Genomic DNA, 72089 nt, shown 5'->3' with positions numbered 1-72089 from the left:
TCTTGTAATTTTTAGAAATAGTTTTCTTCTCAATTTTTTTTTTGGATGGTTGATTAGAGCCATTAGTTGAGTTTATTGGGATTTATATCTCAAAAGGTTCAATTGGACACTTATTCATCTATCCATCATATCCATCAATTTACTCGTTTCATCTTCCACTTTGGTTTAATCTATTTTTTTATTTAGATATTATTTTATATTTTTTCTTTATTTTAAAATTTCTTATTTTTGTTATTTCTTACTTTTTTTCTAAATCTATTTAGTTTCTTCCTTTTAGGTCACATCCAAATATTTGTTTATCGAGTCAAACAACTTGAATATAATCCGGATCCACTTCCTTCGCCTCTTCTTTATCACAATGATTCACTCTATTGGATGGAGAGTTGTGAAGATAAAAGAAAGTCGTTGAGCTATTGTAGTTTTGGGTCATAGGGAGAGAATGTTGATTTAGAAAGAAATTGAAGAAGAAGAAGACCATCCTCTCCGCAAGAGCTAGGAGAGGCATATATAAGTTTGATCTATCCATGTCATGTAACCTTCTTTGATAGGCAAGTCTGTCATTTTCTTGGTTCCATATTAGGCTAGCAATATGATCTTATATGACTTGATTGCAGGGTATGCGGTTGATGATAGTTGTCTAGTCAGAATGGTAAGGTTGTCAAGGGAAATTGACTGGCCTACCCTCGACCCCAAGTAGAGTGTGCCACGGCCCTATAGTCAGGGGTGTCGGAAAGTGTATTTCTAGAACTCTGTTCCTGTAAATTGGACTCCTAAATATTTTTAATAAATATTTACGAAGTTAGTTATGTAGTTAATTAGATTTCGTTTAAGTGAATTTGCTTGAAATTAAAAGTTATTAAGTATAAGGACTAAATTGCGTATAAGGTAGAAGCTAAATTTTGATTTAAAAACAATTAAAGGGACTAAAGAAGCAATTCTACCTTTGTTTCTTTAAGTGGACGGTAAATGGGTTAAAACAATATAATATATTATATATATTATAATAGTTAACAAATTTAAAAGTATGAAAACATATATTATATAATATATGATATATGATAAAAACATAATAAATGAAATAATAAAAGTGATAAAAAGAAAGTAAGTGGAAAAAGGTGGAGAGAAAGACATGCAAAATAAAAGAAAAAAGAAAATAAGGAAGGACGCACGATATTAAGGGTTTTTAAGGTTAAAATTTAAATTAGTTAATCAATTTAGTCTATTTTCTTGTAATTTTTATTTTTTTGAAATTTCGGTATTTAGTACTACCAGACCTATGCTAAAATTTTAGCAATTATTAAGATTTTAAATGTTGTTAATGTTGTATAGTTTTAGTATTAGGGATTAAATTGATAGATTTTTAAGCTAGAAATGGGAAATGATTAAATTATAGAACAAATTGTAAATTTTGTGTAATACGGACTAACTTGTGAAAAATTCAAATTTTAGGGGTTTAATTGGAAATAGAGAGTTAAATTTAGCTTAAAGTGAAATTAGTATAACAATATAAGATTAAATGTGAAGAATAAAAATTAGTCTTGATCTAGGGACTAAATTAGAATTTCAGCAAATATTAAGAAAAAATTTAAGTAGTCAATGTGAAATTGAATTGTTTCAATTAATGTATTTTAATTGTTTTAATTTCGTAGCTAACGTCGTACCGAAATCCTTAATTAAAAAAGAGAAGGAAAAAATCGACGTCGAATAGTTTGGAATCTACTGTTTGTATTTCTATAATGTGATAATGTGCAATTGTGATAATTGGATATTGGTTGTCTTTGGAAAGTGAATTGGAATCCTATTAACTGTATCAGGCTGAGTTGCATGCCATAGGATAGAAAGAGTTCAAGGATTTCTTCGACTTCGAGTCGATGAGGCACTGGGTGCCAATTTATTTCAGTTTAACCGATGAGACATTATATGTCAATTAATATAACGCCGGGAGCAATTATTACTTCAGATTTATCCGATGAGGCACTGGGTGCCAAACTGATGTGTTGGTTGGATCTGTGTATCCGTCCGAGTCCAAGTCATGTTAATAGGGGTAATCAAATAATAAGTTTTGTAATTCATATTGAATGATATTGTATATGAATTGAAAATAAGATAGTGATTTGGAACATGAAAAAAAAATGAGATATGTTGTAATTAAATGAGATGCATAAATTGAATATTGAATTGATAATGTTATTGTATAAACAAATGTGGTTTGATATGTGAAAAGCTTTTTGTAAAGCGTGTGAATTGGGACATTTGTTAAACAAATGAAATATGACAGCATGTGTAAATTGAATATAGTATGAAATGATATGCTATTATGTATGAATTAAAAAATGTGGCATATGGTAGTTGTGATCTTAGACATTAATATGTTTTTATAATTCAATTCTGCATTTTGTATTCTCTTGTCTTTAAATGTTTGGATTATAGAAATATCATTGAGTTTTACTCAGAGTATGGTTTTGTTTTTCCCGTCCGCAGGTTAGGTACATCTCTTTTGATCACTGATTCAGTATCTAGCAAACGATCTCGATCTCAAATGTGGTGACGTTTATCTTTTTGTGTTGGCATGTACTTAGGATGTCTAGTTGATAGTTATTTTGTAGATGGATTGTAAATGAAGTTATAAGTGTAATGTTAGTTTAAGTATATAAATGTATGTTTGTGTTTGAAGCCATAATTTGGCATGTTGGTTTGAACCAATGCTTGTTATGTGTATGTGAATATAAGTTGATGTTTTAGGTAGATATGAGCTAGGCCAAATTGATAGATTTTGGTATGTTTAAAATTTTGATTTGAATGATGCATTGATGATATATTTGGATTATATAAATGTTGTACCAATGAGGGTATATTGGTTAGGCACCTAAGATGATGGTTTTGGCATGTTTTGAGTGTGTTTGATTGTGATTTGAATGGATTAAATGAATGGTTTTTGAGTTGCTTAATGCCCAAGCAATTAGGAAATGGTAAACTTGTAGTTTAAGGCACATTTTAAGTCCACACGACTAGACACACAGGCGTGTAACTTGGCTGTGTGAGACACACGACTAGCACACAGACGTGCTCGAGGGTTACACATCCTGGCACACAGGCGTATGGCTTGGCCATGTGACCTAAGTCAGTGAGTTACATAGGCACAAACACGAGCTAGGACACGGTCATATGTCCCTACTTCGAATGCCCACACGGTCGTGTGTCCCCTACAGTTAAAATTTTTCTAACTTTTTCCTAAATTTTTCAAATGTTTCTGATTTAGTCCTAAATAGTTTCTAAAGTGATTTTTAGGCCTCGAAGGCTTGAATAAGGGATGTTATGCATGTTAATGATAAATTATATTATGATTTTTGAAATATTTTAAAATGAATGATTTAGATTATGGTTACTCGGCAATGCTCCGAAACCCTCCAGCAACATATACGAGTTAAGGGTGTTACATTTAGTGGTATCAAAACATACAGGTTTAGTCGATTATTGGACTAAATCGAACTCAAAATTGAGTCTAGAGGTACATGCCGTAGCTGAGTCGAATTGAGTCAGGATTTGGATGCTGATATATTTGTTTTTGTTTTATAGTTGAAAATGTCGGATGATTATAATAACGATGTTGATCAAAAGATGTATACCGGAGATGATGTCTCCAATGAGTTAGATGGAACCGAATTGGTAACACCAAATATTAATCCAGTTACTACTCAACAACTTAACATTAAGCGACGTAATACTGAGGGAAGAGATAATTTGCAGCTACTTTGAGCTATTGCTGATGCTCTTCAGCGTGTTGCGGGAATCATATCCGCTAAGGCATCTGCACCTCCTATTCATCGAGCTCCGATAAAAGAGTTACGTAGATATGGTGCGATCGAATTCTTAGGGTTGAAAGAAGTTGATCTTTCCGCAAGTGAAATTTGAATTGAATCCACTAAACATGTTTTGCAACAACTTGAATGCAACCCGCGTGAAAGCGTAATTTGTGTTGTTTCTTTAGTGCAAGGAGAAGCATGTACTTGGTGATAGTCAGTGACACGCCACGTATCTGCAGATCAGGCTAATTGGGAATTTTTTCAAAAAGAATTTCAAAAGAAATATGTGGGTGAACTGTATATCGAAGATAGAAGACGAGTTTTTAATGCTAAAACAATGTGGAATGTCTGTGGTTGATTATGAACGAGAGTTTTCGTGACTTAGTAGGTACACCATTGAATTTGTACCGACTGAAATTGAAAGCGGCAAGCGATTTTTGCGTAGTTTACACGATGAGCTACAGGTACAGTTAGTATTGCATAGAATTACGAAGTTTGTGGATTTAGTTGAACGGGCGAGAATGGTAGAAAAAGCTATGGGTTTTGATAAGAAGAACGAGATTACTCGTACTATTTGAAAGCATCTTGGAGCTGCTAGTTCAAATCCACAACCAAAGAGATCAAAAGAATTTCGTGGTAGCTGGAGGTCGACTTATAAGTCAGATAAAGCTGATAGAAACCATGATTGACAATCGACTGTGCCCACGAGTAAAGTACAAGGTCCAATCTGGGATATTGATATTCTAATTTGTGTGCATTGTGAAAAAAAGCACCGTGGTGAATGCTAGAAGTTAACTCGATGTTGATTTCGCTATGCCTGCACCTAGGGGTTGCGGGTCGAGTTGAGGTGGTTTATTTTCGAGAGGTGATGTCAAAAACAGAAATGATGCTGTTACTCATCAATTGGAGGCCAGAACGCCAGCTCGAGCTTATGTTGTACGGACATGTGAGGATGGCGATGCTAATGACGTTGTGACAGGTATCTTTTTATTACATCCAGAACCTGTTTATGCTTTGATAGATCTAGGATCTTCGCATTCATATGTTAATACTGAATTGGTAAAGTCGAGAAGTTTAAAATCTAAGACGTCTAGTGCATCGATATTGATGTTTAGTCCGTTAAGACAATCTCTGTTAGTGGATCAGGTGTGTAGGAGATGCCCGTTAGTGATACAGAATATAATATTCCCTGTTTCTTTGTTGATAATTCCATTTGGCGATTTTGATATGATTTTGGGCAGGGATTGGCTTACAGATTACGGGGTGATTCTTGATTATCGTAAAAAAAAGTTAATTGTTTAGAGCAAAGACGATGGTATGATTGAAGTGAATGGTGTTCGAACGAGTGGTTCAACCTGTATCATTTCAGCAATTCGAGCTGATAAACTTCTCAATCAAGGTTGTGGTGCTTTTCTAGCCTATGTTATCAATTTGAATTCTGGTGATAGTTAGAGCAGTAAAATTTAAACTGTTTGCAAATTTCCAGATATGTTTCCCAAGGAATTATCAGGATTACCACTCGATCGAAAGGTTGAGTTCAAAATTGAAGTGTTTCCTGGTACAACTCTGGTGTCAATGTCCCCCTATCGTATGGCACCCACAAAGTTAAAAGAATACAATTGCAAGACTTACTAGATCGCGGCTTTCTAAGCCCTAGTATATCGCCTTAGGGAGCTCTAGTGCTTTTTATCAAAAAGAAATAGGCTCAATGCGGCTTTGCATTGTCTATCGGTAATTGAATAAGTTGACGATTAAGAATCGATATCCTCTACCCCATATTAATGACTTATTCAATCAACTAAAAGGAGCTTCTGTCTTTTCAAAGATAGATTTGAGATCGGATTACTATCAATTGAAAGTGAAAGATAGTGGCATATCGAAGACAACATTTCATACGCGTTATGGTCACTATAAATTCTTAGTGATGACTTTTGGATTGACGAATACTCCAGCAGCATTCATGGATATCATAAACTGTATTTTTCAACTGAATTTGGATCAATTTGTGGTAGTTTTTATTGACGATATTTTGATCTATTTGAAATCTGAATCCGAGCATGAGCAACACCTCAAAATTGTTTTACAAGTGTTATGAGAGAAACGGTTATATAGAAAGCTTAGTAAGTGTGGATTCTGGTTATCAGAGGTTGTATTTTTTTGTCATGTTATCTTAGCAGACGAGATTAGAGTTGATTCAAAAAAGATCGAGGCAATTGTTCAGTGAAAAGTACTGAGAAATTTGTTAGAGGTAAGTAGTTTTCTTGGACTAGTTGGTTATTACCAAAGATTTGTAAATGGATTTTCGAATATAGCTTTACCGATGACAAAGTATTTGCATAAGAATGTTCAATTCATCTGGGATGATCAGTATCAAGAAAGTTTTAAGAAATTGAAGCAAATGTTGACTGAAGCGTCGGTTTTAACTTTACCAGAATCAGGAAAGGATTTTATGGTCTATAGTGATGGTTCTTTCAGTGATCTCGGCTGTGTCTTGATACAAGATGGGAAAGTGATCACTTATGCGCCTTATCAGATAAAGATGCATGAATGCAATTATTCGACATACGATTTAGAGCTAGCTGATGTGGTTTTTGCTCTAAAGATCTGTAGGTGCTACTTGTATGGCAAAAAGTGTCATATCTATACCGGTCATAAGAGTCTCAAATACCTCCTATCTCAAAAGGAGTTAAATTTGAGACAACGTCATTGGTTCGAGCTTCTAAAAGATTTTGATTGCGTTATTGATTACCGCCCGAGTAAAGCTAATGCCGTAGCTAATACGTTGAGTAGAAAAGCAGCGGTTGATTTAAATAGTCAATGTAAAATTGAATTGTGTTGAATTAATGTATTTTAATTGTTTTAATTCCTTAGCTAACGTCGTATCGAAATCCTCGACTAAAAAAGAGAAGGATAAAATCGACGTCGAATATCTCGAAATCCACGATTTGTATTTCTATAATATAAATCTAGTTACTAATTTTTATATATAGATTTAATGCATATGGTAAGTGGTTGAGGTGAATGTTTTGGCACTTTGATATTGAATTGAAATTATAATTGATTGAATTGGATAGAACTGATATATAAATTATGAATGTATTGAGTATTTGAATTGAAATAAATATATGTGTATATGTGATAATGTGCAATTATGATAATTGGATATTAGTTGTATTTGGAAAGTGAATTGGAACCCTATTAATTGTATCGGGCTGAGTCAGATATAGATTGCATGCCATAGGATGGGAAGAATTCAGGGATTTCTTCGACTTTGAGTTGAGGAGGCATTAGGTGCCAATTTACTTTGGTTTAATCGATGAGACACTGTGTGTCAATTTATATAGCGTTGGCACAGTTATTGCTTCGGATTTATCCGATGAGGCACTGGGTGCGAAACTGGTGTGTTGATTGGATCCGTGTATCCGTTTGAGTCCAAATCGTGTTAATCGGGGTAATCAAATAATAAGTTTTGTAATCGATATTGAATGATATTGTATGTGAATTGAAAATGAGATAGTCATTTGAAACATGAAAAAAAAAAGAGATATGTTGTGATTAAATGAGATGCATGAGTTATGTACTCACGAATTGAATATTGAATGGATAATGCCATTGTATAAACAAATGTGGTTTGATATGTGAAAAGCTTTTTGTAAAGCAAGTGTGTGAATTGGGACATTTGTTAAACAAATGAAATATTACAGCATGTATAAATTGAATATAGTATGAAATGATATGCTATTAAGTATGAATTCTAAAAGGTGACATATGGTAGTTGTGATCTTAGACATTAATATGTGTTTATAATTCAATTGTGCATTTTGTATTCTCTTGTCTTTAAATGTTCGGATTATAGAAATATCACTGAGTTTTACTCAGCGTACGATTTTGTTTTTCCTGTGCACAGGTTAAGTACTTCTCTTTTGATCATCGATTCAGTATCCAGCAATGATCTCAATATCAAATATGGTGATGTTTATCCTTTTCTGTTGGCATGTATCTAGGATGTCTAGTTGATAGTTATTTTGTAGATGGATTGTAAATGAAATTATAAGTATAATGTTGGTTTAAGTATATAAATGTATGTTTTTGTTTGAAGCCATATTTTGGCATGTTGGTTTGAACCAATGCTTGCTATGTGTATGTGAATATAAGTTGATGTTTTAGGTAGATATGAGCTAGGTCAAATTGATGGATTTTGGCATGTTTAAATTTTTTATTTGAATGATGCATTGATGATATGTTTGGATTATATAAGTGTGGTACCAATGACAGTACATTGGTTAGGCACCTAGGATAATTGTTTTGGCATTTTTTGAATGTGTTTGATCGTGATTTGAATGGATTAAACAAATGGTTTTTGAGTTGCTTAATTCTCAAGCAAGTAGGAAATAGTAAACTTGTGGTTTAAGGCACATTTTAGGCCCACACGGTCAGACACATGATCGTGTGACTTGGCCGTATGAGACACACGACTAGCTCACGGGCGTGCGAAGTTACACGGCTGGTACACTGGTATGTGACTTGGTCGTGTAACACAAGTCAGTGAATTACATGAGTTGGGACACGACCGTGTGTCCCTACTTCGAATACCCACACGGCCGTGTGACCCCTGCAGTTAAAATTTTTCTAACTTTTTCCTAAATTTTTCAAATGTTTCTGATTTAGTCCCAAATCATTTCTAAAATGATTTTTAGGCCTCAAAGGCTTGAAAAATGGACGTTATGCATGTTAATGATGAATTATATTATGATTTTTGAAATGTTTTGAAATGACTGATTTAGATTATGGTTACTCGGTAATGCTTCGAAACCCTATTCTGACGATAGATACGGGTTAGAGGTGTTATAGAATGTGCATAAAATTAAGTAGCTTTTGTGGTAAAGAAGGCCACTAGCAAAGGTACTTTAAGTAAAGTATGTCTAGCAAAGTAAGGTGGTGAATGTACCTTTAGTTGAGTATGTCTAACTCAAACACCAATAGATCTAATTAGTAGTTTAAATAAATTATAGTACAATGAAACATAAAGAAGAATTTTTGGATTTTTATAATTGACGAAATAAAATATGCATAAATAAAGTAGACTTCGGAAAACTTAATCTATAAACTTAATCAAATCTACACATCGATGATTAGCTCGCTTTAGTGATTATAATTAATTCCTATTTTAGGTTTCTATTTAATCAACTAGTCATTACCCTAACAGGATCTCTCGATCTTCCACTAAACTAATGAGTCGGCAAGAACTAATTATCTTTTGACCTGACAGTCTAGACCAGTTCAGGGCTAAGGTGTTCATAGATAGACCATACCAATTTTTGGTTAATTCTCACCTAAATAACTTCTTAGGGTTTAAGTTCTTCCTTTTCCCAAACAGTTGATCCGCTAAGAAAACCCTACATAACAATTAGTTAATCACACCTCCACTTGCTAATCCCCCATAAAAGGATTAGTCCCTCATGGAATCAATAAACATAGTAAACTTGATGATAAATATATGCATGAAAAATAAATCAAGAATAAGTTTAGAGAATCTTGATTGTATTCGATTAATGAAGCGTAGAAATCCTCAAACATTTGATTGCGTCTACAAATCAAGTTATCTGAAGAACACGAATGAAAAGAACTGAAAAGAAATCTAAACCCTAAGAGAAAGTGATAAACACACTAATTTACATGATTCTTGTGTTTAATTTGGTTTATTTCTGAATTAATCCCTACTTAATTGGTGTTTTTTATGATTTAATCTTGTCAGGGATGCAATTGCTCAAAAACGAGCAAAAAGAGACCAAATTGAAAGACAAATCATTGAGTTGGGGCCAAATCATAAAGATGGGAAGGCCAAGGATTTAACATCAATTTTGACTTTGTAAAAATCTAAAAATAGAAGATATTATTTTGTTTTATTTAGCTTTGTTATTTATTATTTTTTACTTTTTATTTTTATTTTTATTTTTATTTTTAATTTAGAATAGGCTATTTTTAGTAACCCTATGTATATAAATAGGGGCTTTTAGTTTCCTAGAAAAATCATCCTTTAATTTGTATTCCTTCTTCTACTTCGAATAGAATTACTCTCTCTCTCTTGTATTTCCTTTTTCAATTTGGAGTTGGAATATCATTTCTTTTCTCTTCAATTTGACGTTGCATTTTGTAGCTTTGTCTCCAATTTTCGTTTCTTCTCCACAACTGGGTCAGTTGCTTCCAAGTCCCCTTTCCTTTCCAAAATTCCATCATCCTTCACACCAAGCCAAAACACAATCCACAACCTTCAAGCATGATTAAATTCATGCCACACTAAACCCCTTTCAGCTTTAAGTCGTTGTTAACCCCGTCAAAAACCCGTGAGTTACGAACCCGAGCTGTTTAACTCCCAATTTTTTATATTTATTATTTCTCCGGATTAAGAGTATGACTTCGTCAACTCACAAAGTCAAGTCAATACTAAGTCAAAAAGGACGTCGTTTGAGTTAGTGTGGCTAGACGTACAGTTGGAATTCCGAAAGGATCGATTGTCTAATTGGTTTTCCGTGAACACATTGGCGTGCCAAGTGGGGATTGTTGTTTAGTTCCGTCAAGGGAAATAGTAACCGGATTTAAATGTCCCGAACGTTTAAGGGCATTGGTTCGAGCTAGGCTCTTCTAGAACGCAAAGCTACCAGAGTTTTAAATCACGAACGTTTCGTAGGTTGTTCAATCGATAAGGGTTAGTTATAGGACGTTCCATAACTAATTTACACAATGAAGAGTTGGTGTCCAAGACGTCCTTGGAAGCTATAACTAGCTTATTGGAAAAGAGGAGTTCACCTAATTTCGAGGATCAGGTCAAAGACGGAAGAACCCGTGCTTAAGGCTGAGCTAAGTTTAATTGATTTTTCTTCAGATTACTTCGTTTTTATTTTATTTTATTTCATCTTTTACTTTTTGCGTTTTTTGTGTTTATTTCAGGTTTCATATTTTATTCCCCCCCAAACATCGCGGGCACGACGACTGCCCAGACATAAATCTGGTCGAGAGATAAACAATTTTCAGTAAACCCAGTCTCTGTGGGATCGACCCTACTCCCTATACTACTTTAATTTGCAAATTAGGTGTAGGTTTATATTGGTGGAATCGACAACCATGAGAAAGAAAAAAACTAAAAACTAAATTACAAAGAAAAACTTAGAATATCAAAAGTTGTCCATAACAATTGTTAAATGAGCCTATTTATAGATTTATAGTAGCTGTCGTCCTTAACCCTTGGTTAGCTAACATTCTCATGTTAAACATTTAATTCTGTAGACTAAAACACCCTTAGCTCGTAAGTGCTTCCCGTACAAGACCGATGTCACGACTTTAACTTGAATTTTGACATTGAGGGTAGTACGGTCATATTCAGGGTATCTTCAGAGGTGTCGCGACATCCTTAGGTAGTGTCGTGACACTGAAGGAAGTCTTGGAATTCTTCTATTCTGCTCCTTATGTTGCAACATCAAACTCTCTGTAACACCCCTATCCCGTATCCATCGCTGAAATAGGGTTACAAAGCATTACCGGAGTTTACAGATCAAATAAACAGACATTTCAAGCATTTCATATCATATAATATTCAGGTCAAAAAACAATCGAAATCAAACATATTGTCCCATATACAAGCCCTCGAGGCCCAAAATACGCGTTAGGAACAAGTCAGGACTAAATTGGATACTCAAAGAACTTTTCAGAAAACATTGAAATTTTTCAAAGCTGCAGAGGTCACATGGGCGGTGTGGCCAGGCCATGTGACTCACATGGCCAAAAGACACGCCCGTGTCTTAGACCGTGTGGACATTCAAAATAAGAAACACATAGCTGTGTCCCAGCCCATGTAACTCACTCACTTGGGTCACACAGCCATGCCACACACCTGTGTGCTAGGCCGTGTGGGCATACTAACTTGTGCTCTTAAAAAGGTATAGGGGACACATGACCGTGTCACTGTGTCACACACGGCTAAGACACATGCCCAAGTCTCTGCCCATGTGGAAAAAAAATAGACCATTTTATAAGCCACATTTCTCCCCCAATTGCCATCCACCTTTACTCAACATTTTGCATATATACAAGTCATAATTAGGTATTCAAAACAAGCCAAAATTAAGCTTTAAACATGTAAAATCATCACATACAACCAATATGCCTTTAGGCACTTCAAATGACAATATGCAAATATGTCAACCATGTATCCAAATTTACCTAAGCGACCCAATACATATATGCATAATTATTGTACCAAAACCTATCATGTAGGTCATTTATCAAGCTCACCCATTTGGTACCAAATATACCATTCTAAACCAATCATCAATATACCTATATGTTTTCCATAACAAATCACTAAATCACTCCAAGGTATATAACATATCTTATATACATATCCAAACCACATTTTAATTTCCATCATTCAACCATATCAAACACACATTAAATATGATAAGGCCACATATATATACATCAAAACATACCAAACACAAGTCAAATAAGTGACTAATCTCAACAAAACACCTTTATGCCAACATTGGCCAAATTAACCTATACATGCCATTATAACCAGAATTAATTAACTGAAAGTACCAAAAGAGCCTATGGATAGTGTGATATGGCTCTGACAGGCTTTCAACCCGAACGAGCTTCCGAATTACTATAAAACACAGAAAATAACACAGAGTAAGCATTTAAGCTTAGTAATTTTGTATAACAAAGAAATTAACTTACCATTTAATCACATTTAAGGTAAGCATACAAAACATATCCAACTCAATTTGGCCAAAAGCCTAAACACATATCCTCAACAACCATGTTAGTCATGTAATTCATATAATATCAAGAAACATGTATGAATTCAACCACTATTCAAATTTCATATACATGTAACATCTATACCATGTATCCATATAAATCATAAAAAAAATTGCAAATTAATCCTCGAGCTAGCTAGATTAAGCTACAACGATTTCGGGAACATATAAATCATAAAAAAGGGGACAAAAATTCATACATAATTGAGCAAAATAAGCTTGCTAAAATTTCAAGCTTCCATGGCTAGGTTTTTTTTAAAAAAAAAAATTGGTGAAAGATGATAATAGTTTGTTTTATTTACTTTATCATTTATTACCTATTTACTAATTTAACTTTAAAAACTAATCAAAATTTAAATAATAACAAACCATATTTATCCACTAACAACCTTAATGGCTAATTACCATATAAGGACCTCCACTTTAAAATTATATAGCTATTTAATACCTTTAGCTATTAAAACACAACTTTTGCACTTTATGTAATTTAATCCTTTTTATCAAATTAAGCATGTAAACAGTAAAATTTCTTATCTAAATTTTTATATGGTATTTCTATCATACTATAGACCATAAAATAGTAAAATAAATTTTTTGACTTCAGATTTGTAGTCCCGAAACCACTATTCTGATTTCACTAAAAATGGGTTGTTACACTCACACGATATATTAGCTCGCCCTTATGCCTCATTCGGCCCCTAAGGTCAATGAAAGACTCAAATTACACTTTTTATTGAATGTAAATGAATTTATAAAAACTAGACTAAAACATAACAAAATTGCTTGTATTCAAGCTCTTCAAATGTGAAAACTAGTTTAATCTGCTACACCGAATTACGGTAGATCAAAGAGGTATGTTAGATTATAATAAAAAATCTTGTTGATGAGGAACTTGCTTATGAATAGGTTCACCAATTCATTGAAAGAATGAATAAAGCCCTTTGGCAATGACATATACCAAGTTCTCGTGTGGTCCCTCAATATCGTTCAAAGGGCACAACACTTTAATGCATCGGAGCGTCTAATATATTCATATGGTTGTTGCAGTGTGTCAATGCTCTTGAGGTTTACCTTGATTGATGTACATTTCCTTAAGCAATTTGAAAATTGGATACATGAATTCCATCAACTCATTGGAATGGTCCCATTCAAACTTGACAGACCCAGCCTTACAAAAAGCTTTTATCTTTTTTTTGAAGGCTCGCACTTGATTTTTGAAGGGTTAAATTATTGTTGAAGATCTTACATTTGAAATCAGTATGGTGTCTGTCAATGGGTTTCCATCAAGCCTAAGGTTTCTCCACCTATTGGGAAAGGATTTGGAGGTTTCTTCTTGTTGTATCTTTAGTTGGGAATTTTGTTGTTGAGGGTTTTTGTTTACCCTGAGCTTACTTCCTACTACAGATAAAGTTATTGTTGCATAGAAATTTGTTCTTTAAGAATCCTCATATTACTTTGCATTTTAGTAAATTGTTTGCGAGGCTGAGGTAGGATTTTGTGAAGTTGTCTCACTATGAGTGGCATAGGGGTGACTCTAAGGAGGTGGTGGGTGGGGTTGTTGGTTTGGATACTAATTGTAATATTTGGGTAGGGGATATTGTGTGTACTTTGCATAATATGGACAATGCGAGTCACATGAGTTGTATGAATCATCGTGGCAACATGGTTAAGGTTATTGTTAGGGTAACTACTATCGTATGTTAGTTTGAAATTGGTTGTTTAAGGTTATGGTTGGGTTTGAGGATCTTACATTTGTTCATCTTTGTTTGTAGGAATGTCTGGGTTGGAATGAGCCATGTTCAATCCACGTTTGCCATGCCAATTTTTAATGGTAAAATTATGGATGAAAGGAGGTATCATATGGTGTGAAGATAATGGTTCACCCTATTGGGTGAAGAGTCATGAAGAGAGGAGAGATCAACAAAGGTATTGTAGTGTTCGGTTGTAGGGAAAGAAGGTCAATTCAGAAGAAGATAAAAGAAAAAGATCATCCTCTACCTTAATAGCTAGCAAAAGCATATAGAAGATTGAAATATCCATGCCACATGTCCTCCTCTAATTGGCAGGCTTGTCATTTTGTGGTTCCTTATTAGGTTGGCAATGTCATATGATGTGACTCGAATATAGAGTATGTGAGTGATAGATAATAGCCGCCTTGTCATGATGGTTAAGTTCTGTCAAAGTGTGCATGAAATGAAGTAGCTCCTATGATAGGAAGATCACTGATAAAGTTAACCATTTCCATAATGAACTTGGACAAATGGTAATAATAATTATTTTTAATAATATAAAATAAATTTATATATTTTCTATAATTTGTTTATAATTGCTTAAAAAATCACAACTAAGATAAATTTGTCCAGGTTCAAATAATTATAGACAACTATTTATCTAAGTTAATCTTAGATGTGATTTTCTAAATAATTATTTAAAAAATTCATTTTTAGGATTTTTATTTTTTAAAATATTTGCTACAAGATATATACATGCTCGTCATGTGTCGTCATCCGATTAATCTATCAACCATGTCATCAAAACTTAATAGTTAAACTTGGTCAACATAAAACCTTGGTTGATTAAAATTTTCAACTTTAAAATTTAATCTGGTGTAAATTTTTCACGAGAGATTAATTGATTTTTTTATTGAGGGTTTTTTTACTATTAAACCTAATTTCAATAAAATTTACATAAAATATTTTAAAACAAAATAGAAATAATTAAATCTTTTAACAAATGATATCATATAATTCAGTAAATTTGTATATCAAAAATTTATTAAATATAAAGTCATATTTATAAATATTTAATAAATCCAAATATATAAGGATGGAGGTCGGGGTCCAACATTATAATGGAAACAGAAATTACAAAGACAATACCTCATGAGAGCATAGAGAAAATAAATCTGTTGTATCCATCATTTGGGACTACACTTTGTCGGGGTTATTATTATTAAATGAAAAAGGGAAGGGAATATCAATACCAGAAGTAGAACCCTAACAGCTTGTTTGGTTCGATGTAATGGGTTTACCATTACGCACCGAATCGGTGAGCCCCACATATTCCAGCGTTTGGTTCGCTGTAATGCCCATTACGCGCCGAATCGGTTACGTACGTATTCCTCCTTATTCACCGATTTCTATTCCCTGCCCTTTGTTCAGTTTAGCTCCCGTTTAGCATTCTCCCAATTCCTATGCCCTGTTTTACCCTCATCTTCCCAAGCCGAAATCCACCTCCAGAACTCTCCCTCCCAACATCAAACAGAATCTGCCAAGTAAATGACCTCCACTGCTCCCGTTTCACTTTCATTTGATTGTTTTGTCGAACCAAACGCACCCTTTTGTTCTTCAAATGCAGTGAGTAGGGAAGTCCAAAAACAGACTTCTGTTCTTCAAATCCCAACAAGTATCTCCAAAGAAACCCTCAAGAAAACCTTTCCAATTCAAGCAAGGTAAAAATTATCTGCCCTAACATTTTTTTGTCACGTGTTTTCCCTTTTACGTCTATGATGAGAGATTCAACATTTCTTGAAATTGAATCATGCATTCACCTTTAAAATGAGGTTTTAGTAAGACTTGATTCATCAAATTAGTTGAATCTCTGTTTATAATCGTTAAAAATTGGCATCTAAGGTTTCTGAAAACTAGGGCTTAAACTAGTTGAATTGATTCATGAATCCCAATTTTCGTGAAATAAAACTTTAATTCATTTGATAAAGAATTAGAAGTTGTAATGGCTTGATTCTTGATCATTTTTTTCAATTTCAGCAGACAAATCAGAAAAGCCGAGAGTCGGGGAAAATACAGTTAAAAGCGTATAGAAAAGAGACAAAGAGAGCTCTTTGTCTTCTTCTTCCCAATGCTGTGTAAGATGCTTTTAATTGTAAAATCATACCCTTTAATTGGTTAAGTTTTGTTTCAGTTCATTGCTGGTTTGTTTCCGAATTGTTGACCTTTTCTTTTCGTTTCAATTTCTGTTTCTTTCTGGGATTTATGTTAGTGCTTTCTTTTCTATGTACTTTCATTTTCTTCCTTATATCTACTAGTGATTCAACTTGTAGGTGATTTTGGCTCTTTTATATATAAATTGTCAATAGCAGTTTTAGAATCATTATTTTTTGATTTAAGATGCTTTCTCATTCTTAAGGATAGGGTATTTATTTATAACATTGATATGAATCGAAATTGTATGATAACTTATTTTAGCTTGTCTTGGCTTGGAATACCGTGAAAGTTGAAAAGAGGTAAGTTTGCACTAATCAGAGGGTTTTTAGGACATTCTATTTATGTCAAGTAACCTTCTTCTATGTTAAATTGTGTGAGTGCTTTGATATAAGCATATATCCGACATGGTTTTAGTGTGTAAAATGGACTACTAGATTGGTAAACAAGCATTAGCTGCATACCATTAACATGGAAATGCTTCCTGAAGTATGTCTGCCTCAAGTGCCTAGGTTGCCTTTTGGTAACTGCGCTGTTTTATATGACATGTTGTAATTAAGATGGTTCTGTGTCTGCTACAAGAATGATGTTGTCTATGTAATCATCTGTGTTCATCCTATCAGCATGTGGAGTTTGGTTAAATGCTGCATCTGTGTTCATCCTATCATACTGCTCTGCTTTTTTGTGAGTGTATCACTAGGATTTTGGTTAAATGACTTACAAAGCACTTACCTGATGTGATTCTAAATTTTTTTTTCTGGTTTAAAAAACAATCCCCGCAAAGACTGAAATTTTTTGCTTATGGGATTCTTGAGAGTATTGATGTTCCAGTTAATTGATGTTCAATGTGAACTTTTGTAGGTATTGGACTGTTAGCTACTGATTTGCTCCAGACATAAATCGTTGGCAAGCTGAAGCTCTAGTTGCAATTCAAGAGGTATTTTATAGTTGCAATTCAAGTAAATTGGACTGTTTTTTTATGGCTTACTCCATAGTAATGTTTTTATAGTTATATTTTGCAAGTGGTGATGTAATAAGTTGATTTTTATTGGTATTGAAAATTTTGAATACGGATATATGTCAATTTTTTATTAATACGGATATGTGTGTGTGTGTGTGTGTGTGTCTGTACAAATGCATGGTTGGACTGAGATAAAATAAAATCATGGAAATAAAACTTATTGAAATGAAAAATGCATTTCTCGGGAAACAGTAAAACATGTTAATAGTACAGGAAATCCAGTTTAAGGTACTGGTGTGAATAAAAGCATGAATTATTCTTTTAAAATCCAGTTTTCGGTTGGAAGCATGAATTTTGTTTCGTCTCTGCATTTTTTAAATTTCGGTTTTAAATCATTAGTAACTAGTTTAAGTTGGACTATATAAATCGATAATGATTGAAATACATCAAAATAATCGATAATGATTGAAATACATCAAAATACATCAAAATACATCAAAATGAAATTAAAATATTAAAATTTATATAAATCGATAATGATTGAAATACATCAAATAATCTAAAAATATTGTTATTGAAGGTATCCTAGATTTAAAACTGAAATGAGTGGCAGTATGGTATTGCCAAGAAAACTCTTTGTTGGAAGTTAAATGTTATGTAGGCTTCATAGACTTGTACTGGGAATACAATATTTCACCAATTCATTAAATTATATCTCTAAAATCCTGAAATCTATCGGTAGATTATATTAATATGTTAGTTTAAGTACAGTAAAATGTAATTGCCAGTGAAGTTGATAATTTATGAATAATAAACTTTATTCTTAATAAATATTGGTAAATTTATTCATAATTAATATGTTTTTTTGTTATGATCCATATCACAATGTTTCTACCTTCTTATTTATTACAAGTATAATTATATGTGGTATCGATTATCAAATAGTATTAATTTTAGATGATTGATAAAGAAATGAATTTCTTGTTGCAAAGATAGTTTTAATTTCTATTTTGTTCTTTGTAATGATTCTAAATTTGTATTGTTCAGTTTTTTTTGATAGTGTGTTATTGCTTCCTCTTCTTTTTTGGATTGTTTGACTGCTTCCTCCACTCACAGTTGAGCGTCTTCTTTTCACGCAATCACTGTAAGTTCCTTGGCAATTAAATTATTTAAGTTTACTGTACTGTTATTGAAATTATGATTGGAGAAATGTGACCCTTTTAAATAAATGCAGTGAGTAGAGAGATCAATCCCAAGTATCTCTAAATAACCCTCAAGAAAAGCTTTCCAATTCAATCAAGGTAAAAATTGTCTGTCCTAACATTCTTTCAACATGTTTTCCTTTTTATGTTATTTTATGTATATAGTTTGTGAAACTTTGGTGGTGTTTTTGTGTTTATTGTATTGTACTAAACTTGTTGAATTATAATTTGATTTCTTTTCATTCATCATGTGTTATAATTTTATTCTTTATGAGTTTTTTATTCATGATATTGAACTCAATTTTAATTTTATAAAGTGTTCACATTATGATTCATGATATTAAAGTTAATTTTAATTTGTTTTTTTCTTAAGATAATTATGTCAGGTGTTCCAGAATCAATTGTTCCTTCACAATCATCTCGAGGAACCAAAAGGAAATGGGTTCCAGAAGAAGATGCAGCACTGGTTTCCAGCATGGTGGACTTGCACAATATTGGGACATTTAACGCTGATACGGGGTTCAAAGCCGGTTACTTAAACGAGTTAGAAAAAATGTTAGAGAAGGCTTTACCTAATGCGATGTTGAAGGCAAGACCTAATATCGAGTCAAGGATTAGGTTACTGAAAAGAGATTGGTCAATAGTGTATGACATGCTTAATGGCCAAAACAATAGCGGTTTTGGTTGGGACGACCATAGGCAGGTCATTGTTGCTGAAGATGCGGTCTGGGACTCTTATTTAAAGGTAAGAATGAGTTTAACTCTTTATTATCCTATTCTTACCAAACTTATAACTAATATGATTTCCTCGTTTTTGTAGAGTCATAAAGAAGCCGGTCAGTTCAAACATCGTAGTTTCCCTTACTACGACCAACTTACTACCATATACGCAAAAGATCGAGCGACTGGGAAAGACGCTCAAACAGCCGCTGACGTTCTTGAAGAAATAAATGCTGAGGATGTACCTTCTGCAGATATTAATGAAGACAGAAACGAATACTATGATTGCGATGCTAATGTCTCTTTCGATGACATGGATGTTTCTGCCACGGAGCCGCAAACAGACAAAAACCAAGGGGGTTCCTCATCTTCAAAGAGGAAAAAAAAGAATTCTGATACAACTGGTCATTTTTCTTCTTCAGTTAATGATGCTGCCACTTTATTGGCTGAAAACATGCGGGCAATTGGCGAACAAATCAGTAGGAGTATTGCCTCCGATGTGGTAGTTCACCAGGGCATCCAACAGAAAGCGGCAAATTTATATCCAACCTTATGTGAAATAGAAAGTTTAACTATGGATGAACGGTTTCAAGCATTGAGTAAAATTCCGGATCATCCAACTCAAATGGTAGTTTTCTTTAGTTTACCTTCTGATGTACGGTTGGAATGGGTTAGAAGATTTCTTGCTGACCATTAAAATTTATGGTTTTGTTGATGACATTTTCGTAACTTTTTCTGTTTGTAATATTTGGGATGGTATGTCATATACAATGTTCTAACTTTTGATGTGGCAAAACTGTATAACATATAGATTGTGACATAGAATTTCATGAATCTCATTTAACCTTTTGTTAATATTCATTGTTATTATGTTTATGCAAAATATAATTCTAAAGTTATTTATTACTGCTAATAATTTTTTATTGTAGAATATTTAAATTATTTGTTCCACAAATGATATTTTAGCACATTAAATATGTATTGCAGTTTAATAATAATAAAGTAGATTATAAATTATATTTAATAATAATTATTTAAATTATATTTTATAGTATTATATATTATGATTTTAGTAAATTATATATTTTATTAAATTAAGATAATAATAATTATTTTAAATTATATTTTAGTATTATATATTATGATTTTATTAGTAAATTCATATAAGAATATTTATTAACAATTTTATTAAATTATATATTTTATTAAATTATATTTTATAACAATTATGTTAAATTATATTTTAGTATTATATATTATGATTTTATTAGTAAATTCATATAAGAATATTTATTAACAATTTTATTAAATTATATATTTTATTAAATTATATTTAATAATAATTATTTTAAATTATATTTTAGTATCATATATTATGATTTTATTAGTAAATTCATATAAGAATATTTATTAAAAATTTTATTAAATTATATATTTTATTAAATTATATTTTATAACAATTATGTTAAAATATGATTAAATTATTTATTATTTATATTAATAATCTTATTAAAATTTAATAACAATAACAATAATCATCTAACTTAAAAAAATTCTGCTAAGGGTATTCTAGTCATTTTAGCTTTTTTCCTTATGTTATTACACCTCTATTCCATTCAACCAAACACAAGAATACCATTACGCCTCTATTCCATTACATTCAACCAAACAAAAGAATTATCTATTACGCCTCTATTCCATTATGCATCTATTCCATTACAGCGAACCAAACGTGCTGTAAATTTTAAAAATACCAACACAAAAGTTTAATCGATTGCACTTATGGTTATCGGCGACTTTGTGTCAACTTTGAATCCAAATCAACAACAGCTGGCTATCAGGATGACCTCATTTGTAGATTTCGGTGACGCTTATTTTGGCTCATTTCCTTCAATTACTAATCTATTTTTATCAACCCTTTTTATATTCTAGTAAAACTGAGACATATAGGCTTTACATCATCTAAATCTTATCTTAAAACTAGACAAATCGAGATTATTGCTTCGTCGCTTTGTAACATTTTGGAGCCCAAAGATGTTTGTAGGGAAAAAATGAAGCAGGTAAAATAATTACATTTTTTAGTAGTTGGAAAAAGTAATTTTATGAGATCATATACAAGATTAATTTCTATGTAATGTGGCATGCTCATCGTAAAAGTAATATTTTTTAACATTTACATTCAATTATCATATTTGAATAAGGATGATGGTAATGAAATATTATTGATTTTAGATGGATAAAGATGATTCTCATGATTTTATCTTTTTTATGATGAAAAGTTTAACTTTTACACTATATATAACCACAATCTAATCATTCACTAATTGATATGAAGTAACATTCCTTGTTTAACTTATTTCTAATTAATTTCAAATTTAATGTTTAACAAAATGATTGACTATTTTAATTAAAAACAAAGAGAAGCAGTTGCGGGACCAATTTAAGACTGGATCTGTGTCCGAAAACACATGAAACAAACAAAAAGAAATTGTAAAACTAATAATAGGGTTGATTATTGATTAATCAGTATTTAAAGAATAAAGCCATGATTTAATGTCCCCGCACGTGCCCCCGTGACCGTGAGTGCGAGTTTACCTGACACTGGAGTAAAACTTTCTTTAGTCTCACCTTGATATGTCACTATTGTTGTTTGACCGCCCAATCATTCGCCGTGAAAACTACACCTGTTCCCGCCTGTCATTTTTTTACATAAGTCTCTACTGAATTTAATGTAATGTAATAAACCATAAGTTAAAATGCTAATAATATAATTATTATATTACAAAATCATCCACTCTTTATTTCACAAATACTTCATTTTGTCTTTCTTTTTGTCGTTAGAAAATAAAAACCAAACCGTGCAAAGCTTTTACGTTGTACAAACCAAAAGCCAAAGCAAAAACGACAGTAACCGAAGCACATGGATGAAGAAAAGAGAAAAACCATTTTAAACTGAAAAAAAGGGAAGGCTAGAAATGGGAGATAACCTTAACCTTAACATGTTTCATTATAAGAATATCAATAATAATTGCTATAATTATAATAATGGGACGTGTTTACCTCCTCCTTCTTCTTCAGATGATATATCCAACCTTCTTCATCAAATTCTAGGTCATTCTTCTTCTTATTCTTCTTCGTCTTCGTCATCTTCTGGAATGGCCCACTTTGGGGGACCATCTGAGAATCCACGGCGGTTATCACCGTCACCAGCACCGCCCGGTGGTGGAGTGAAGCAAGGTGGAGGGTGGGGTTTGATTGGAGCTCCTGGTGAGAACGATACCGATGAGTACGACTGTGAAAGTGAGGTGAGCTTCTGTTTTTTTTTTTTGATGATTTCTATTTGTTGCTGAGAAAAATGGTGCTTGGAAAGGGATAAAATTTGAGACGTTTTGTTGAGAAAGGTTAAGATCTTAGTTAAAAATGAGTTAAGATTGCATGCGCTTATATTTGATTACATGAAGCAAACAGTACGGACCATTCCAAGATTCTATTTTTGAATGTGAAGATATTCATTTTTTTAAAGAAAAATATTACCTTTTAGCTCTGGTAAAGTAAAGGTTTCTTGCTTTGTTTTTCTTTGTTATAATTCAAATCAAGCAAAGTCTCAAACTTTTTTATATATATAGTTTGAAATTTGTCATAAGCAGGAGGGTATTGAAGCACTGGTGGATGAGGCACCACCAAAGCCAGCTCCACCTCGTAGTTCCTCAAAAAGAAGCAGAGCTGCGGAGGTTCACAATTTGTCTGAAAAGGTTAGTTTGATTCTAAATCTTTACTAATGGGGAAGCATTTATTCGATTTGATTTTATTTTTATTGAAAGTTTCTTCATGGATTTCTGATCTATGGAGTTTGATTGTGGCAGAGGAGGAGAAGTAGGATTAATGAGAAAATGAAAGCATTGCAAAACCTTATTCCAAATTCTAACAAGGTATTCTTTTTTTTCCCCAAATATTGCTGCATTACTCATTTGGGTGATATATAAGAGGGATTGAATCTTATATTCATGGCAGACTGATAAGGCTTCGATGCTTGATGAAGCTATCGAGTACTTAAAGCAGCTTCAGCTTCAAGTTCAGGTATATATGTCAACAACTTTACTACTTTTGCTCTTTTGTTGGTGAATCCACAGCTGTAGTTTAGTTTATATTGCCTCTCTTGGTGAATCCGCATATGGGGTTTTGATATGTAGAAAGAATTTGCATAAATATTGGTTAGGCTATTTTATGACATTGAAGAATCTCAAAGCTGAGTAGCAAGTTCGTAAATCTACTATTGTCTTCTTTCAGAAGCAGAAACGGTCTATTTCTTGAAAGTAATCTTGAAGTTAGTTGAAATAACCACATTTTAGTTTGCTTTAGCACGTTTGGAAAAATATGATCCTATTAATTTCATTGTCAGTCTAGCTTGTTGATGATTGAAGTTCAAAGACTCTAACTTGATTGTAGATTGATATGTCTATAGAACTTCAGCATCCACAAGCGGCATAAAGTTGAAACTTGACCAATATGGTGTCTATTATGTACTGTGACATTATGAAAAATCTGTTGAATTAATCCACTCATGGTATAGTTCCATGGAATACTTGCTTTAGAGGTGTTGCCAAGTGTATATGACATGGAAGCTAGTTGAAAACAAACATTATATAAATGAGAACTCAATGTCGAAAACCCCGTTAGTGCAAGAATATTGTCTGTGAGGGTTTTAGTGGCAGCTTACATCTTCTATTACAAGATAAGGTTTATGTGACACGTGAATGCCTCATTTTAGGTCTGCATTACATATTAATAGTTGTAAATCAGTAAAAGTTTTATCATAAAAGACTGTTGACTTCGGTTCTATCTGTAGCAGGGTGTTGTTTCATAGCCTAGTTAGTATATCCTTTTATTTTCAATGTAGAATTGCTAATAACAAACAGAAATACGTGTAGAATGAGAGATGTGTTTAGAAAGTTTGCTTCTGATTTGTTTACATTGTCTTAATTTTTCAGATGCTATCAATGAGAAATGGATTAAGCTTGCATCCAATGTGCTTGCCTGGAGTTTTGCAACCACTACAGTTTTCCCAAACAAGAATGAACTTCGGTGAAGAAAATGGGTCTCTACCCATAAACATGTCGGAAGCAGTACCAGCAAATCCGGAAACCTCGGTGCAGATGGTTTTTGATCTACCCAACCAATGCAGTTCCTCAAACCCTGGATCAGTACCAAACATTTCAAACATAATTACTTCGGAAACTTCATTTGGATTGGAATCAATCCAGGCTCATTTTTGGCCATTTCAGCTCCTCTCATCATCTCAGGTAAGTCATATGCGTGACAAAGCATGAAAATTTAGGGGAATTATCCTTACTGGTCATCTTAGTTAAGGGATTGTGAAGGATATTTGCAGGGAAGACATTCTGCATCATCATCAACTGAAGACAAACACACCAGGTATGCACAAAAGCTTGCAATTTTCAACTTAGTTGAAATGGTATGACTTCTTCCTGGTTTATCTGTCTGTCAGAATTTGGTCTAGTTGCAACGACCACAGTTTCACTTCCCTTTGATACACAAGAATCTGATCTAAAGGAAATCTATTCCCTTGATGCTAGTACGATGAGAACAGAGCAATCAAACAGTGTACTCTTAAAGAATTTGGACCATGACCTTATACTTTCTCCGCACCATCCCCGGTAAATTCGCTTCCCCCCCCCCCTTTTTTTTTTCCTTATTTTTCCACATATGCAGACACAATATCATTCCATGGATTAATTTCCATCTTTTAATAAACACTTGAGCAGTAAGCAAGTAGGAAGAAGTGACACCGGTGATGAAATAGGGATAGACAGACCGAACTTCTGAATCTTCTGGTTAACTAAGGCTAGCATGTTAACATTTCGGGTTTTTATAGAGATAATTACGGTCAGGTTTTGTGTCTTTTTTGTATTTCTCACAAAGCCTCCATAGAAACATCCAGAAGTGGATGAGTAGAAATGCAGCAATAGCCTCAGATGTTTCTGACTGAAGTAAACTTTTTTTTCCTTAACCTTTTTCTTGGGTAAATTTAGCAGCTGCTACTTACTTTTTCTGATAATTTCTATCATAATTTTCTTGCTCAATCATCTGTAATTTACATGGGAAAAAAAAAAGAACTCAACTGATAGTAATTCATAGTTCTTGCTTTCTTGAACTAAACCGGGTATTTCATGCAGTAATCATCTATCATCATAAGAAATGCAAGTCATTTCTTCATAAAAATATATTATTTATTAAGTCACCATTTATAAACACTAATTTTCTGGGCATGCGTATTTTAACTAGTTTGATGGTCTTTCTAAATATTCTTGGATTCTGTGTTCTTCAATCTGCATTAATTATGATCCTCATCTTTCTAGCCGGAAGAAACTTGAAAATGAAATGTCATCTTTTTATGTAAACATTGGGATCTTAAATTCCTGATAAGGGTGAAGCTCAAACCATGGCTTATCTATGCTAAAAGATCATTCTGAAGAAGATGACGATAAATACAATGACAACGACAAAGACAATTTTCTCTTTTCTATAATAGCAAAACATTAAAAAAAACAAATAAAAAAAAAGGAACTAAATTGAAATATATGAGATGGAATAAAATAATAATAATAATTAGTTTATCCATTGAGCATTAATCTCAAAAGTAGTATCAATGACAATGACGAGCCAGGGTTACCTGGTAAGAGAATAAGATAGGGAAAGTGACCGGCCAGGTTTCCCTCGACCACGAACATGAGAATTAGATGCTTCTTAACGTTTACATCAATTTCGTTGCCTATTTTTTGTTTGCCAGCTTTGCTCGGACTTGCTGTATGGAAACTTTCTTTTACGTCAGTAGGAGTTTTTGTAACACTAGTTCAAAGCGGCATTGACTATTCATATTATGATATAGTTAATTTGATTTTTTTTTTTTTGGTTCAAAGAAAGAGATAATATGTTAGTATATTCCAAAGTATTTTTGCATTGATACAATGGGAAGTTCATATTTATTAGACCTTTTTTCAAGCATATGCAATTTATATTTACTAAAATATACGCTTCTTCAGGAAGGAAACAAATCCAAGGTTAAAACATGGTTTTTGTAGATGTTGTGCACCACTCTTTTATCTCCTTTGTGTCAAAAACCAACTCTCCTTCATTTATCCGTAAGTTTAAGAACCACAAGTCACTTTCATTAGAAAGATCATTGTTAATGGGATAATGCCTCCCATGAGTAAAGATGATCTTTCTGATCTAGGCAATTTTACCAAAGCAAGACCAGCTATATGGACTGATGCAATTATTGTACATGAAGTGGTCCATTTATTCGAAGGGAAAAATAGACGGAGCGAGACCTATGATTATTAGGTTGGACTTAAAGAAAGTTTAAGATAAATTTGAATTGACATTCATTGGTAAACTCTTTCAATATTTCTATTTTCTATAGAAATGAATTTAGTTTTTTTATGAATTGTGTTTCATACAGTCCCTTTTCTTGTTCATGTCAGTAATTGTGGATGAAGATAAACTCCAAAGTTTTACCCCTTCACACATGACCCTTGTCCCCTTATACTTTCATTCTATGCATTGAGTTCCTACATCTCCAAATCATATAGGAATATCAGGCAAAAAAGTGGAAACCTATTAGAACTTATAACAGAGGACCAACTATATCGCATCTTTTTTTTTTTTTTTTTTTTTTAGATGGGTGATTTTATTCTCTAGGACTAATAGAAACTCAATTGCTGCAATTGAAAAAGGTCTTAGAGAAGTTCATCGAGGAACTAGGGCAGAGTGTAAGCCTCAGTGAGTCTCGAATATTGTTTTCACTTTAACACTAATGAAGAACAAAGAATTTTGGCGATTAATAGACTGAACATCGGACCAGCGGATGAGATTGCCCAGTACCTTATCGTTTCAATGCAAACGAAAAGAATCAACAAAAGGGGTAATGACTTCATAGTTGACAAAATTCTGGCCAAGCTGTTCTTTTCGAAAGCCAAATTGTGTTCCCTACTGGCCAAGTGATCTTGATCCAATTCACCATGATAGTTCTTACAACCTATTTCATATAGCTTGCATCTCTTATGGTGGGAGATGATCACTAAACCTAAGAAGCAAGGAGGTTTTTGGAGTTAGAGAAGCAAAGTTTAGAAACCAAGCACAAATCACTAAACTCGACTAGAGACTTTAGAAAGAAAATGACAAACTTTGGGCCAAGATCCTTCTATTTATGTATGTCAAAGAACTGTCAAAACTTGAAAAGTGTAAAAAATGTCTCCATAACTTGGAGGGACTTATGAAAAATTAGCCTTTTTTCTTGAGGAATGGATCAAATGGATTGTGTGTAATAGTGAACATTTGTTAATTTTTGAATGGATAATTGGATGGCCTAAGTCCTCCCAAAACTTTTGTGGAAGACCATATGACGCTTAAGGAAAGGTCTTAACCTCCCTGAAGCCATCCTTCAAAGCTTCTACCACACCTCTATAACTATTCGTTACAATGTGCGAGATGGTTTTTTTGGAATTTCTCAACCTCATATGAATTCACACTCGATAGAATTTATCAAATTGCAGCAAATAAACCTATGGAAAATCAGAACAAACAAGATGAAAACTGTAGTTGGATCTAGAAACAGAAAGTACCTTCTAGGCTTGTGCTTTTCATATGGGAGTGTTGCCATTAAACCCTTCCCACAAGATTCTTATTGAAACATCGAGGTGTAAATTTGTAGGACCCAAAGTGAAACCACTGGACATTTCATAAAGAATGCATAATGACAAGAAACTAGCGAGTTACTTTGTTTCCAAGCGAATTGTAGCAAACTCAGACAACATAACTTGGAAGGACTGGTTAAAACTCAACATTAACGCTTGTATCAAAAGCACAGGATACCCTATAAATTAGTTTTTACCTTCACGATGTGCTAAATTTGGTTGTTTAGAAATGCGGTGGTGTTTAAAGACAAGCATGTTGATAACATTACATCTATTCGAACAATGGTGAAACAGGTGAATTGTATTTCTTGTTGAACCTTTTTAAGAGCATGTCGCCACCTATAGCTGTTGGGAATTATATGGAAGGCCCCAACTCATGGATGGCTCAAACTCAATATAGATGAATCTTTTGTCGAGGATCCCAAAAAGGTATGAGCTAGAGCAATTAGCAAAGATCATGATGGAGGTTGGATTGTTAGTTCCTATCGTCACATTTCTCTCACGTGTGGAAGCCAATTTATGGGCATTAAGAGATGGTTTTCAACTTGCTAAATCCATTACTGTTGGATACCTTGAAAGCAAAGTTGATGCCACTTCTGTGATCAACTTTGTGGTTAATAAGAATGACATTAACAACTCTTCTTGTTGAGCTTCTACATTGTGTGCACACATTTAAGGAATAAGTGTGTCAATGCATTAGCACACATAAGAAGCAATTTTTCAATCCTTTAAGCTGAGGTTAACCTTAACATTTTTAATCTTTTGTGTGTTTATCTAGATGTATTTTATAACATTCTTCTTTTTAAGGTTCAGACTAAAATTGAAAATGTTACGTCTAACAATATTTTAAGTTAATAAAAATTCTTTTCTTGACAAAAAAATTATATTATGTCACATGTGTAGAAACATTTTTAAAATGTTTATAATGTTTCAATAGTTATAATTTAAAAATTACAAGCAATTCAAAAGTTATCACTAGTTATTAATTAAGAGTTGTCAATATTCATAGTGATAAGTTATATCTCTTGTTGCCAAAAGTTATAGTACTTAATTAATAACAAATAGTTATAATTATTCAAGTAAATGTCTATTAAAAAATTATGTTTATGTGGTGCTCAAATCCAGTCAAGACAATCCGACCCGAATTCCAAACGTCGCATTAGCCCAAACCACCACAAAGCACATCAACCACCAATTATTCATGGAATATTTGATAACCTTAAGTCATGTTTCTCTTGTGCTACTCTGACCATCAAATCATCAACATAATTCGTAAATTGAATTTTTAACAAGCAAATATTCTAAAAGCTTCAATTGGACATTAATGTAGGTGATAAGGTATTTAAAAGGTTATATTTGAAAGGATTTTAGAAATCGTTTTATTTAAAAACAAATGATTAGATCTAAATCGTAATGTTGTAAAACGTTGAAAAACACCATTCATAAGGTTAAAAATAATATAGTAGAGTAATACGTATAAATCTTATTTAGGAAGATTCATTAAAACATCATGCATCTCTCCATAAAATCATCATCATTTAATTAGTTCATACTAAACTTATGATTAATTTCCAGACCACACATAAAACATATAAGACTTACCTTAATAACCAATAGATCTTGAGCTTGCATTTACAAGTTAGTCGAACAATTACTCATACCATTCAATTATCTATTTGAAGTTGTAATAGAAGCTTTAAACCAAACCAATTAAAAGTTTATAATGTCCAATTACAAACCATTCACAGTTCAAGGTCTAAAACTTCTTTTAGATATAAAAATTAAGTACAATTGTTAACATTGTTAAATTTTTTATCAATTTTGTTGATGTCACATTTTTAAATAAAAAATATTTGGTATTCATGTAACTAAAAAATGATGTTATAATGAACATGAATTTAATAAAATATTTTTAATAATGCTAATAGCTGAACCTAAATTTTGATATTTAAAAAGTGAGACTAACCCAAAAATAAATGTATATTGACTAAATTTCAAATTTACGAAGATTACAAGAACTTATGACATATTTTAACCTAGTATAAAAATATGAATATTTTTAATCATATATATATATGAGTATTTATTTAAATCATGCTTACCTTCATATCTTACAGTTTTAATGTGTTAATATGTACTCTCATATATGTAATATATGTAATTTAATTAAGTTTTAATTAAGCATTATATATTATTAAGTTTATATATAACATTGATTATTACAAAATATTTTCTTATTATAAAATAAATTTCAATTATTAAAAGGAAAATACACTATAATATTTTATAACAAATATATTTATGCTGGGTTTATTTTACAAAAAATAATGTAAAATATAAATTTATAAATATAAAATAAACTCAATTAAATAATGAAAAGATAAAAAAAATCTTAGAGGAATATTTGTTTCATTAAAAATAATTTTTATGAAATATTTTTAAAAAAATCTGTCAAATAACAATAAATATTTTACATAAATTTATCTAAACAACAAAAAGTACTAATTCTCCAAAAAAAATTCATTTTTTAAAAATTATTTTTTAAAATTATTTTAAGTCAAACAAACCAAGAATAAAATTTAAGGAAATGAGAAAATGGAATCAAAATCAGAATATATATATATAAAAACGAATAAAAAGAAAAAGTGTCGGATGAAAAAGGGAAGGAGAAAAAAAAATGGGAAAAATAGAAAGAACAGTGATGTTTTATACGGTCCACAAAAAGGCAGTGACGGTTCAAAACCATGAGGGAGTACCTAATTCCGGTTTGTACACGTCATGATTCTTTGAAGGTAGACTGCGCTAAGCCAACCCCCCTTAACACTCTCCGTGTTGCTATTTTCCAGTTTTTGATGGAATTCAATTTGAACTCATAATTTCTTTTTTCTAATTTTCTTTCTGAAGAACGAAAAAAAAAAGAGTACGAAATACGCTTCAATTCAACGATCTCTCCAAATTTCTTTTGTTGTTTTCCTGATCCATACGCTATGTTTTCCTCCACTATATAAAAGCAGACGGGTTTTGAACTGGGAAGTGAGAAGTTGGTAATAATAGGCCAGGAACGATTGAAAATGGAAGCGAAAGCGAACGGACCGAGTGTGAATGCGGGTCGGGTCATGGACGGGCCGACGAACCCGATGGTCACTCCTCTTTTAACCGATCTTTATCAGTTCACCATGGCTTACGCTTATTGGAAAGCCGGCAAACACAACGACCGAGCCGTGTAACTTTCAAATTCTTCCCTTTTATACCTTTAATTTCATTCCGTTATGAATAATTTTTATGTTTCTCTTTCATATCTAATCCGTTTTTTGGCTACTACGAAAATCGGATTGAAAATAGAGTTTTGATGATTCGTAGTTACTTTTTTCAGTAGAGTTCTTTTTCCTTCGAACTTTACTTCTTTGAAGTTCAAGTTGTTACCGAAGAAAAAAAAAAGTTATTGGAAAATCAGGGCTTCCGATATTCGAAAGTTAGTTATTTAACTAATAATCATTTGGTTACCTGTTAGTTTAAGAAATGAAAAATGAAAAATGAAAAATTGCAAGTGTTTCCCTTTTGAAAGATTGAATATTTTGAGCTTCGGACTAGCGTTTAATAATATGCTTTCAGGTTCGATCTATATTTTCGAAAGAATCCGTTTGGTGGTGAATTTACAGTGTTTGCTGGTTTGGAAGAATGCATAAAGCTCATTGCTAATTTCAAGTTAACCGAGGAAGAGATTTCCTTCATCTGTGAAACCTTGCCTGGTTCATGTGAGGTAAGCTAACTACTTCGCAGATGATTCAAGTTATGATATTCTGCGTTCTGTTTGTTTTACTGTGCTTGTAATTGGATGTTTAACTTTTTCACTGTTTCTGCAAACAACAGGAAGGCTTTGTCAAGTATCTAAGAAATATTGACTGTTCTGATGTTGAAGTTTATGCTATTTCGGAGGGAACAATTGTTTTCCCAAAGGTGCCCCTGCTTCGAGTTGAAGGACCAGTTGCTGTGAGTGCTATGAAACTTTTTTTTTTTTTGCCACATCTGTTTGTCTTGAATTTGGTTCTTTTTTTCAGCTCCTTCGTTTTTATCTTAATTTTTCTTGATTCGTGAATTTTTGTTTTTAGGTGGTTCAATTGTTGGAGACTCCAGTTCTGAATCTTGTAAATTTTGCGTCCTTGGTGGCTACAAATGCGGCTAGACACAGACTTGTTGCTGGAAAATCTAAAATGTTGCTTGAGTTCGGGCTTCGACGAGCTCAGGTTGATGAGTTTTTTCTTTTTTATTTTCTTATTGTAAATGTTAATAATTGAGTTTCATTCTGTCAGACATTTCCATTCATGTTAATTGCAGGGACCTGATGGCGCTATTTCAGCATCAAAGTATTGTTATATTGGAGGCTTTGATGCTACAAGGTGGTTTTCTAAAATATTCATATCCTGTTCTATACTGCTTTTATGGCTTCCTATATCATGTTATTCAACTGGATGGAAATGCAGTTAATTTGTCCTCAGCTTGATCGTGAAGCTATTCAGACAGAGCTTATGGTTTTTCTCTATTCTTCACTAATGTAGATTCTTTATCTAAGCTAATGTTTGTATTGCTTGTTTCTGTTTTATGCTGTGTGTTGGCCAGCAATGTTGCTGCTGGGAGGTTATTCGGGATACCTCTTCGTGGGACACATTCCCACGCTTTTGTTAGCTCATTTATGGTCAGTAATTTATTTCTGGAAACTTTCAAGCTCTATAGCAATTATCGTAAGACTTTATTATATATTTTCTGCATGTACTTCAGTTTATATCTATATGGTAGACTATAACCTTGTATGTTGCAGCAGTGTTCTTGGTCAGAAAGTATGTTTTGTTCCTGCTGAATCTCTCCCCCCATCTCTATATGTTCTCCTAAATTGGGAATCTTTGTATTTGACTGGATTTATTTTGAGGTCAAACTAGTTGATTGATAGCAAGCCTGATTAAATTTTACCTTTTTCGTTGATCCGGTTTGTTTTTGTTTATCACATTAATGGCACACTAATAAATATAACTTAATACCTTCATAAACATGTACGACATGAATGAGGTGACTGCCAGATACTTGATTTCAGTGGAAAATATTGTTTCAATCCATATATAACTGTTTTTATAGAAGTATTTAACTTTTAATTTGACTATTAGAGTTATTAGTTTCCTTTAACATGCTTGAGTTTAACTTTACTATTGGCTCTCTTTGTTTTATATCTAAAATGGTTTTTCATTGACACTTCATTTTCTTGGTGATTCTTATCTCTTAGTGAATTGGTTCATGCTCCATAAATTTTAACGTGTAGAAACAAGCTTGGATTTCACACTAACCTTCAAAATTGCTTACTATTTTCTATCAGTTTTCTGTATGCTGTTCTATCAACCTTTTTCTTATGTTATTTTCATGCATTGGATATTATGGATGTCTTCCTGGAACTTTTTTGTTTCTTTGAATTTATTAGGTTATTCAAATTTTAATTTGCAGAGCCCTGATGAGATCCTAGAGAGATCGCTGCATAGGTCTGATGGTTCAAGTACTTGTGAGGACTTTGTCAGTCTTGTTCAGTCATGGTTAAGCAAAATACAGGTGTTCTGCATCGGCCATTTACATTGTTGTCAACAATTATTTAATTTGTTTTTGTCTAGAAATATACTTTTGTCCAAATACATCAAACTGAAACCCACTGGTGCAACTTGTGCATGTTCATCAAACTCGGATATTAAAACTTGCATTTCTTCTCTTCCAAGAATCGCAGTGGCCAAATGTTGCAATCTTAGATCCTAAAGATCACCATCACCCCTTTTAAAAACAAAGTTTTACAATAGAAAGCTCAATGCATTGTTGCAGGATTTTGTTCCATTTAGTTCTCAAAACCCATGTTAATCTAAATATATAGATTATGATATATAAGGAGTTTGGAAGAGAGAGACCAATGCTTTTTCCGTCTATTCTCTTCTCTGCAATATTGCTACTAGTTAATTACTGAATGCTTCATCTACTTTTAACTTATTTAATTGGTGCATATTTTCTAGTGGTCAAAGGCACTTGGTAACAGTGTTGGTGAGACCAATCAGAGTGAATTAGCAGCTTTCACCTCATATGCCTTGGCGTTTCCTAACAACTTCCTTGCTCTTGTAGATACATATGATGTAAGTACAACTTCCTTGAGTGTTAGCTGTAGAACAAGTTTGGGGAAGCCTATTTTATCATAACATATATCAGCACTAACATTGCTGTTGTGCCATCCGTTTTATAGGTAATGAGGAGTGGAGTCCCCAACTTTTGTGCAGTTGCTTTGGCACTTAATGACTTGGGGTATGTCTCAAAGGCTTATAGATATGGCAGTTCATTTTCTTATAAGAACGGTTTGTTGCATGCTCAAAACTGGGTTAAAAGAATTTCTGTTGTTCCTTTTTGATACTTTGTATGTACTTACATTCAGTTCAGTAATTTGTTATCATCTTTCCAGTGGTTTTCAAAGTCGAATTTATGTTCATAAGCTGATTAATTGTATTAGTAGCATTCTTAGTTAGAACTGAAAATGAATTAATGTATGATTAAGTCTTCATATTTCATATGGCTATACTTAAAGTGAAATCGAAGGCATATGAAGAAAGGCATGAAGTAACACCTTTATGTGCCATGCATCAGCTGATACTGCCCCTGCTTCTGCCTTCTTTTCCATTTTATGCTAATCATTATCAAAGGGTTTTTTATTGGGCTTCTCAATTTATCACAGATCATATAGGTTATAGGTCTTCTTTTTGTTTACATAACATCTGACAGCATTACTTTTTTGTGGATTTCATCTGCGCAAGTAAGCATTCAGTCGTGCTCAATTTCAGTGATAAGTTAAATATGTAAAATGCAGGTATAAATCAGTTGGCATTAGATTGGACTCCGGTGACCTAGCATACTTGTCTGGTGAAGCCCGAAAGATCTTTCAAATAATTGAAAAAGAATTTGGCCTGCCCGGTTTTGGAAAGACAAGCATTACTGCTAGTAATGATTTGAATGAGGAAACTCTTGACGCACTAAACAAGCAGGTTCTCAGTCTAACTAAAATTTCTTTGAATAATTTATTTGACTCTATCAGGTTGACAATGCCTCCTTGATTCATTCTTGAGCACATCTATTCATGAGATTACACTTTTTCTTCGCAGGGTCATGAGGTGGATTGTTATGGAATAGGAACCTATTTGGTCACTTGCTATGCTCAAGCAGCTTTAGGTTGTGTTTTCAAGCTTGTTGAGATCAATAATCAGCCACGCATCAAACTTTCAGAGGATGTATCCAAGGTTTGACCTGGCAGCCAAGAAGTTTTAACAGCATGCTTCTTCATTATATAACACATTTCCTCTTTCTTTCTCTCATCTTTTTATTTACTTTTTAAATACTAGGTCTCTATACCATGCAAAAAACGATGTTACAGGTTATATGGAAGGGAAGGATATTCACTGGTGGATATAATGACAGGGGAAAATGAACCATGTCCAAAGGTAGTTCCCATTACTCTTGCTGTATAGACTCCAAAGTTTTTAGTTTTCAGTAATTAGCAACCAACACCATCTTCCTCTTTTTCCTTTTAAAAAAAATGTGGGGCATCATGAATGTGTATTTAAGAGCATCATAAATGCTTTAGATCTAATTTTAACTTAGCAACATAAGGATTCAGTCTAGAATGATACTATTATTTAATCTTTTAAACTTACATAAATGCTTAACTTTTTTGCATTATATAGATACCAAAGTCGAGTACACCCACCAGTTCGTTTTGTACATATAATCAATTATCTTATAGGTTACCCACGTCCTAAAATCCGCTGGTTCATTTTGATTTTGATATACATTAACTTGGAATTTTTATAATTCCTCTGTTATGCACCAACAACTAATAGCAGCATACACGGCAACAATATATAGACTTAACTTCATAGATGCTACAATGGTAAGGCCAATAGGCCTCATGTTTACCCTCTTCAAATTCGTAGGTGGGAGAACGTATTTTATGTCGCCACCCTTTTAATGAATCCAAAAGAGCATATGTGGTACCACAGCGCGTGGAAGAGCTTCTGAAGTGTTACTGGCCTGGGAAGTCAGGTAAAAGCTCAGAATATATGTAAAACTAATTCAGCAGCTACCATAAAGGAGCAGAACTGATAACCTTATTTTACTTAAGTGGTCTTCTTTATTCCTTAGTAACTTTCAATTTTTTTAGCAGTGTCTTTAGTCTCAACTTTTTAGTAACTTGCTGTTGAACAGAAGAAAAGCTCATCAGCAATTTGTGCATCTTTTTCCATTTTTCTGACACAAGCTTTTCTTTTGCCCCTCCTGAAGGTAAAGTAAGAGAAGAGTTACCAGCTCTCAAGGACATTAGGGACCATTGCATCAAACAGCTTGAGCAAATGAGGCCTGATCACATTAGGAGATTAAACCCCACACCATACAAGGTATTGCAGCAGCCTAACCTCTTCTCCCCCCTCTCCCCAACAACAAAAAGAAACTATTCTTTTAGTTCTTGTTAAACTTCTTGTTAACATAAAAAATTGGTATATTTATCCATAAACAGGTGAGTGTAAGTGCAAAACTGTATAATTTCATCCATTTTCTATGGCTGAATGAGGCACCTGTTGGGGAGCTGCAGTGAGAATCCGAGACAAAGGAAAAGAGGCGTTTTGGAGGAACTTCTTTAACATAGATTTTCATGCATTAAATTAGTCTTAAACCTTGATGACTACTAATAATCCGTTATATTTTCACAATGCATAGTGAAATGAATGATTGCGTTTTCTCTGCTTTGCAAATTCCGGCTATCATGTCAGCGCTTTAGTTGTGCCTCGATCAATTCTTTTCTATTTGGCTTTGCGATTTGGGTTACGTGAAGAGTGGTATTTTATAGATTTATTCAATTTCTTTGATTTGTTATTGCTATTTTGAACATTCCTATCATTTTGGTGCCTATATGGCTTTTACATACGCCTTAATTTTATTTGAACATGCTTGTTCTTGTCCAATGAATGTAAAGGTTATGGAGGGTTAATTTCTTTTTCAAAATTTAGAATCATTTTTCTCCATTTGACATTTTATATGTTTAATTCTAATAATATATTCTTTAGAATAAGGTTTTGGTAAAGGAAGAAAATTGATGCACTCATTGACCAGATTTTTAAATTTATTTATTTATTTATTTTGTGCCATTTTATCATGTGTTTAAGACCCAAATTTACTACATGTGCTCATGGCATTTGAGTTATTTTGTCTTCGTTATTTATTCTGCAGTGTATGTGAATGTGCAGTGTTATATTACACAAAATAATATTCTTTTTAGGTGTCGCCGTTAAGTAGTGAAGATGCATTTTTGTGGGACTTTTGCTCAAAATAAGTGACGTATATTGGTGGGGATGTTGTTGTATGGGATATTGAGTGTGATAGGGTTAGAGAAGCAATGTATGGGCTTTTTTGAGGGTTTCTATTATTTGACGCCAGGGTTTACATTTGATGATGGGTTATTGTATTGTTATGACAATGCAGCATGATTTTGATGTTATCGAGGATTTAATTGGACTATGATATCATGAAAATACAAACGTGGATGAGGTAATAATGGTAAGGAAAACAATGTAAAAAACCACTTCAAACGTAGGTGGTGGTGCAGAATGTAATAACGTGCTTGGGTCCGCCAACGCAATAATGGTGAAGATGGAAGTCGCTTTGTAAATCTTTAATTTTCCTACTTTAACCAAAATTTTATTTTAATTTATTCTATTCTTTTTAATTTTATCATGTATATTTTATTACTTCAATTGTATATATCAATAATATTGTTAAGTTAGTGTTACAACTTAATCGACACAAACTAAAAATTAATTATAACACTATGATAAAAATAATTGTAGTCTATTTAGTATTCTTAATATGATATATTTATATGTTTAAATTTAATTTTTCTCAAAATTTAATTTTTTTTAATTTTGATATCGTACATATTTCATGTATTATTATTAATTAGTTTCAAACCATACAATTCATTTTTTTAACATATTTTATATTTTAAATTTAGAATTTTTACATATATATACATCTACATGTGATAGGATTTCGAGTATAAAATAAACAATTTCAACAATTTAAGCCGATTATTTTTTTGTGACAGGATAAAAAACTTCAATTACAAGCTAACAGTAGTATTTAGGTTGGATAGCATAACTCGTCTGTCTGTCCGCAATTAATCATCAACCTACGAAAGGGTAACATAATATATTCTCGAATCTATAGAAAAACCTTTCATCAATCTAACTAAAATATCAACAGTCAAATTCACCTCTTGATACTTATTTAAAAAGTAGTATTTATTCACGCTTGCATAATGATATAAGTTTGTCTCTTGGATAAGCAATTTTTTTCCTTTTACTCTTCTTTTTTATAAAAAGCAAGCAATTAATTATATAAAATAAATATACTATAATTTTTATGTTATATAGTGAGCTGATAAATATATATTTATTATCATAAATATACTTTATAACATAAAATAAGTTTAATATTTAATATAAATATATTATAAACTAAATATATAAACAAAAGCTATATAATAATTTATTTCATTTATTATATAATTATATAATTTTTAATTATATAATAATTTAATAAATATATAATTTTTTATTATAAAATTTATATTATTTAATTATAAATAAGTAGATATAGTAATTACAAAAATTAAATATAAATATAAATAACCAAATTTAATTATTTATTAATAAAATTATTATTAACATAAATATAAATTTAGCATATATTTTATTTATTTAATATGCAATATGATTATTTATTTGACATATATAATTAAATTTAGGCTTAATTCACAATTTGGCCCTTAAAGTATACCAGTTTTCTCATTTTGGTACCTAAATTTTTTTGTCCCAATTTGATATATAAAGTACATGTAAATTCCCAATTTGGTACCTCAAATATGCCTCTGATATACTTTTTTAGTCCAATTTTTATAGATGTTGAAAAAAAAATTCTCATAGCCAATAAAAAAGTACCATGTGACATCTTTATGTCAAAAAAAAACAAATATTTTTTATTAAACATTATACACATTAAAAATCAAAATAAATATATAAAAAATCAGAAATATATATAATGTAGAAAAAAAACATATAAATTGTAAATATATATATAAATAAAGGTTACAAAAAATATGATAATTGAAAAGAAATTAATTGAAATCAATAATTTTATTAAAAAATGTACAAAAATTATAAAAATTATAAAAGAAATTAAAAAAGATTTAAAAATATGTTTTATAAAATTCTAGAATATATAATTATAAAATTCTAAAAAGTTATTTAAGTTTCAAGTTTTTTTTTTTGCAATTACTTAAAATTTAAGTACTTTTTATAATATTTTTCGATTTTTATATATTATTTTGACTTTTTAAAATTTATAATTATATATTTTAGAATTTTATAAAAAAATTATTTATAAACTTTTTTTTAGTTTTATATATTATATATGATTTTTTTAATATTTTTAATCAGTATAATATATATAATACTAAAAAGTAAAAAGGACACACAGCGTTTTCTAATAGCTTTACACGACGAGTCAACGTTGATCAATGCTCAATCACGATCGGTTAAAGTCAAGTGTTTTAATATTTAAATATTTAATATTATTTTTTCTATTTTTAATTTAAATTTAATATTTTTTAAATAAAATTAATTGCCTAGTGATTTTTATTATTAGCCAAAAACATGTCACTTTTTCATTGCCCAAAGCTGCCTAATAGGGTTTTGTTAACGTTTATTACAAAATGGACCAAAGATAATGGAAATTGATACTTTAGAAACCCAAATGGAACAAAAAAAAAATTTTAAGTACCAAGTAGGAAAATGGGTATACCTTAAGAGTTAAATCGTGAATTAAGCCTTAAATTTAATGTCTTTAATAGTTATTTTTTAATCTCACATCATTGCTATAGCTAGGATTGAATCTAAATACATATCCCACCATTAATTTTAATCTCACTGTTACAATATCTAATATTATTACTACAGTAATTAATTGTTGCCTCTATGTTTAATCTTACCGGATGCAATCTCACCACCCATCTAAAAGAAGCCTCAAGGAGAAAAAAATAAAAATGTAATGTTAAAAAAAATTAATCCAAACATCGAATCGATCCAATGTCAAGTTCTTCGTTTAATTGATTTAATTAAAATATATCTTTATTTTCATACTGATTTAATTAAAATATATTTTTATTTTTATAAATAGGTATGAATTTGAGGAAAAAAAAAGTTGTTTATATTAAAATTTAAATATCAATTTATAAGTTAAGCGCAAAGAATTTAAGTTTCAGTATAAATAAACGAGAAGTAAAAGCTTAAAAGAATTGAAGGGTGATTGGTTGCTTCAAAAATTCTGAAAATTAAAATTAAAGATAAATAAAAATGAAAAGAAAAATAGAAATTACAAATGTGATCGAAGATTATCTTATAAAATAAAAAAGTAAGAAAATATATCAAGGAGTGGTCTTTAGAATAAAAAACAATAAGACATTAACCAGAGGATGAAAAAGACTTGGTACTAAAATAGTAGATTTCTTATGTTTTCAGAATAAGATCAAGAAATGATTAAACTATCAATTTGTTGAAATTAAATGATTAAATTATTAAAAATTAAAACTGTATATTAAAAACAAAGAAAATTAATTTAGTTGTTGATTCAATCAATCAAATTCAATCAATTCGTGAATCAACCAATTTAACTTCTTATTCCAAATTAATATTCCTTTTTTAATAGAACCAACCAACTCAATCTAGTTTTGAAAACAATAATTTTTATTGCTTATTATAATCATATTTTATTTTTATTTCAAAAAAAATTGCCATAATTCTTGTATTTATCGATATTTAAAATTAATTTATTATAATAACAATTATTTTAATTACATTTACATAACATTAAGATTTAACAATAATCACAAGCATAACGACTCTTAAATCAATCCATACTTAAAATAACGTGCTTAATTATGTTTATATCAAGAATCAACTTAGACCGACCTAATAAAAATATACTTGCATATTTTACCATTTATATACAAAATGATTAAATAAAAAGCATTAAAAATGAGATATTGAAATATTAAGCTCAAGCTTAAATAAAACTCATTTATGGATTCAATACTTAAATAAATTATTTATAAATATAATCTGAATAATATTAATTTTTCCAATCACTGGTTAAGACAAAATCTGATTATAGTGAAAGTATGATGACAATATAAAACGAAAGGAAGGTAATTTGGTTGTTATATTTGTTAGTGGCCACCACATGATAATTACAAGGCAGGAGAAAAAGAAAGATTCAAAACGTGACAATGAGGTCATTCATCTGCACCCAACCAAAGGCACAACGGTCTCTAATTCTTTTAACTGTGGATGCTGCCAAATCAACCACTGGCCGAACCTTAGCCAACTCTTTCTCTACTGCTATCCTCGCACTTGTATCCATCTACACCACCCGCAAAAACAAAACCAAAAAGTAAATCATTTAAATACCCTACTGATTCCCCTAATTTGTTACAACGCAACAGATACTGTGAACCAAGAATGAACCACCTTTTCTATGCAGCGTGAGGTATCCAAGAGATAACAGAAATAAGCAAGTTGCTTGTATAGATCTGCTTCCGTGTACTAGAGATTTCAAGGAATAAATGTCAGCTTCTTTATAATAATAATAAGCTTGTTAAGGGAAAAAATATATATATATATATGTATAAAAGATTGTCATGAAACCTTTCTCACTAGATGCCCATTACAGCGGGGGTAGTTTGGACAAACTGTTCCTTTCTCAGAATCACCAAACAGCCGCAGGTTGAGACTTCGTGTATTGTGTTTGCAAGTTTCATCATCACACTGAAACCAAAGTTAAAACATGTTCTCAGATTTAATTGCTGCTAAACTCTAAAGTGTTTTACATGTTGTACATACAAGATGTTGCAAGAGATCTATTACCGTCATTAAGCATCTGTAGTACATTGAAACAAACCCATCCACTTGTCGTTTGACCTGGCACGCAGGACAAAGCACACATATTTGATTTCCAAACATGTTAGGATGACCAGACGATGTATGCATGTCGTGTCAGAGCAAAGCAAGTGAAAAATTCAACAAATACCTGGTTTGCTATCATCCCAGGAGACATTCTACCCATGTCACCTTCTTCTGGACACTGGGGACAGCGCAACGTTCGCCAGAAATTGCTAGTAGATTCCTCTTGTTGCATTTTTTTTGGTTTCTCACCAATTGTATGAATGGAGCTGAATACAGCAGGACAGGTAAAAGTGGCTGAACAGCTCGGACACGACAATGTCAGTGGCTCACATCCCCGATATCTGCAACACAACCCAAGGCTTACATTACTTCATGGAAGAAATACATCCATTATGTCATTGAAGTAGATTCCGATAAGATTCTTTTTATACAAAAACCTGGATTATGGTAAACCATATGAAAGTTACAATCAGAATCATTTGCGAAGGAATAATAAACATTACAGAATATTGCAAAATTTTGACAGAAGTAAAAACTATTAAAAAGTTCTTCGATATTACGAAGGAGAAAACAGCATAGAAGGAAATAGTTACCTCTCCTCATCATCTACAGCAAATAAGAGAGCATTAGCGGTGTCACTGCTGACAGCTACACTTGATTTACTTTGGAACTGGCAAAAAACAATAAGATACTAATATATCACTGCCGAACCCTGTGCAAAATAGAACATTGAAGTCCTTCAAATTCAGGCATAGGGATCACCTTTGATGAGTCAAGTCCTAAACAATCAGCCAACCGCTCTGGGCTAGTCCCTTGTATTGAAGCACATAATCGAGATACAACTGGATGGATCTGCTGTGACAAGTAGTAATCAATGTCAATCATCCATTTCCCTTCATCTTTTTTCAACTCATCAGGATGCCTTGCACGGTAAGCTATCCCTGCTGAATTGCTTGAACTAGTCCCCTGTCCAAGACAGAACAAAAATGGGAAAAGAAAAAAATTGGATTAACAGATCGAGATGAAGTAAAATGGAGGTCTAAATGAAGCCTGCACCCAAAGTTCAGATATATTTCATGCAAGAACTGACATACAAACCTGTTCACAGCAAATTATATATGGAATAGTATCACCAGCCGAGCAACCAGTAGAATAACCACTTTGCTTCATTCTGAGAGCCACCTATAAATTGATTCAAGTAAAATCCATTGAATGAATTAGATACATGGTAAGGGAAATTATATTAAGATTAGATAGAGTCATAACACGTGCAAGGCCAGTTACTGTTTGTTGAACTCACCTGAACATGAGGTTGATTTTTGGCATCTGGGTAGGCTTCTGGTGGTTTAGTCAATGTCTTTGTAATAATGTACTTCTGAAATTCTACTTGTCCATTCCTCATTTCTTCTTGCACCTGTTACAAGTAAACAGGTCAACTCTATAATAGCAGTCGAAGCACACAACTTCACCTTGCAAAGAAGTTTAGACAAATGATGAGTGTAATAAACCATATACAGTAGCCCCTTGATGTATTCATGAATGATTCCTAGGAGCTAAGACATTCTGTCCAACACCAAATCCAACCAAAGAACAAAAAAGAAAAAAGGTACTAATATAAGCATTTTCTACTTACCTTCATGAGAGAGTTATGTATTGATTCAACTACATCTTCACAAGACCTGTAAACATAGGCCCCAACAGTGACAAATGCTCAGTTAACAAGTTGTACTGGGATTTCCAAGTTGATATAAAAATCAACACAGCTTAAAATTAAAAACTAAGAGAATATCACATACCCTCCAGACAAGATTGGAGCAAGACAGAAGTCGCCCAATTCCTTTGACAGTAAGCTCCAGTCACGACGAACCATATCAAGACCTTTCCGCTCAATAACCTATAGCTAAAAGGTTATCTCTCCAATTCTTTTAAGACTCTGTACGAAATGAAAATGTATTTGAGAAATCAACCGTACCTCATATGTCATCCCATCCTTGAATTGCACCTTCACAGCTGCATACTTTTTCTTCTTCAGAAGCAACATCCTCTTGTACAGACCATCAAGGTCAATTTCTAGGCACCTATATTTTTTGTTCACCTGGGAATAAAGAGACAAGTCATCTTGCATGAGGTACCTAAAAAAGAGTTTAGACCCAAAATGAAAAATTTATGGCACATTAAAGCCGGTTGTATAGTTTATAAATCTTCACTAAAGACCTCAAGGGAAATCCATACCTTTCAAATTAGGAAGTCAAATTCTAAGAAAAAGGACTACAGCAATACACCTTATACAGTAATAATTGGGAATTAATGGGGACTGTTTTCTTCTTTGTTAAAGGTTTTTCATTTAAACAAACCCTTGCAGAAAGTCATATCAACCACATTCCTAGCTACAAACAATGTACTTGCATCACATTACAAGCAAAGCACAGAATCATTGAAGCTTTTATGAATTTAATCATTTTTAGTATGCAAAAGGTAGCCTACACAAGTGAAAACAAATCACATCATCAGAGCCTTACCTCCTGGATGACTTTTCCTGCAATTGCTTTTGCTTTTGCAATATCATCCAATCCACTATAAACCATAATAGAATCTGTATCACCATAGATGACCTGCAATAAAAAATACCATCTTCAGGAGCATAATTGATTCAGTAACATAGACATGATATAGTCGCTATTCACAGCTTCTGAATATCAAGGCATAAGTCATAAGATACTACCTCTAAATTTAAATTATTCTGAACAAGATCAACAGTACTTTGTAGAATCTCCCTTCCCTAGTCAACAGCAATATATCTTAGACCAAATAAAAAGAAAATGACCCGCATCAAACCAACATCTTTATACTTGAGAACAAGATGATCTTTGCATTTCTGCGTATGCCACATATTGCTCTCTTACCTGTTGTGTTATAAGCTCTGCAAGAGGTTTTGCATAAAATCTCGAATTGGAAAATCCAAGGCATCCATACATACTGCACAGTAAACACTATCAGGTCATGTGCAAGAGGTGCCGTCTAAACTACAAATAAGAATAGTCAGTAAAATGTCACAAGCTGGATAGGAATTTTGAAATGGCCATCTATACGACAGGCTTTGGCAATCACTAATAGTATTCAAAGAAATCAAGGACAGCACCAAGGAGGGGCCTTGGTCCTCCCCAAATCCCTTTAAAGTTCTGAAACTATAAGTTATTAAAATGATCAAATTCCACTTTGGCCCCCCAAAGATAATAAATTTCAATTTAATCTTTAAAATTTATGAAATAATAAGTTTACAAAATGATAAAATTATCCTTTGTCCCTCCCCCCCCCAAAAAAAAAAAAATCTTACTTCGTCCCTAAAGAAATTAAAAGACATGAAGCTTCAACCAAATGACCCCAAAACAATAGTAATAATAACTAAAATACACACAAACCTATTCGCAGTGAGCTTTAGTGCTTGCTGCTGAATATCAAGTTGCTGAACCTTGATACCAGATGCATTTTTCATCCATGACTTTACCATTCTCCTTCTCTGAACCAGATTTTTCAGCAACTACAGAAGGGTTGAAAAACAAATTATCTTTTAATATTTACATATGAAGAATTGGAAGCTAACAGACAGTGTAAAGACACATCTTTGACGGAGCACTCTCATTTGAACATGCAGAACCATTCAGGACCCCCATAGCTCTTTAAAAGATGATCACGCATGCAGATTGCTCAAGTATCAATACACCATCCCAGGTTTCTTTTATCATATTTATTGATCACTCAAAATAATAACTAATAATCTGTGATTATAAATAGTTATAACTCATCTAATTGTCTTGCCAATAAAATCTCAAAATCATCAAAACAAGTGATTATTTATTCAAATTCCTTCTCAGAGTTTATGTGTTGTCTTCTCAAGATACAACCCAAAACACTAGTCCATTTCTGAAGACCTCAAACATTTTAAAATCACTCTAAAAGAATAATAGATGCCTTAAATGTGGATGTTTCTATTGTACACTTTACAATAAACCATAAAATAAAAAAACTTTAGTGCAATTAAAATATCTAAAGTGCAAAGGCAACAACCCTCATTAAACTTAGTGCACTTCTTCTGGAGATTCACACATCCTGACAGTTGGAGCGTCTACTTAAAGAAGAATTATATTGACAACTAGAAGACAAATAAATTGAGTGAATAAAGTTCGAACAGAATTAGGCATATTCAACTGTTCACAAGTAATCAGGAAAAATGGATTCAGAATGTTAGAGGCAATTATACCTCAGGTAGAACCCCAGCTGTTTTACTAGATGGCAAACGAGGAATTAATCCATCAGGAAATCTTTCAACAGTTGTGAAGCATATATTGTATTCCTGTTGGACCAAATTAGCAGCTTGTACTAATTAAAAAAGTATATAACAGAAGTAACCACTACCTCGAGCAAGAGGGAAAAGAAAGATAAAATTCAAATCTGATTGTGAATAGAAGAGGCATGATGTAGTTATTAGAACCTGAATAATGGAAGGGTAAAGGCTATTGAAATCCAGCAACAATACATATTTGTCATATAGTCCTCTTTTTGGCTCCAAAACCAGTCCACCTGCATAGGCAGGACCTTTTTTGCCTTTTCCACGTTCATTGGGAGTTTCCTCTTCAAAATTCATATCATTGTTATCCACCTCATCCCTATTTCCATTCTCAACACCATGATTAATTCTCCTTTTTGCAACTTTTGTTTCCTTTGTGTGAGATGAAAACTTGTCTGGGACAATGTACTTTTTTGCATGAAATGCATGCAACAAAAGATACTCTACTCTTTGTGCCCTAGCACCCTGAAAAGGAATGTGTGCTTTTATTAAGTCAATGAACAGATATTGAGACAAATGCACATAGAACCAAGCAGAACTCACCTGGAGGGTTTTTCCCCAGAGATTACCACTGATATTTGTCAGCTGGCGGGTAAGGGGAAGAACACTTAGATGAAACATTAGTTCCATAGATAACCATGCATCAGTCTCACCATATTCAATCTGAACACATCACAAGATATAATTAGAAGCATGATAGCTCAGACCAGTAGCAAATTTCTAGTTACAGTTGTATAATTTGCCCTGTTCGACATTCGAAGTATTATTATCCTCAAGTTCAAACAGTAAGGTCCACCATAATTTGTTGAAATGCACAAATACAGAACCACTAAAAGCTCTTCGTCAGAAATTCAAGTCATTAATTCATTTACAACATAAACTGAACCAGTGCAAGAAAAACATCAAACAATCATCATGCAAGTTGGGTACTTGATATCAAATTACAGCTAAGATTTATATTTTTAATTACTTGTTTAATAATGATCTGTATAAATGTTATTAAAGTTTAGATGCCACCTACTTGAAATGTAATTAGATATTAAAAATAAAGAATTCAAATCAATACTACAAGTTATGGCTACCAGAACCTACAAGTTCCATGAGCAATTCAGATGTTTGGAACATTCGGGGAATATCTTGAGGAGTGATCTCCTTGCGGTCTTTGTTGAGCTGAGTCTTTGACAGTTGCGTCAAAGAATAGCTAACCTGATAACAAAATTGCATGTTTAATAAGCAAAGGTTTCCATCATCTAGGTTCACATATTGAATCAAGGGTGTAATGCACCAGTTTACATGCCTCTTTTAACAAGTCACGGGAACACAAATATGTATCACATAAAAGGCGACCAGCAATGCATGACATGATCCCGGCACTGGCTCCAGACCCAAATATGGTGCTCCCTTTTGTTAACCTGGGCATCACAGAACGCTCCAGACGGCCAACTTTGGACCACATGCTGCTTGGCACTTTGCAAGCCTGCATAAGAGAAAATATTAGCACTATAGGGTTCATGGAAAATAATCAAATGGGCATTTGATAGGTATAGAGGCAGATTGCATTTCAGGAATGGTAAGAGGAAAGTTAAAGTAACCTAAAGACAGTTATTACCATCTAAAGATTTGATAATGAAGAAAAGTTGACAATTACATCAGGAAAATGAAATTTAACAGTATGAAAATATTGAATGTTTCTAGGAGACTATTATGTGTATATAGACATTGATTAATAGTGATTCAAGAGTCTTGCACCTACTAAATAATATTTAGTTGTGATAAGACATCAATGAATGCCAACTCTTGCTTAAATATGCTCATGGGCAGCTGATTGAAGCCTGCCCCCATGATCCTTTACCAGTGGCTAAGAATATGCAAAAGGTATCTATAAATTCCTTCTAGAGTAAAGCACTTTGTGGAGATTCCCACCTGGGCTCTATGCAGGAGAACATCCAAGTCAAAGCCAGATATATTATGCCCAACAAGAACATCACTGTCTAACTTGTATAACTCAATCATCAGCCGATTTAATAAAGCTCTTTCACTGCAACATTGTGTAAAAAGATACTTCAATAGCCCAATAACTATAATCATTCAAAAGATATTATCACAATAGAGGCAACAGTCAAAAAGGTTTGATGGAAGACAGCATACACAACTTACCTGCTCTCAGAGACTAAAACACTTGATCCAGCTTTTGAGTTTCTATCTGTCACCTCTTTGGTAAACCCCATAGGTAAAATACCTCCATCAAGTTTGCGGACAACAGTAAAGTGGCTCAGTAGACCAGGTTTCTTCCATTCTGAAGCCAACATAGGAGTGTCTATCTGAAAACCCAAACAGCAGATAGTCCATTATTTTCTTAGGTCAACGCAGCAACTTGTGATATCTAAGCCAGTATAGAACATGCTTAACTAATATTAATGAAGTTCGAGTATATCAATGTGACATCTTTCTGCTGCTTTGATTTAAGATGGTTTCCTATAAAAAAGAATGTGCAGGTGCTTTCATAAATAGCTGAACCAGCCTAAAAGAAGGTTAAAGTATACAAGCTATTAACTAAACACTGAAATGAATTACTGAAGCATTTAAGTGACTCAGCTATGCTTCGAAGTTTAAAATACGCTACTTCTCAGCTCCATATATCTCCATAATACGTAGGAAGGAATGCTTCATGTTAATTTTAAAGACCAGATCCCCAAGAATTAACATTTGAGGCAGCTTACCATACATGGGGGAGGGGGGGGCTAATTTAAATCAACCAAAACCTCTTAGAAATATTCTTGACAAAATGTGCCTAGTTTACTATGTAGAACCATAACCAGAAAAAGCCTCAATAACAAACAAACCTTAGCCCTGTGACAGCAAATAATGGATGCTGAGACTATTTCATTTACATTCTGCCTCTCATTGATGATAGTCTTCAAATTTATGGCTGAAACAACAATAGGAGGAATTTCTATTGTTTTCTTAGATGAAGATGAAACCTTAATGTCTTTGGGAGAATCAACAATAATCTCATACTTGCACCAGCTGACCTGTCAGAGTTTAACCAAACTGTTAACATAAGAACTGAAAACATGCTTAAATTTGTAAATTTAGCTAAAACCACACCATTAGATGCTTAAGTTCAAGAATCTTACCCTCTGAGGAGCTGGACAAGCAGAAAATTTAAAAACTGACAGCCAAGAAGGCCCTTTCACCTTCCTTTTAACAAGGAAAAGCTCCAATGCACTGCAAGTGATAATACTAGTAAGTAAGCTGTCCAATTTTTCAAGTAAAGAACCTATAGGTTATAGCATTGTCTAATCATGGAGAACATGCTTTGGTTAAAAAGAAACTCATCAAAGATGTGTTTTTAGGGAAAATAATTATTAAGTCAAATTGATTTAAAAAAATAACTTTATAACTTTGTCATTGTATTCCACAGAACAAATATTAAGATTATCACTAGCCAATCAATCAACTTCATATCAAAGAACCATGTCAATCACCAAAAGCATATTGATTCAACAGTTTCCCCATAAATAAAAAGGGCTTTGCAAAACTAAACACTAGAATAACATTAAAACAGAAGGGAAATGCTTACAAAAGGCTGTGACAACTCATAAGACTGCATAAGAAGATTAGAATTTCTCCTCAAATGGAACCTCTAACAGGCGGAAGCAATTATTTTTTTCCAAGAGGCTCATTGTATGAACCTCTAAAAATCCAGGTCAATGAACTCTACTCAGCATGGTACTAAACACAGACTGGCCAAGATTTATGCTGAAGATCCCATCATTGTCTGATTGAGAAGGATATCCTCATGAATTTAAAGAACTAAAGTGCTTGGTTGAAAATGGGGGACAATAAAATTGGCAGATTACTTTGAAAAATAGGACATATTTGATGCATCTGTGTCTGAACCAGCCATTGGGCCTTATCTCAAGTGATTACAGGATGGATGTGGTTGATCTACGTGTTACCCTTAAATCTAAACAATCATATAGATATACAATCAAACAAGTATTAAGATTTGAACATGCACATGAGACTATTTAAACCTGTTGTGAGTTCCAAGCAGAGCACAGAACTTTTCTCCCTTTAAATCTGATGGAAGTGGTGGATCCTGTAAAAAATGAGGACAAAGAGGTCATAATAGAGGACAGAGTAAGAAACTAGTTTATCTATTTGTGACAAAGGAATCATGGTGTGTGGGCAAGTTTAAAAGAAGGCTTGCTAGTGTCTCTAAATTTACTTGAACTACAAAACAAAACATAGTTCACCAGCAAAACCCGGGAAAATAAACTCTAGACGAAACCATATTATTGTTTGATATGGAGCTCTAGTGATATACCTGGAATGGGTAGTTAATTTTGAGGACATAATTCTCTCCAACAGGCACATCTGATCTCTCAAAAGCATATCGCCTCTGAAATTTGATCATCAATTCAATAGGCCAAGCAGAATAAGAACATGAGGAAATAGAAAAGATAGACAATTTTAAGCAGGGCATAAACCAAATTCTGAAACTCAGATTGATTGAGTCTGCAAACCTTAACAGGCGCCATGGTAAAACCTGAAACATTAAGGTTTAATAAGTGGTTTGCAACTTCATTCTTCAACTCTGATGCCATATCCTTGAAGAAAAAAATAGAAGAGATGCATCAAACGTTCTATCAGAATCCAAAAAGGTAAAAACAACAACAACCAAAAAACAAAGAGAGACAATGAAGACAAAGGAAATTAACTTACATGCAACTTCGATTGGAAACTAGAAAGTGAAATCTTTGATTCTTCTGCATCCTTCTCAAGTTTCACAATACCTTCATTGTGAAATATTGAACTGCCCGGGATTGCATAAACACATCTCTGAATATTCTTTACAACCACACAACAACTTTGGTATCCACTCCCTACTTTGACCTAAATTCAATTCCCGTTTCAGACCACAAATGGCATTTCTCATATTAACATACAAACATAGAAAATGGAATTTACACCCAATTTTAAAGCCACAACCAAACATGGCACCATAATATTAATTCAAGAAAGCTATAGGTAAGTCAAGAAGAGTACAATTACCTTGCCAAAGAGATAAAGAGTACCCATATTAGCACCATAAAACTCCTCGTGAGCATCAAGTATATAAAATGGCATCGAGCCATCCACATCAAGCTCAAACTCTGACTGCCCTTCACCAGTAAACCCATTGATACCTTCCACAGAGCCATTCACATTGCCATTCCCATCACCCTTCACTGCCTTCCATCCAGCCGTTGCACTCAAAGCCTCGTCCTTATTCTCCTCTGAGATCTTCGCATTTAATTTAAGCACACTCCCCTCTTTCTCTTCTTTCTTCTCCTCCACAATCTCCACTTTCAATTCAACCTCAGGCTCCACTTTGTCAACCTCGATTTCACTAGATTCCACAACTGGTTCTTCATTGCTCGAAGGATACTTCTCAACAAGTTCATTCAATCCTTCAGAAACTAACTCACCTTCACTCTTAACAGAAGTTACCACCGAGGGAGCCACTTTGGAGGGCCTAACAGAAGTCAATTGACTGTTTTGGCCTCGTCTACGATGCTCCCTATCAGATTCATCAGGGGCAAACTGCTTGATCACATCATCAACAATACTTTCGCATTTTACCTTGTCAGTTTCTTTACCCTTCTTATTAAAGGCCGATGAAGTAAACATCGAAGAGACCCTCTGTTTCCCCATCATTGCCGCCGCCGCCGACAATGAAGCGCTACTTTTGCTTACTCTGCTACTATTATTGTTGTTATTTTCCTTCTTTTCCTTTTTCTCAACCTTTTTTTTCCTCGAGTATCTTCCGCCTTCGGACCCTTCATCATCGGACGACAGATAATGACTCGCCCGAGTCCAGTCAACTTCATTCCCGTCATCTCCATAGCCAAAGTCTCCATATTCATCGTCGTTCTCAATGAAATCTTCAGCCTCTTTTCGCCGCTTGTTCACGATCTCCTGGTAAGCATCTTCATCGCAGTTATCGAACACCGGTTCATCGAGCTTGACCAAGTAAGCAGGCACAGAGGCGTCAGAGCGACGCCCGCCCTGGCGTAAGGCTCTTAAGCGTTCTAGCGCTCCCGCACGCTTCTCCGCCTCCGCTCCCCGGCCACGGCGGCGACCTCCGGTGTCTGTAGGCTGATCAATCGGCCTATCAACGTCCATTAATCTACTTGATTTTGTCTCCTTTCTATTTTTTCTTTCGATGAAAGAGTTGCTGGATGCCTTTGATTTCGATGGGATTTTTCCTGTGAAATTTGGGAATTTAACTATATATTATAATATTATAAATGGCGGGAAGATTTTAGGGTTTTGGCGCCACTTCCCTTTGAGTTTGATGTGCTTTTGTTATAGGTCCAATTCTAAAGATGATCCCTATACTTATCTATTTGTGTGAATTTAGTCCTTCTACTTTTATTTGCTTGATATTAATCCCTCTACTTTTCAAATAGTTTATTTTCAGTGCTTTTATTAACTTTTTTTTGTTGTCTTTATTTTAAAATTAGGTATGTATAATCACAAATTTAACTCTTAATTTTTATAACTTTTATTAATTTAATTCCTACTTTTTTTTAATTATATCGTTACAAATTTCAAAGGATAAGTCAAATATAATTACATGAAACTTTAAGATTATGTCACACCATTATCTAAAAAATCAATATATATAAATTTTTAAAATTTTTAAAATTATTAGAACTATAAAAAACATTAAAAAATATAAAAATATATATTGAATAAAGTATATCCATTTAGTTTTTTTTCTTCAAAGTAAAAAAAATTACTCGTTAACCAAAAAAATTCATTTTTTTAGATAAAAAACTTTAAACTCATCCTATCTTCTTCAAGATAACTAATCATAATTCTCATGAGAATGGAGCACATTTCATGGTCTGTTGTTTATTTTTGTAAAGAGCACCCACGATGAGGGAATTAATCACTATTATCGACAGTGGATACCTTGATTATGACAAAAAAAACCCAATTTGATTTCTAAAATAAATAAAGCTTTTGAAATTCCATTTTTGGGTGGTATTTGGACTATTTGCCTTCATTATTTGTGGTGGTTGCTCGTTTGCTTATTTCAATCTGTTTGCTCAATTGGGGAAATTTTTTGTCTTAAGTATTGGAGTAAAAGACTCCTAAGAGATATCGCATGGATATGACTGATTGGAGTGACTATATATCGGACAGAATCCAAGTAAAATAGATCCTAGATTCGTTTATAAATTTATTCACTTGTGACATTTATAATGTGACATACCTTAATCCTAAGTGGATGATGGACTATCCATGCGTGACTCGTGTACTTTGATACAAGTAAAAGTCTGAGTTAAAATAAATAATGAACCAAAAGCTAGTGTGTTGGGTATATGACTTCTACAGTATATAGCATCATTCACAATATTGGAATTCATAGTCCAACTAATGGGTAAATGATATTCTCTTATCGGCATTACATGATAGATGAAAAGTAAACGTGGTTACAAGTCATTTGTCTTTGTGATAAATGACTTAACTACTAATTGATAATAATTGACTTTTAATGAAGAAAGATGTAATGATTAATTTGAGATAAAATAGGGTTATATTTGGAGAACAAATTTATCCTAAATAGATTACGGATATCATATGATGGTAATATATTGATGATAAGGTCATTGGATGAGAATTTATTAAGTAGTTTTGGTAATGACATGTAATTAGGGAGAGCTCAATCATGATACTATAGTGGAATGATTTCATGTCTAAATAAGTTTATAATTAATAGGCAAAAAAACTATAACTTAATTGTAAATTATTTAAGCCCTAACGATATATGTTCAATCGATCTCTTTGCCAGCTCATTGAAACCAGAAATGATTTGCATGTAAAACCTAATGAATATAAATGAAGTTAGAGAAAGGTGTTGTATTCACAAATGAATGTGTATTTTCACTGAGTATAGAAATGACCTAATAATTTATTTAAGTTTTTCAAATTATTATTTAATTAATTATAATTAAATAATTGAAGTTAGAAAATGGAATTAATTTAATTAGTTATTATAAATCTATTGAACATGTAAATTAAATATATTTCGTCATAGATTCCTTTACAATAAAATTAACATGACTTTAACAAAAATAAAATTGGGTTGAGAAAATTTTTAATTGGGAAATTATTTTAGTTAATTTAATTAAATCAATAATATTTATTTTGGGAATATAAAACAAATATTGGGTTGGATTAAATTATAATGTGTTGGGTCAAAAGTCCAATAAGCACATATAATTTGACTCAATACGTGAGAGACCCAATTTCCTTACATGTGAGGGGCAAAAACCCTAGTGCTTTTATCTAGTGTGTGAGTGTGTTAGCTTTAGTTTTTCAATTATTTTGATATAACAAAAAGTAAAAGTATATTAATAATTCCCTACTTAAATCTACAAAAATTATTTTCAAAGTGTTGAACAAAATAAATTGTTAAAAAGCCTTGAATTAACTTATTTTTTAACGAGTTTTTAAAGTCTAAAAGACTTCTATCGATACTTAAGTGGACAAGTATCGGTAGAACTCAAGATGAAAAGGCCTTGAAAAAGCTAAAAAAATTCTACTTGTAGAACAAAGAGTTCTATCGATACAACTCTGAGTTATACCAATACAACCTGGACTTCTATCAATATAACGCACTCCAATGAGCAAGGTAGTTTTGGCTTGAGACTTCTATCGATACCTTGATCTATTCTACCGATACAACCAAGATGCACTGATACCTTGAGGACTTCTATTGAAACAAGTCAAGTCAGTAGCCAAAGTTCAGCATCCCCTGCACTTCTATCGATACTCTGATGGGTTCTACTGATACCAGATGAAACCCTCAAAGTTCTTCTAGTACAAAAGAACTTGAACCGATAGAACGAGCCCAAAGGTCATATTTTGGAAAGACTTCTATGGATACAAGTTTCCATCTACCGATACGATGAAGCTAAAGACTTCATTTAATGCTTGTTTCTATGGCTGCAACGACTCCATTTTGTTTCTAACGACTACATAGGTCCACAAGGTTGTTAGAGGACTTAAATACAAGGTCAAGACACCCCATTAAAGTTGTAACACCCTTAACTCGTATCCATTACCTAAACAGGGTTACAGAGCATTACCGGAGTTTACAATCAAATAAACAAACATTTCAAACATTTTATGTATTTCATGTAAATACCGGTAATAGTTCATATCGAACTCATATAATCTCGTAACAGAACTGTGCCCGTTGAACCATTAAGAATATCATTGGATACATGGGTAGTACACAAGAAGTGTACTAAACTGTAATCCCTCAACTCCTGTACATGTATGCTCATATGAGTTCTGAATCGGTATGCTCTTACGAGCTGTAATCAGTAAGCTCCTCCGAGCTAGGTATCGGTAACCCTAATGACATGTCATTGGTATCCTACGGATTCCTAAGGTTCAAACGGGGCTCAATAATTTTTGAATATACAATCAGTATTCATTCATGACAATTATACAATTCACAAACAAATAATTCAATTTAAAACATATAAATATACAATTTAATTACACAAACTTACCTTGACGAGTGTACGTAGATACGGAGGCAACTAATCTAATATTTTCTATTTACCTCGATCTAACCTGTACGAGGTCTTATAGGATCTATGCAAATGAATTTAATTCATTTCAATATAATTCTCATTCAATTTAATCCAACATGGAATTTGGGCAAAATTCCCATTTTACCTTATACTTTTAATTCCTTTGTAATTTAGTCCCTGAGCTTGAAAAATAAAATTCATGCAATTTAGTTCTTACCCAAGCCTAGCCAATTTTTATAAATATTAATAGCAGCTCATATATTTTACAAAATTCACAAAATTTACCATAAATTTATCACCCTTTTCAATTTAGCCACTAATTGATAATTTTACCAAAAATCTATTTACAAAAATTATTTATCTAACAAAAACCATTCATTTTCTATCATCAAACTTCAAACTTCAAGCAAGTTCATCAATGGCAAAACCTAATACTTTAATAGTTTTGCAAATCAATCCCAGGACTAGCTAGATTAAGCTACAACGATCCTGAAAACATAAAAATTATGAAAAACGGGACAAAAATTCATACCTAATTAAGCAAAATAAGCTTGCTGAAATTTCAAGCTTCCATGGCTAGGTTTTCTCTTAAATTTTTGGTGGAAGATGATGATAATAGATGATAATAGTTTGTTTTATTTAATTTATCATTTATTACCTATTTACTAATTTAACATTAAAACCTAATCAAAATTTCAATAATAACAAACCATACTTATCCATTAACAACATTAATGGCTAATTACTATATAAGGACCTCCACTTTAAAATTCTATAGCTATTTAATACATTTAGCTATTAAAACACAACTTTTGCACTTTACGCAATTTAGTCATTTTTATCAAATTAAGCATGTAAACAGTAAAATTTCTTAATTAAATTTTTTATGGTATTTCTATCATACTGTAGACCATAAAATAATAATAAAATAAAATTTTTGAGTTTAGATTTGTGGTCTAACCACTGTTCTGATTTCACTAAAAAGGGGTTGTTACTACTCTCCCCCTAAAGAGATTTTCGTCCTCAAAAATCTTGCCAGAAAAGAGGTTTGGATATTGCATTCTTATAGCTTCCTCGAGTTCCCAAGTAGCTTCTTCTATTCCGTGTCACTGCCAGAGAACTTTTACTAAGGCTATGTTTTTATTTCTCAACTTTTTCACCTTTCGTGCTAGAATTATGATAAGTTCTTCATTGTATGTCATATCAGGCTGAATTTCGACATCTGTCGGAGAGATAACATGTGAAGGGTCAGATCGATACCGTCGTAACATAGACACGTAGAAGACATTGTGGATTCTTTCAAGTTCTAACGTAAAGCTAATCAGTATGCAATAGGTCTGATTCTCTCACTAATCTCATACGGCCCGATAAATTGCGGACTTAGCTTTTCTTTACGATAGAACTGAAGAACATTCTTTCAGGGTGAAACTTTCAAAAATACACTGTCACCGACTTGAAACTCTATATCTTTACGATTAAGATCCGCATAAGATTTCTGACGATCTGAAGCTACTTTTAAGCTATCTCAGATCATTTTCACTTTTTCCTTAGTCTCGTGAATCAAATCAACCCCGTGTATCTTTTTCTTACTGAGCTCAGTCCAATATAACGGATTTCGGCATTTGTGACCATACAAAGCCTCATACAGTGCCATCTTTTTGCTCGACTAAAAACTATTATTATAAGCGAATTTGACTAACGGTAAGTATTTCTCCCAGTTTCCTTCAAACTCTAAAACACAACACCGAAGCATATCTTCAAGAATCTAAATTACACACTCAGACTGACCACCGGCCTGAGGGTGAAATGTGGTGCTAAAATGCAATCGCGTACCCAGAGCTTCCTATAACTTTCTCTAGAATCGTGATGTGAACAGCGGATCTTTATCCGAAATAATGGAGACTGGTACGCCATGTAATCTGACAATCTCAGAAACATATAACTCGGTTAATTTGTCAAGTGAGAAATCTGTACATATCGGAATAAAATGTGCAGATTTCGTCAAATTATTGATGATAACCTAGATGACATCTTTCTTTTTCAGAGATAGGGGTAACCCCGATACAAAATCTATAGTAACTCTATCTCATTTCCACTTTGGTATCATTACTGGCTGTAACAATCTTGAAGGTACCTGATATTCAGCTTTAACTTTCTGACCTACCAAACAGCTAGATACAAAATCATAAATTTCACGTTTCATTCTCGGCCACCAATACATCTGTCTCAAATCATTGTACATTTTATTACTCCTCAAATGAATAGATAAGCTACCACTATGAGCTTCGTATAAATTTTTTTGTATAAACTCTAGATTCTTCGGTACACAAACTCTATTTCTGAATAACAAACAATCATTGGACCCTATCCAAAAATCTAAATCAGACGTCAACTTACACTGTACTCGTTTAGCTAACAACTCACTATCACATTTTTGAGCTTCGCATATTTACTGTAAAACATCAGTTTAGCTTTTAATTTAGCTAAGATCGATCCATCATCAGAAAATGTCAATTTGTATTCATCACTTGCAAAGTAAACAGAGACTTTCTACTTAGAGCATTCACAACTACGTTTGCTTTTCCCGGATGATAATCAATAATTAACTCATAATCTTTCAATAGTTCGAGACATCTATGCTGTCTCAAATTCAAATCTCTCCACGACATCAAATGCTTTAAACTCTTGTGATCGGTAAATATATGGAATTTTTCTCCGAACAAATGGTGTTGTCAAATTTTCAATGTAAACACAATAGCTGCCAACTCTAAGTCATGTGTCAGATAGTTTTTTTTTGTGTGGCTTTTACTGTTTGAAAGCATAAGCTATTACTTTACCTTCTTGCATCAAAACACCGCCTGAACCATTCAATGACGTATCACTGAAAATCACAAATTCCTTACCTGATTCAAGCTGAACTAGAACTGATGCTTCGATCAATAGGGCTTTCAACTGGTTAAAAATTTGCTGACATTTATCAGACCATTCAAACTTCACATCTTTCTGTAATAGCCATGTCATCGATGTAGCTATCATCAAAAATGCTATTACAAAACTCTGGTAATAACCAGCTAATCCCAAAAAACTTCTAACTTCATATACGTTTCTCGGTGGTTTTTAGTTAACAACAGCTGAAATTTTATTCGGATCAACTCGAATGCCTTTAGCCGATACTATGTGTTCCAGGAAACCAACTTTTTGAAGCCAAAACTCACATTTGCTAAATTTAGCAAACAGTTGTTTATCTTGCAAGGTTTGCAGAACAATTTTTAGATGCTCAGCATGTTCAGTCTCATCTCGAGAATATATCAGAATATCATCAATAAATACCACAACAAATCTATTTAAGTACAGTCTGAAGATTCTATTCATCAGATCCATAAATACTGCAAGTTCATTAGTTAAACCAAACAGCATCACAAGAAATTCATAATGTCCATACCTGGTTTTGAATGCCATTTTTGGCATATCCGAATCTTTCACTCGTAGCTGATAGAAACCAGAACGGAGATTAATATTTGAGAATACAGTGGCACTTTTCAACTGATCAAACAAATCATCAATGAGAGGTAGTGACTATTTATTCTTGATTGTAACTTTGTTGAGTTGACGATAGTCAATGCATAATCTCATCGATCTGTCCATTTTCTTAACGAATAGAATCGGTGCACCCCAAGGCGAAAAGCTGGGTTGAGCAAAACCCCTATCTGTCAATTCTTGCAACTGTACTTTAAACTCTTTTAACTCAGTAGGAGCCATTCTGTATGCTGCTATCGACATTGGTGATGTTCCCAGTACAATTTCTATAGCAAAATCGACCTCTCTAATCGGCAGCAACCTAGGTAACTCTTCTGAAAACACATCGGGATATTCACAAAACACTAGCATTGATTCAAGCTTCGACTTAGACACTTTAGTATCCAATAAATAAGCAAGGTAAGCATTACAACCTTTTCTCACATATTTCTGTGGTTACATAACTGATATCACAATAGGCAACCCATTCAATTTATCTGATTCAATATGAAACATCTCACCATTCTGAAATTTCAATATGATAAGCTTTCATCTACAGTTTACCACAGCATTATGCAGAGTTAGTCAATCCATGCCCAAAATCACATCAAATTCATCAAACGATAATAGCATCAAATCAGCTGGAAAATTGTAACCTTGAGTTATTAACGGATAGTTCTTGCAAACCTTATCAACTAACACATACGAGCCTAGAAGGTTCGATACTTTAACCACGAATTCAGTGGACTTAACAGGTAAATTTTTACTAGACACTAAATTCGTGCAAACATATGAATGAGTCAATCCGGGTTTAATTAAAGCAGTTGCATTAGTATCAACAAGAGAGAAAGTACCGGTAATAACATATGGCGCAGAAGTATCTTCGCGAGCATGAATAGCATAAGCCCTAGCTGGTATTCGTGCCTCAGACCTTGCAGGAGAGTCTTTCTTCACACCATAGCTACCACTCACATTTCCAAGATTATGAAATGGTCTACCTCTAGCAGCTGTGTTGCTCAGCCTCAAAGTTTGAATATAATCTTTCTTAGATTTCTCTGGGCAATCTGTAAGATAGTGGTCAAAGGAACCACATCTAAGACACGCTCCGCTCTTCATTCGACACTCACCATAATGTGGCCTGTTACAGTGCTGGCACTTGAGTCTGGTGTTTCTAGCACTATCTACACTCGCTACAGATGTAGCTTGAGATTTAGGACTAGAGCGTCGGGTACCTCTGTCTCTACTGGAGTATCCCACAAAAGTAGTAGAATGGTAGTGATGTTCTTTAGATTTCTTCGATGCTGACTGGTATGAATTTCCCGTCAATCTCTTACTCGAATCTTTGGCTTCAATCTCAGCATGTCTTTTCTCTTTACTTAGCTCTTCGGCTTTATATGTCCGATCAACCAATACAACAAATTCTTTCAACTGGAGGATCTTGACTAATAGTTTTATATATTCGTTTAAGCCATCTTCAAACTGCTTACATATTGTAGTTTCAGTTGGAATACATTCTCAAGCATATTTGCTCAATTAAACAAATTTCTATTCATATTCGGACACTGTCATACGACCCCGTTTAAGCTCCAAAAATTCTTTACGTTTCTAGTTGAGAAACCTTTGACTGATGTATTTCTTGCAGAACTCGGTTTGAAATAATTCTCAAGTAATCCCCTCAGCACTACAGAAGTCAATGTATTCCACCACTGATAAGCTGAATCTTTTAATAGAAATAATGCACACTTATGACATTCAGCCAGTGAATAAGATAATTCATTAAGAACTCTGATGGTATTTTCTAACCAGAACTCAGGTTTCTTGGGATCATCCTTGAAAGTAACTCAGAATTCTTCAGCACCGTACTTACGGATCTTATTAACAGGAGGCTTACCAACTCTGATAGGTTTCGTATTTTAAGGAATAACGAGAACCAGTATAGGAACAAAGGGAGTAGAGGTTGTTGAGCAGCCGGGTTCATTCGTACAAACTCAGTGAACCACTCATTCATTATCTGGAAGAAGCCTTCCTTAGCCTCTCCTCCCCAGCCCTCAGATACAGGCCCCGTACCACTCAAAACTACTCCTTGAACGGAGGCTTGAGCATTACTCTCTACTTCATCGGAATTAGCTCGGTTGGATGTCATTACTATATAAAAACATGTTTTAAAATGGTCAAGAGATATCACACTATCAAAGGTTAAATAATGGCATGTAGACTCGTAAATGCTAAATTAGTCCGGAATCGACTAAACCGTATCTCTGATTCCAGTAAATGTAACACCTCTAACTCGTATCTATTGCCGGAACAGGGTTACAGAACATTATCGGAGTTTACAGATTAAATAAACAGACATTTCAAACATTTCATGTATTTCATGTAAATACTGGTAATAGTTCATATCGAACTCATATAATCTCGTAATAGAATTGTACCCGTTAAACCATTTAGAATATCGTTGGATACACGGGTAGTACACACAGAGTGTACTGAACTGTAATCCATCAACTCCTGTACATGTATGCTTATACGAGCTCTGAATCAGTATGCTCTTACGAGCTGTAAACGGTAAGCTCCTCTGAGCTAAATAATGGTAAGCTCATGGGAGCTGGGTATCAGTAACCCTAATGACATGTCATTTGTATCTTATAGATTCCTAAGTTTCAAATGGGGCTCAGTAATTTTTGAATATACAATCAGTATTCATTCATGAAAATGATACAATTCATAAACAAATAATTCAATTTAAAACATATAAATATACAATGTAATTACATGAACTTACCTCGACGAGTATACGTACATACAGAGGCGACTAATCCGATATTTTCTCTTTACCTCGATCTAACTCTGTACGAGGTCTGATAGGATATATACAAATGAATTTAACTCATTTCAATATAATTCTCATTCAATTTAATCCAACATGGAATTTTGGAAAAAATACCATTTTACCCTATACTTTTAATTCATTTGTAATTTAGCCATTAGGCTCAAAAAATGAAATTCATGCAATTTAATTCTTACCCAAGCCTAGTCGATTTTTATACATATTAATAGCAGCCCATATATTTTACAAAATTCAAAAATTTTTACCATAAGTTTATCACATTTTTCAATTTAGCCTCTAATTGATAATTTTACCAAAAATCTCTTTACAAAATTTATTTATCTAACAACAACCATTTATTTTCTATCATCAAACTTCAAAATTCAAGCAAGTTCATCAATGGAAAAACCCTAATACTTTAACAATTTTGCAAATTATTCCCCGGGTTAGCTAGATTAAGTTACAATGATCCTGGAAACATAAAAATCATCAAAAACAGGACAAAAATTCATACCTAATTGAGCAAAACAAGCTTGCTGAAATTTCAAGCTTCCATGGCTAGGTTTTCACTTAAATTTTTGGTGAAAGATGATGATAATAGATGATAATAGTTTGTTTTATTTAATTTATCATTTATTACCTATTTACTAATTTAACCTTAAAAACTAATCAAAATTTCAATAATAACAAACCATACTTATCCACTAACAACCTTAATGGCTAATTACTATATAAGGACCTCCACTTTAAAATTTTATAGCTATTTACTACCTTTAGCTGTTAAAACACAACTTTTACACTTTATGCAATTTAGTCATTTTTATCAAATTAAGCATGTAAACAGTAAAATTTCTTAACTAGATTTTTATATGGTATTTCTATATACTGTAGACCATAAAATAATAATAAAATAAAATTTATGACTTCAACTTTGTGTTCCCAAAATCACTATTCTGGTTTTACTGAAAATGGGCTGTTACAGAAGTAAAAGAAAGATAAGAGACGAGTGCCTAACTTCCAATAACTCAATTTTCCAATCTTTCTCAAGCTTTTACTAAATATTTCTTGTACACTATCATTCCCTCAGGTGTTGTAACTTTGTATGGAAGTGCTTAATTGTTGATAATCTACCTTTTAGAGGTATAATCTTGTTCATTCTTATTTTCTCTCATTTGTGAGGTGTTATTTAAGGTTTTGGGTAGAACACCTTAAAGGGAAGTGGTTCTATCTTACCTTTAAAAAGATAAGGATTTGTAAGGTTAAACTTTGTCCTTAAAGGAGCAAATCTAGTAGATTCGAGAAATCCTTAGTTAAAGAAATTTAAGGTAATGGATGTAGGAAATTGAAGCTGAACCACTATAATTTTTGGAGTCATTTGATTTTTTCCATTTCCTTAGAACCTTTTAAAACACTAATTCAGCCCCTTTTGGTGTATTTCGATCTCAATAGAGTGTTAATATATTAAATAAATATTATTTGTGTTATACTTATTCAACTAGGATTCTTTTATCTCTCCCTATAAATAGATGACACTAGTAGAGCTATTTACATAAGTTTCATATATTGTTATTATATAAAAAAAGTAGTGGAAATTTATTTTCTTAGAACAAATTCTATTTTCTAAGAATAATAATTTATATCGATTTCTATTGAGAAATTTACTTTCTTATTAAAAGTAAAAAAAATCGTTTTTTGTTTTGTGTTTAGTTCTTGTTGTTAGAGTCTACACTCAATGCAATTTGGTGTACGAGGATAGCGGAGGAGGTCGTTCGATTGAAAGTGGATCTGTCTGACCGCCTTCGGACGTACTAACGTCCCTAGTATGAATATTGCAACTAAATGATATGAAATACAGAGGCAGTGTCTGCAAGTATATGGGTTAGGTTGTAATATAGTTACAACGGAGTAGGTGAGTACTCTGATGATCGTACCCAAGGGAGGTGAGTACTAAGTTAACTTGAACCTAAAGGCAAATAAATCTAATTAGTACCTTAAGTAAATTATATTATGAATAGGCATAAATAAGAGTTTTTGAATTTTTATAGTAAAGAAAATAAAAATAGAAAAAATAAAGTGAACTTTGAATGAATGGATTCTAACTTAATCAAATCTAAGCATGGGTGATTAGCTTGCTTCGGCCATTATAACAAAATCCTATTTTGGATTTCTACTCAATCAGCTAATCATTACCCTAACCGGATCTCTCGATTTTCTACTAAACTAACGAGTTGACAAGAACTACTTATCTCTCGACCTCACAGTCCAAACTGGTTTAAGGCTAAGGTGTTCAATGATAGACCATACCAATTTTAGGTTAATTGCCACCTAAATGACTTCCTAGGGTCATCAAGCCTAGGGTTTAAGTTTTCCCTCTCTCAAACAATTGATCTATTAAGAAAACCCTACATAGTAATTAACTAATCACACATCCATTCACTAATCCCCCATAAACGGATTAGTTCATCATGGATCTCATGAACATAATAAACTTGATAATAAAGATAAACATAAATAATAAATCAAGAGAAATGTTTAAGAGAATCCTCAATTGTGCTGATTAAAGCACAGAGTCCATAATAGTTTGATCACGATTACAACCTATGTTCTCCGAAAAACACAAAATAAAAAAGAATTGAAATAAACCTAAAGCCTAAAAGTAAAGAAAATTGAAACTAAAATTACAGAGAAAAACTTAAAGTATAAAAAGTTGTCATAAAAAAGTGTTTTAAGAGCCTATTTCTAAAATCTCGGTTGCTATCATCCTTAACCTTAAGTCAACTGACATTCTCGTGTTAACTTTTCATTGTGTAGAAAAAAAACCTCTGGCTCGTAAGTATTTCCTGTACAGGGCCGATGTTGCAACACCCCAGTGCCTGTATCGCAACATCAAAAGCAGTATGCTTAGGTTCAAGGTAACTTTAGGGGTGTGTTGCGATATCCTTTGGCCGTGTCACGACACCAAATGTAGTCTTGAGATTCTTGTATTCTACCTCATATGTTGCGATATCAAACTTCCTGTGTTGCAACACAATGACTGGTATTGAGTTTCTACGCCCTTGAATGGTCTCCTGCATATTCACTAAGTACATTAGCTTACCTTTAGGCCTTATTCGGCCCTTAAGGTCAATAAAAGACTCAAAATACACTTTTTATTGAATTTAAACTAAGCTAAGAAAACATAACTAAAATATAATGAAAGTGCTTGTATTCAAGCCCCTCAAGTAAGAAAACTAGTTTAATCTGCTACACCGAATTTCGGTAGATCATCGTCTCACACAAAACACAAGTATTTTTAGGTAGAATTGAAACTCCATTTCTATAAATTGAGTCTATAAATATTAAATAGGATAGTATAGAAATATATTAAAGTTTTGTCATTTAATTTTTCCTGTTAATTGTTAATTATGGTACAGAGACTAAATTGTAAAAGTTTATCATTATAGATTTTTAAATAGTTAAAGGACTAGATAAGTAATTAAACCATTTTATGTTACACTCGATTTTCATTAAAGTTTAGAAATTATAGAAGAGCTGAGAGTTACTTGAAAAATATAATTGGTTAAGTGGACCCTACTAAATAATTGGGTTTCAATTTTGGTTTGGTTAAGTTGGAATCGGATGGTTCTCTAATATGAGACAAAATGATTAGTGGATGGTTATTTGAGATTGTGGTGACTGTGTGTTAAAAGGATATGTATACATGTGTGTGTGAGAAAGGTTATTCTGTAGGCACAGTTTTTCTCATTTCTGCTTCATTTTCTTCCTTTCTACATCATCTTCTTTGGTTGCTTCTAAGAAGATAAAGTTGAGGAAAGCTTTCTACGGGGAAATGATTGTGAAGTTTGAGTTTGAAAAGTAGAGAATTAGGTGAGCTTGTGAGTTGGTAAGCTTCTTCGTCTTACGATATTCGTGAAATTTAGAAAAGAGAAGTTAGGATTTTTGAAATATTTGAAAATGTTCTACATGATTGTAACAGCCCGATTTAGGGCCTAGTTTGGAGTTGAATAAATTATTTTATTATTATTTTAGAGTCATTGCATGTTTATATTAGTGTATGAAAAATTTGGTGAGTTAATTTTGACGTTCATGAGCTCAATTGTGAAAAAGGACTAAATCGCATAAAATACAAAAGTCCTAAATTGATAGCTAAAAGTGTCAAATAGCTATAGAATAAATATTGGGGTCTTTAAAGGGCAATTATCCCTTTTAAAAGAGCTTGGTCAGCCATGAGACAAAGAAGAGTAAATGGTCAAAATGTTAGGTAAGTGTTGACATATTATATGATAAAATAATACCCTAAGTGCCTAGCCTCCATCTTTTTCACCTATTCTTTCATCTCAACCGAAAATATCAGCCAAGGGAAGAGTTTTAAGATCTTTAAATTTCAACAACTTTAAGCCTTCTCAAGTAAGTGATTTTAATGGTTTTTCTTGAATATTTTTGTACTTTTGAGACCCTTGAAACATAGGCTTTCAAATGAGGGTGCTATTTTGCAAAATGATCAAGGGTTTAGGGTTTTGCCATGAAAGGATTTGTAATGTTTGCTAATTTTTTATGGAAGAAAATGAGTCTTGGGTGTCTTATAAATAACTTTTGTGAAAGGTATTAGCATGAAAATACCTAAAATGACTATATTGCATAAGTTGTAAAATAGATGTTAAGTATTTGAATTTGGAGTTGCTATAAGAGTAAAAAGGGTTCGGCTAAGCTTAAGATGTAAAGAAATTCGATAAAAATCGATTTTCGGGCTTAGGGGTAAAATGGTCATTTTGCAAAAGTCTAGGGGTAAATTGGTCATTTTGCTCAACAATGAATTGTAGAGTGCCTGTGCTGATTAAGTGATTAAATAAGTACATTTTGTTACGCTACATTTTGTAATCCGAGGTAAGTTGTATGTAAATAATACAACTACAATGTTAATGTATGTGTTGAATTGTACTTGAATTTAATATAGTATGAATTGCTTTATTTTGGAATTCAGAAAGCATGATGGTAATAGAGATAATAGAGTTCCCGGTTGAACCTAGGAAATAAATCAGATATTCATGCCATGACGTTTGGGTCACTTGTGTGAGCTAGTGTAAGATATGTCTAGGACATGCATCAGCCACATTATGAGAGCCAGTGTAAGACCATGTCTGGGACATGGCATCAACATTGAGACCAGTGCTAGTGTAAGACATATCTGGGACATGCTTCGGCCTTGAGACGTAAGTCAGTGTAAGACATGGCTGGGACATGCATCGGCTACGAGATGTGTCAGTGTAAGACCATGTCTGGGACATGGCACCGGCACAAATATGCTAGAACATGTGCAAGACCATGTCTGGGACATGGCATCGACACCTGACCCCATGTTTGAGACTAAATAGTATCCGATAGGGTTCCAAATAGTTCAACGGTGAAAGTATGATTTCAAGTTAACAAAGAAAGTATAACCGTGTTGTGAGTGGTACAGATACCTATATGGTATGTATGAAATGTGAGCTCAATATATGCTATATGAAGTGTATTGAATATTGATGAGTAAGTTTTGCTTATGCCACTTGTGTATTATGATACTTGTTGATGAATGGTAAAGTTATGTTGTATATTTATTTATGTGCAATTTACTAAGCTTTATGCTCACTCCCTCTCCTTTTCCATTTTCTTATAGTGCCGCCTATCTAGCTCAAGGATCAATGGAAATGTAACGACCCAAAATCTGTGGGCACCGGAAAAGTATGTTATCGGGCCTCCGTCTTAGTGAAATAAGTTTGAAAATAATTATTAAAAATATTTATGAGTCTAGTGGTGTGTCTAATTAGGTTATAATTAAGTAAATTTAGCTTAATTTAGAGTAATTAGCAAAAAGGATTAAATTGAATAAGAGGTAAAAGTTTAATTCTAAAGCAATAAAAGTAAAAAGGGCCAAAATGGCAAATATGCCATTAAGTAATGGTTGAGGCGGCATAAACGTATTAAAAATCTAAGATTTTATTTAGATTATATATATTATTATATTATATAATTGATTATTATAATTATTAATTGCTATGGTTTTATATTATTACTAGTACTATTATTAAATAAATTAAATAGTAGAGAATTGTATGGTAATAAAAATATTAGTATATTTGTAATAAATAGATACATGAGTACTTGTTATAAAATAATTTGTTTACTTAATATTAAAGTAATAGATAATTAGATTAAATTATATTATTGATAATTAAATAATTATATCATACGATTTTTTTTATGATAAATAAATTGAAATTATGATAAGTGGAGGGTGATAATAAAATACAAATGTAAAATATATATTTGTACATTTGTAATATTTATATTTGTTATTAAATAAATATTTAATAATAATAATTATTATTATTATTTAATTGATATTATATTATTAGATTAATGAATAAATTAATAATTTGACAAATGTATGGTGATAGTAAAGTACAAGTGTAATAAATCATATACATACAATTGTAAAATACATATTTATTTACTTATTATTTAAGAAATAATTATTATTATTAAGTTAATATAGTAATATAATAAACTAAAGTAAAAATAAAAGATAAAACAAACATAAAAGAAACAAAACCATTCGAAAAACAGAGAAGGGAAAGAAGAAAAGAAAGAAAAAGGGGAAATAGGGAATTTGAAGCTTGGAGTTTAATTGGTAAGCTTAATTAAGTCCTTTTCTTTTAATTTTGATGTTTTAGAAGCTTTAGAATAAAGTTTTGTTGAATTTAAGTTGAAATTTTGAAAATTAATAGATTTTTGACTAGGGTTTATGTTGAACAAATGATGGAATTGGGGGTTTATTTGATAGAAATTTTGATTGGAATTGAATAAAGGATTGAATTGTAAACTAAGTTATAAGTTTTGAGTTTTAGGGATTAAATTGAAATAAATTCAAAATTATGAAAATATTATAAAAATTAAATAGTTAGATGTGAGTTTGGCAAGAAATTGAGTAGCAAAAAGGTATGAATTGAGAAAGAAAAATATATAGGTTTAGTTGGGATTAAATTGGAATTAAAGTAAAAGTTAGATAAAAATTTCAGCATTTAAATTGTGTTATGCTAATAATTGTGAAATTATTTTAATTGTTCGTAGCTAATATCGAGCTTGAAGCATCGGCCCAAAAAGGAAAAGGAAAGATCGTCGAGGATTAAATCCGAAGAGAATTCTGGTTTGTATCACTATAACTCAAGCTTTATAATTAATATGTGTTGAATTTAATATGAATGTGTGGTAAGTATTTTAAGGTAAGTATTTAATGAACTGATAAAATTTGTGATTGGGTATTAAAATTGAGATTGATACTGAACTGAATTATGGGATATTGAATATTGTTTTGAATACCGAATTGAACTGTGAAATTACTGAATAATGGTACGTATATTGCATTGAACTTTAAAATTTCTAATGAAGTGAATTACTGTATTACTGTGAAAATTGATCAAAATAATAAATTATAATTAATATTGAATCGAAATGGAAATTATATTGAAAAATGATTTAAATACCCTATTAACTAGTCGGGCTAGTCGGATATAGTTGGCATGCCATAGGATATGGAAGAGTACGGGTTTTTCTGGCTTACTGATCAGTCACTTATGTGCCGACTACTGTTACTGTTACCGTTACTGTTATCGATTCGACACTTTGTGTGTCGAATACTGTTACCATTACTGTTACAAATTCAGCACTTTGTGTGTTGAATACTGTTACTGTTACTGCTACTGCTACCGTTACTGATTACTGATTAGGTACTGTGTACCGTTAAGGCACATTGTGCCGTACTGGTGTGTTGGTTGGAATCCGTGTATCCGCCGAGTCTGGGTCAAGTTAATAGGGACAAATGAAATAAATCTACTGATAAAACTAAATTTGAATGATATAGCATATGTGAAAGTTGAGAATTGAAATAAAGAAATAAGAATGATATATATTTAATCGAATGATAACATAAAAAGATTAAATTGTTCATTAGGTGATGATAATTGTAACGTAAAAATATGTGTGTGATTTAATGTATTTAATTATATACTGAATTATAGTGATACCATTGAGTATATGCATACTCAGCGTACGGCTGTTTCCGTGCGTAGGTTGTAGAAGTCAAGTACTGAACCAGCATCCAAAGCCAGACCCGACTTCAGCAAACTTTTTGGTGATGTATATTTTCTTTTGGTAATGTGGCATGTACATAGGATGTGTATAAAGGTTATTATGTTTTGAATATAAGTGGTTTAAAATATTAGTATTACAAGTCTAAGAATTATAATGAAAAAGTTTATCCATTTCAATTTAATTAGTACAATGATAAATTTAAATTGATATTATATTGATTAAATTGATTAGAGATATTTAGAATAGAAAATGAATGTGTGAAATAATTTGGTTGAATTGGTTATGCTTGAAATGGATATGGTTTTAATTGCAGGGGGATTTATGTAAAGATAAGCAGAAATGCTATCGAAATTTATTAAAAAAAATTTGGAGTACTTAAAAGAGTCTCGTTTCACTTAAATGTATATTTTAGACTTGAGAGTTCAATATAGGGATTTAGTAATTAAATTTTGCTATGAATATTATTTTATTTGTGAATTATTCATAAGTTGTCTGATACATCCGGTAATGCCTCGTAACTCTGTTCTGGTGACGGTTCGGGTTAGGGGGTGTTACAGGAAGTCAGAGATACCGATGACACTATCAATCGAAGCTTTCAGTATAGTTTGATTTGTATTTTTGAATATGGCATGTATAGGGAACTAGACTTGTGTTTTGTGTCATTATCAATTTGGCCAAATGTGTTGGCTTGGGATAAATCTCTCATTTTGTATTAAACCTCGAATTATGGCTAATACCCATTTTGATTTATATATAAGGATGTTATCTTTATGGATGAGTAAAATGCACACATGGAATGTTGTTTATTGTGCCTGATTTGGTTGCATGAGATAGCCTTGTATAGGTTTTAGTTGCTAATGTGTAGGTTGTATAAGTAAGGGTGGCAAAGAGGCTTGGTAAATAGCCTTATATTGTCCACACGGGTAGACACACAGGTGTGTGTCTAGGCCATGTGTGCCACACGGTTTGCCCTGTGGGCATGTGGTCCGACCGTGTGTCCCCTGTACGTAAAAATTTCAAGTCAGTATGCATGATAGTAAACACACGGGAATAGACACGACCGTGTGTCTCAACTGTGTGATGGACACGGCCTAGCACATGGGCGTGTGCCTTAGCCATGTGACATTTTGGGGATGCTGACGTGGGAAACAGAATGTCCATGTTTTTACACACGAGCTAGGATACGGGCGTGTCATGGCCGTGTGAAGGACACGGGCCAGGGACACGAGCGTGTGCCAGGCCGTGTGAAAAGCCCTGTAGGTGTGCATTTAGAATTTATTCTACATGGATGGAGGATACGGACGTGTCCCTGTATTGCTTAAGCCGTGTGAACCACACAGGCCATCAACACGACCATGTTGAAATGGCCACACGGGCGTGTTTCCCTTCTACAAGGGGGTTTGCCCTGCTTCGAAGTCAAATTTTCTATAG

General features: G+C 32.7%; 4 protein-coding genes across 12 annotated transcripts; 3 read left to right on the top strand and 1 right to left on the bottom strand.

The window, feature by feature from the left end:
• Positions 1-15930: 15930 nt before the first annotated feature.
• LOC107897243 (uncharacterized protein At2g29880-like) lies at positions 15931-20227 on the top strand. 3 transcript variants are annotated; one of them, XM_041081591.1, is made up of 7 exons: positions 15931-16073; positions 16393-16487; positions 17425-17500; positions 18641-18668; positions 18759-18825; positions 19100-19471; positions 19547-20227. In XM_041081591.1, exons 6-7 carry the CDS (start codon positions 19106-19108, stop codon positions 20141-20143), a joined length of 963 nt encoding a protein of 320 aa, XP_040937525.1. In that variant the 5' UTR covers positions 15931-16073; positions 16393-16487; positions 17425-17500; positions 18641-18668; positions 18759-18825; positions 19100-19105; the 3' UTR covers positions 20144-20227. The 3 variants fall into 3 exon arrangements, with proteins under 3 accessions (XP_040937525.1, XP_040937524.1, XP_040937523.1); XM_041081590.1 differs by having other exon boundaries at positions 18585-18668; XM_041081589.1 differs by having other exon boundaries at positions 18572-18668.
• Positions 20228-22296: 2069 nt separating this feature from the next.
• Positions 22297-25547, top strand: LOC107913239 (transcription factor ALC). 7 transcript variants are annotated; one of them, XR_005904961.1, is made up of 8 exons: positions 22297-22751; positions 23073-23198; positions 23310-23375; positions 23458-23523; positions 24435-24746; positions 24836-24879; positions 24953-25121; positions 25230-25354. XR_005904961.1 is itself a non-coding variant. In XM_016841763.2 (8 exons), the coding sequence occupies exons 1-8, from the start codon at positions 22422-22424 to the stop codon at positions 25288-25290; spliced, it is 1185 nt and encodes a 394-aa protein (XP_016697252.2). In that variant the 5' UTR covers positions 22297-22421; the 3' UTR covers positions 25291-25547. The 7 variants fall into 7 exon arrangements, 6 of the variants coding, with proteins under 6 accessions (XP_016697252.2, XP_040937520.1, XP_040937519.1 ...); XM_016841763.2 differs by having other exon boundaries at positions 24825-24879; positions 25230-25547; XM_016841764.2 differs by having other exon boundaries at positions 22308-22751; positions 23094-23198; positions 24825-24879; positions 25230-25547.
• A 5262-nt stretch (positions 25548-30809) lies between these two features.
• LOC121209850 (nicotinate phosphoribosyltransferase 2) lies at positions 30810-36967 on the top strand. The gene is made up of 16 exons (XM_041081584.1): positions 30810-30952; positions 31175-31383; positions 31773-31920; positions 32031-32150; positions 32270-32404; positions 32496-32557; positions 32778-32853; positions 33648-33749; positions 34196-34312; positions 34420-34478; positions 35035-35209; positions 35327-35461; positions 35564-35662; positions 36155-36263; positions 36501-36613; positions 36733-36967. Exons 1-16 carry the CDS (start codon positions 30905-30907, stop codon positions 36808-36810), a joined length of 1785 nt encoding a protein of 594 aa, XP_040937518.1. The 5' UTR covers positions 30810-30904; the 3' UTR covers positions 36811-36967.
• A 4405-nt stretch (positions 36968-41372) lies between these two features.
• Positions 41373-52839, bottom strand: LOC107897934 (DNA polymerase alpha catalytic subunit). Its single transcript, XM_016823541.2, has 30 exons — positions 51639-52839; positions 51309-51479; positions 51110-51193; positions 50911-50985; positions 50618-50682; positions 49715-49805; positions 49421-49609; positions 48735-48898; positions 48501-48615; positions 47875-48054; positions 47670-47783; positions 47121-47240; positions 46722-47042; positions 46491-46583; positions 45652-45770; positions 45136-45208; positions 44955-45011; positions 44752-44844; positions 44205-44327; positions 44029-44126; positions 43866-43911; positions 43533-43646; positions 43331-43414; positions 42995-43198; positions 42826-42902; positions 42357-42573; positions 42194-42247; positions 41975-42094; positions 41798-41872; positions 41373-41690 (listed from the first exon to the last, which is right to left on the bottom strand). The coding sequence occupies exons 1-30, from the start codon at positions 52749-52751 to the stop codon at positions 41544-41546; spliced, it is 4596 nt and encodes a 1531-aa protein (XP_016679030.1). The 5' UTR covers positions 52752-52839; the 3' UTR covers positions 41373-41543.
• Positions 52840-72089: the final 19250 nt, after the last annotated feature.

Source organism: Gossypium hirsutum, chromosome A11, assembly GCF_007990345.1.
Source record: "Gossypium hirsutum isolate 1008001.06 chromosome A11, Gossypium_hirsutum_v2.1, whole genome shotgun sequence".
In the NCBI taxonomy this organism is placed as follows: Eukaryota; Viridiplantae; Streptophyta; class Magnoliopsida; order Malvales; family Malvaceae; genus Gossypium; species Gossypium hirsutum.
Note: the sequence above shows the minus strand (reverse complement) of the source record. Positions and strands in the feature narration are given on the sequence as shown.

Excerpts from the sequence above, each read along its gene's own strand:
- LOC107897934 (XM_016823541.2), bottom strand. The coding sequence starts at position 52,751 with ATGGACGTTGATAGGCCGATTGATCAGCCTACAGACACCGGAGGTCGC. Across the intron at positions 51,480-51,638 it reads CTCTTTATCTCTTTGGCAAG|GTCAAAGTAGGGAGTGGATA; the intron begins GTAATTGTACTC and ends AATTGAATTTAG. Across the intron at positions 41,691-41,797 it reads CCTCACGCTGCATAGAAAAG|ATGGATACAAGTGCGAGGAT; the intron begins GTGGTTCATTCT and ends CGGGTGGTGTAG.
- LOC107897243 (XM_041081591.1), top strand. The coding sequence starts at position 19,106 with ATGTCAGGTGTTCCAGAATCAATTGTTCCTTCACAATCATCTCGAGGA. Across the intron at positions 19,472-19,546 it reads TCTGGGACTCTTATTTAAAG|AGTCATAAAGAAGCCGGTCA; the intron begins GTAAGAATGAGT and ends TCGTTTTTGTAG.
- LOC107913239 (XM_016841763.2), top strand. The coding sequence starts at position 22,422 with ATGGGAGATAACCTTAACCTTAACATGTTTCATTATAAGAATATCAAT. Across the intron at positions 23,199-23,309 it reads TTCACAATTTGTCTGAAAAG|AGGAGGAGAAGTAGGATTAA; the intron begins GTTAGTTTGATT and ends TGATTGTGGCAG. Across the intron at positions 24,880-24,952 it reads ACTGAAGACAAACACACCAG|AATTTGGTCTAGTTGCAACG; the intron begins GTATGCACAAAA and ends TCTGTCTGTCAG.
- LOC121209850 (XM_041081584.1), top strand. The coding sequence starts at position 30,905 with ATGAGGGAGTACCTAATTCCGGTTTGTACACGTCATGATTCTTTGAAG. Across the intron at positions 34,479-35,034 it reads TTGGCACTTAATGACTTGGG|GTATAAATCAGTTGGCATTA; the intron begins GTATGTCTCAAA and ends TGTAAAATGCAG. Across the intron at positions 36,264-36,500 it reads TTACTGGCCTGGGAAGTCAG|GTAAAGTAAGAGAAGAGTTA; the intron begins GTAAAAGCTCAG and ends CCCCTCCTGAAG.